This window comes from Balaenoptera acutorostrata, chromosome 9 (assembly GCF_949987535.1).
Source record: "Balaenoptera acutorostrata chromosome 9, mBalAcu1.1, whole genome shotgun sequence".
Lineage (NCBI taxonomy): Eukaryota > Metazoa > Chordata > Mammalia > Artiodactyla > Balaenopteridae > Balaenoptera > Balaenoptera acutorostrata.
In genome coordinates this window covers 10720160-10787886 of record NC_080072.1, presented here as the reverse complement: position 1 = coordinate 10787886, position 67727 = coordinate 10720160, and the positions used below count along the sequence as shown (strand labels likewise).

Here is a 67727-nt window from a genome sequence, read left to right as displayed (position 1 = left end):
GAACTCTGAAGGCCGGGGCCAGGGCTCTACGCCGCACAGCGCTTCCCTCCCGCAGGGTCCACTACTGCAGACGTGAGCCATCCAGAACGAGGGAGGCACAGGTTCCAAATTGGGAAGCAGCACCTATGGCTCTGTACCTCGTGGGACTGGGGCTGGTCAGCATGCCCAGATCTCTTCCCTCCTGCCTGGCCGGCAGCAGTGTGGGCCTGGGCTGGGTCCCAGACCCCATGTCCCTGCCTCAGGGCTTCTTGCCCATGGCTCTAAGCCAGCCCCGTGCCTTGACCTTATTCTCATCCCACCAGGTTTACTTCCTCTGCAGCACCTCTGCCTGCTGCCCCTCAGGGCTGAAGACTTACTCGACTACGTGTAGCTCTGGGGCTGCAGGTGAGTCCAGGGTGGGGGACAAAATAGGGGGGTTCTTTGTTCTTTCATGTCTGCAGGCCTGTTCCTGGCTTCTGAGCCACGTGGGGAGCAGGACGGCAATGAGCCTCAGGTCACCACAATGACATTGCCAGGTCCAGAGCATGGTAAGCTCTCCCGGGCCATTGGGCTTTGAGGATTCCTACAGGTGGGAGTCTACGCTGGGGCCTGCAGGTATGAGGCTGTGGGCAGGCCCCTCAGGCCTTGGCCCTCCAGGGTGTGCTGACAAAATGGGGAAGCTTTGGCTATAGTGAGGGCAGGAGATGGTGTGACTGAATTCATTGGGGAACTAAGCAAAGCTAGCCACGGTCCACCTCACCTGCAAAAGGGCAGCTTCAGCTCTGCCCAGTGTGATTACCAAGGGCTGGGGTTTAGGGAGAGAGTTGGAGGGGCCCTTGCCCAGCCCTGCCACCCTTCAGATCCCTTTTGTCTGGCAGGCTCCACCATGAACTGCAGCCCAAGGCCTCTCCTCTGGGTAATTCTTTTGCTGTTGGCTGTTGCCCTGGTCTGAGGGGTTGGCGTCTTTGTGGACCTGAGCCAGGCCAAGCCCAGAAGCTCCTGGAAGGCAACAGAAGGTGAACAGGCTGAATAGACCCTTGTTTCAAGCCTAGTGAAAGCAGGTGTGGAAAAGCTACTTGTGATGACTAGACAGAATCATTCTCATCTCAGACACGTGCGCCTCAGAGTCAGCTCTGTCCTTTCAGAATTGCGGCCTCTATTATTGGGTAGAGTCCAATGCCTCCCAGGACTGAATTTAGGAGACTTTGCTTCTCCGGAAGGAAAGGCGGCATTCCAGGCAGAGAAAGCAGGACAAGAGAAGGTAGGGGGAGGTCAACTCATGGCAGAGTCAAAGCACAGCAATAGCTGGGAATCGGGAACCTGGCAGGGCTAATGGCCTGTGAAGGCTTGTCACCTTCTCACAGACACAGGAGCTCCGAGTGGGCACCCTCGAAGCATGCCACTTGGTTGCCATCATGGATGAGGGAATCCAGAGCTCCCGGGGCCAAAAGAACTAAACTTGACTTGAACAAGCTCCTCCCGGTCCCCCTCTGAGCCTCCCAGCCTCCCATAGAGGATGCTGGCTACTTCTCCCATCACCAGCCCCCCTTCCCACTCCCTTGGCCCCTGGGACTGGTCCACACAGGGATGGTTGGCACAGGCTGAATGGCAGCCTGTTGGCCCTGAGGCTGCCTGACGCCACAGTGGGCACGGCTGCCAGACAGGTCAGTACCAGTGCTGGCTGTGCTGCTGACCGTCTGCTCGTGTATGACATGGACCTTCATCTCTGACTTGTCGGTCTGGAAAGGTCTTTGCTGCCATGTAGAGCTTCTAGGGTGGGAAAGGTAACCCAACCTAGGTGGAGTGGGTTGGGTTCAGCCTCTGGCAGCTGGAGGATCTGGTGGGGAAGTCAAACTTGGTTTCAGACACCTCTCTGGCCTTTGGTAGGGCGTGAGTTAGAGAAGTGGCATAAAGGGAACCACAGTGCTTGAGTCAGGCCCGTGGCCTTGACACCATGCAGGCACTGTCCAGCCCTGGCCAGCTCCATCTTTTCTGTTTTCAGGATACTGGTTGAATATAAGCCAGGCTGTTTGAGTTATAACCCTGGCTCTGCCTCTTACTAGCTGTGTGATATTGAGTTATTGAACTCTTCTGCGCCTCGGTTTCCTCATCTGTAAAATGGGAATAATACCTATCCCCATAGGGATGTTGGATAAAATGAGTTAATAGATAAGAATCCTTAGAATAGTACATAACAGCCAACATTTACTGAGTACTATTAACTACCAGAATTTCTCCTCCTCCTGCCCCAAAACTAATGCTTACCTAAATTTTTTTTTTCTTCCCCATATGAGGACAAGCTTATAGCTCAAGATGAGGAGGGGTTAGGGGAAGCAGCTGCCTTAGGCTTTTCTAGCAGAATAGAGCACTTAGGCAGGAAGATCCAGACACTTGCTATGGAAGTTAGTTAAGGAACTCCCCTTAGCTGGGACTATTTCCCCATCTGTGACTAGGGATGACGTGTTCTGTCCCACCTCCTGGCTTGTGCAGGGCCTATGGGATATACTTTTCAGGGTTAGTATGAAATAAGTGAGGATTCTCAGCTTGGATGTTGTTTGGAGGAGCCAGGCTGACAGGCTCTGAGGGGTCAGGGATCCAGTTCCATCCAGGGCCAACTCTTCTTACCATTGCCTTCATTGCACAAGCTCATTGTGAGCGTTTAAACAGCACGGAAGGGTGGTTCTGGGAATGGCATCGATGCTGTGTTTAAACCAAGCATGAGTCTATAGATGCCAACTGGAATCACATTACGTAACCAACTTTTCTCTTTAACTTTTTTTTTCATGCAAAGGTAGACATCTTGTGTCATTACCTATTACTTTTTTTTTTTTTTTTTTTAAAGGATTTTCTTATTTATTTATTTTATTTATTTATTTATTTTTGGCTGTGTTGGGTCCTCGGTTCGTGCGAGGGCTTTCTCCAGTTGCGGCAAGCGGGGGCCACTCTTCATCGCGGTGCGGGGACCGCTCTTCATCGCGGTGCGGGGACCGCTCTTCATCGCGGTGCGCGGGCCTCTCTCCATCGCGGCCCCTCCCGTCACGGGGCACAGGCTCCAGACGCGCAGGCTCAGCAACCGTGGCTCACGGGCCCAGCCGCTCCGCGGCATGTGGGATCTTCCCAGACCAGGGCTCGAACCCGCGTCCCCTGCATTAGCAGGCAGATTCTCAACCACTGCGCCACCAGGGAAGCCCTACCTATTACTTTTAACAGCTGCATTCTCCTTCGTATCATGGTTGAACAATATATTTGATCTCCTTTTTTAAAAACAATTTTTTTTATTAAAAACAATTTTTAAAAAAATTTTGACCAGGCCACATAGCTTGCAGGATCTTAGTTCCCTGGCCAGGCATTGAACCTGGGCCATGGCAGTGAAAGCAGCAAATCCTAACCACTAGACCACCAGGGAACTTCCTGATCTTCTTTTGATGGAAACCAAGTCTATCGTTAAGGATAACAAGTGTTGAATACAATTATGTAAGCGTGTAATTCTTCGTATACCATTTTCTCAGAAGAAACTCTTAGAACTGCTGGGTTGAAAGCTACGCCCCTCTTGACTGTCGGGCTCTGGGAACGTATGGGTGCCTGTTCCCCACACTCTTGCCACCACAGATCAGTAGCATTCTACAGCTTTGCCTATCTGAGCATCATTAGGTAAACAGCATTGCTGATTTAACATGGACCTCTTTGATTAGACGCCAAGCATCTTTATAGCCGCTTATATCTTATAAATCGCCTCTTCGTGTCTCTCATCTATTCTCCTGAGTTTGTTTCCTTGTCTGTAAAGAGCTTTCACAAGTCAAGGGGTGGATGTCCTCATCTTTCAAGTTTCCCACTGAGTTAGCCATTGGTTTTTCTTCATGGGGTCTTTCCATCTTGCTGTTTGAAAGGATTACGTAACGATGAATATTTTTTCTGTCCTATTTTTATCTTTAAATGCAGCAAAGACCTTCCCTACCCTATACGCTCATAAAAGTATCCATTAACTTTTTGTAATACTCCTATGACACTGCAGGTGTTTTTCTCCTGCTGTTTCTCCTCGTGTATACAGGCTCATGATTTTGATAGGTAACTTCGGCAAACACTATTTCCATTGTACATAGATTTCTGTCAACACTTCCATGTCAAAGGGTCCTGTTTGCAGAAACAAATGTACAAAGTATGTGAACAATGAAGGTCCTTGCAGCGTTAAGTCCCCTGTACTTACCCTGGAGGGAAGCAATCTAAGTTTTGACTTTCCTGGATATCAAAAGCCAGTCCAAATTTGCCCAATTTAAAACTTCTTCCCTCACCTGAAACCACGTCCTGGTATAAGAAGGCACCTGAACCTCGAGAACAGTTGAGTCAGACTTGATGGGGATGATTAACAAACCACTTTTGCTGACTTGTGGCAGGAAGCAGAGCTGCTCGGCATCTGTCAGGTTTTCTCTCTTCCTGCCTTTTGGGGAGAGGGCCAGGGGCCATGGTTGCAGTTATGTGATACCCAAGGGGGATCCCCTCCCTCTCCATCTACCCCTGGCTCCCTCATCTTTACACTGAGATCATGGCGCTTTGCCTTAAATAAAAAGGAGAATACTTCACAGCCTGTTTCTTCAACTTAAGCAAAATTCAACTCTGTAAAGTGGGACTCCATGCTCAGACATTTCTGTAAGGGTGTTTTACATGAAAGTGACACTCTGGGGCTTTCCTGGTGGCGCAGTGGTTAAGAATCCACCTGCCAGTGCAGGGGACCCGGGTTCGAGCCCTGGTCCGGGAAGATCCCACATGCCGCGGAGCAACTAAGCCCGTGCGCCACAACTACGGAGCCTGCGCTCTAGAGCCCGCGAGCCACAACTATTGAGCCCACGTGCCACAACTACTGAAGCCCGTGTGCCTAGAGCCCGTGCTCTACAATGAGAAGCCCACACACCACAATGAAGGGTAGCCCCCGCTCGCCGCAACTAGAGAAAGCCTGTGCGCAGCAACGAAGACCCAACGCAGCCAAAAATAAATATAAATAAAATAAATTAAAAAAAGAAAAAGTACCACTCTGTTCCAGCAGTAGGAAGACCAGATACCCAGGTCAACTTTCAGAAGCAAACAACTAAAATGCCAGATTTATGTGTGTGTGTTTTTAAAAACATGTTTAAATCATTGCTGAGCTAATATTAAAAAAAAAAAAAAAAAAAAAGGCATGCACAGAGGCCAAAAATAAAGTAAAAACAAAAACTCTGGAAGTGAGCCCAGCTTCTATTCTGGGATTTCTGCGGAAGCCTGGAGGTCTTGACATTCTGCTTTGATGAGCACAGGGAACTGCAGATCAGCCCAGAGGCTGCCAGAGATGGGAGCCTAGTGCAGGCCTCTATCCAAGCTGGGACTCAGGGGGCTTCATCTTCAGGCCAGAGGGAAGGAGAAACAAATCACTGCACGGAAGCGGGCAGCAAGGGATCTTGCCTATCTTGACTATGGTGCTGGCTGGATGGATGGATGAAAAAAAAAATCTCCCCTGAGAATTAAGAGTACAATTCCCTCTTCTCTGGTCCAGATTCTTAGTCTAGGGCAGGGGTGAGGACTCTTGAAAGTTCAGTCTGGAGAAAACCTCAAGGGCTGAATTTAATTTAAAGTGATCCCAGGGTGAGAATTAAAGTAGTCTGGGCTCAAGCAGAAGCAAATGCAAACCTTGACTGAAAAAAAAAACATGATTTCAGCCAAAGTCCCAAAGAATTCTCAAAGTCACAGATAAAATGAGCATTTCACAAACCCAAAATCACAAGACACCATAAAAAAGAGTGAAAAGACAAGGCTCCAACTGAGAAGATAGTTGCAACACAACAAGGGATTACTATCCAAAATATATATGCATTTTAAAATTGCCGCAAATCAAAAGGAAAAAGACAACCCAAATAGGAACATAGGCAAAGGCACAAACAGGGCTTTCGCAAAAGATAAACTCAAATGGCCTGTAAGTGGATAAAAAGATGCTCAACCTTATTAGTAATCATGGATGTGAAAATAAACTTCAAGATACTATAATATACCCCCCAGATGAGCAAAAATTTAAAAATCAGAAAATATTAAGGGTTGGCAAGGGTATGGAGACAGGTACACTCATCCATTGCTAATCAGAGTGTAAACTGGTACAACCATGTTGAAAAATAATTTGTCATTAGAAAACAGACTTGTGGTTGCCAAGAGGGAGGGAGGGTGGGGAAGGGATGGATTGGGAGTTTGGGATTAGCAGATGCAAGCTATTACATATAGGATGGATAAACAACAAGGTCCTACTGTATAGCACAAGGAACTACATTCAATATCCTATAATAAACCATAATGGAAAAGAATATGAAAAAGAATATATATGTATAACTGAATTACTTTGCTGTACAGCAGAAATTAACACATTGTAAATCAATACTTGAATAAAATAAATTTTAAAAAAGTTTGTCATTACCTATAATATATGATCTATATAATAAATCCTCTCCTAGGTTAATATCCTAGGAAAAACCCTTGTACCAGAATGTTCACAGGAACACTGTTTATAATCGCAAAAAAATTGGAAACCCATATATCCATTACCAACAATAGGACATATAAGTGCAGTGCGGGGTATTCCTATAATGGGATTCTACAGTGAATGAGAAGGGTTAACCTGTCCAAGTTTATCCCTTGCAGGCTGGCCTCCCAGAAAAGGAGGCCTCTTAATAAGGCTCCATGGAATCCAGCCACTGCCAAGTGCCTAAGGCGCTGATCAATTACAAAGCTTGGACCCCAGCCCCTTAATTATGTCAGAGGAGGGGCTGGTGCTTCTCCAACCATGAATGCAATGCGGTGAGTCCTGCTGCCCACTAGCCACATCAAACAGCTGCAACGGCATCCTTTGGACCCTAGATCCAGGATCACATCAAGGGAAAGAGCTGCTACAAACCCCCCGCCACCCACCCACCCACCCACCACAAAACATGGAGCTGGCAGGTTAGGGCCTGAAGCAAGGTTCTGCTACATCATACTGTTACCGTCTCCCTTCCCCGGAGGACAACAAAGGAGAAGCTGTGCTTCCCAATTGGGTCGCTCAAAAGTACCTCAGCCCGATGGTGGGAATCGTCCCCCAGAGCGCCCTGCCCAAGATGCATGCGCCGTGTGGGACCTGCACATCTGTATGGCTGCCCCCCGTCTCTGGTGAATGCTGTTCCAGCAACCTCGGGGGAGTTCTGTTTAGCCATTTGCCTTTGTTGGCACAATAGTGAAGAACTACAGCTATGTGTATCAATACAGGTAAGTCTTAGGAACAATGTTGAGCAAATGAAGTCAAAGAAAGCGAGTTGAATGATTTCATTTATACAAAGTTCAAAGATAAGCAAAAAAATATTTTAAAAAGGAAGAAAAATATAGAGTGACAAAATTATAAAAGCAAAGGAATGATCAACCCTTATTTCAGGGTAGCAGTTTCCTCTGCGGGGGGAGAAAGAGGGATGCTTTCGTGGAAGGGCACACAGAGGGCCCCCAATGCTGTCTTTCCTAAGCTGAGCGGTGGATACAAGGGTGTTTATTATCCTTTAAACTGAAAAGATATGTTTTAGACACTTTTGAATGAATGTTTCACAATAAAAAACAAAAAAACTTCTAAAATGTTGGTTAAAGACCTGTTCCAAATTCTGAAAAACTTCAGATGAGATCTTAGACCTCACGCTGCTGGTTTGAAACCAGCCACCTCCCAATCTGCCTGACTACGATCTGCTGGGCATTATTCCACCATTCCTGCCCTCCACCCTCCACGCTGTCTGTCTTCCCCTCCTGGCTCTCTCCTCCCTCCTCACTTCAGCAAGGCAGTGGGGCTGCCAGAGCCTCTCCTTCCACCAGCCACCCCTACCATGGGTCCACCTAGTGAATTTTTACTTCTCCAAAATGTGCCTGTGTCGCCTCTCCCCAGATTTACCTTTCGTAACAGCTGCACCCCATCCTCTGCATTGGCACCTCTATGAGAACTCTACAGCCCCACGGTTGTATCACCTGTGTGCTCCCACCTCCCTGCCTAATCACGTTCCACTTCGTGTTATCAGAGCCTTATAAACGTAAGATTTATGAAGGAAGAAGGCCATGTCAGGCCTCACCCTTATAACACAGGTGTGGAGGGTCAAGGGCCACCAGGACCCCAGCAGTGTCAGTGGATGCCAGTGCAGACAGGAGCAGGGAAAACAGCAGTCAGCTAAGGAGTGCTTCCCGTGCCCTCTGCACACAACAGCCCTGTGCACTAGGCACCATTAACTCAGTTTTACAGGTGCAGAAGCTGAGACACAAACACGTAAGTCATAGAGAGCTGCAGCTCTGGGATTCATACCTGGCTTCTGACTCCAGAGCCCACACCTAACCATAGCACTACATCCTGGAACACCATGGAGCTGCCCGCTCCTGTCTCAGCTGATGACGGAGCAGTCAGCTGTCTCTGTAGCCAGAGAGCTTAAAATCCCGGCTCTACTACTTATGGTTTCCAGTCTGTGGAACGGGGAGGACAGGGCCCAGCTGTGGTGCTGACAGCTCAGTCCTGGGGCCACTGTTACTGGGGACACTAGTGTAACTACAGTGCCCCCAGGTGGCCGCCTTGGTCAGTGCTCCAAGGCCGAGCAAGCTTCAACAGTGGACGGACAAGGATGGGTTTGGGGACTGGGTCCTCAGGCACGAACGATCCAGGAATGGATCGTCAAAGGGGCCAAGCTCATGTAGGATGCAATAAGCATTAATTACAAAAATTCATGAGCCTAATAAGGGTCCAGAATAGGTGAGCCCTTTAGAATCTACCAACTGAGCCCTACTTCCAAAAGGTTCACCTACAAGACAGCTGAGCTGAAATCTGGAGAGACGTAGCAGGGATGACAGCTCTCCGTTCCATTCTGGCTGAAATAATGAAGTCTGTCATCCATGCCCCCCCAGCCCTCCCCGCCCCCGCCTTTTGTTTCTGCGGAGAGACAGAGCCTGGGCTTTGGTCTGAGCCCCAGGTTTGAATCTGTCTGCCCCTCAGCAGCAGTGAATTGAATGCCAGCAATGAGTACACGGTCCTGCCCTCGGGAGATTAAAACCTAGTTATGAGAGACAAATGCATAAACACCTCCAAGGTAACGTGGTTAGAACTACGCCAGAGGCACGAACCCGGGCTGAGTGAGGGCACTCGCCTGGCAGGGCAGTGACCCTGGGGAGAGCAAACAGTGCAGCAGTAGAAGTAAAAGTAGCAGCAGCAGCAGTTGAAATGCGTGCGGCATTCATCACGCCCATCACTGTCCTGAGCACTGCCCACACGCTAACCTGCTTAAGCCTTACAACACCCCTAATAAGTACACTATCCCCGTCTTCCAGATGAAGGCACTGAACAGAGAGGAGTTAAATAATCTGACCGAGGCCCCTCACTGCTAAGTGCCAGAGCTGGGATTCAAAGCCCAGAGTCTGTCCCCAGAGTCCCAGAGCCTATCTTCCACCCTGGACTGCAAAGGGACATGAAGCCCCAGGGGGGTGCGGGAAGCTGCCCAGTTGCTGGACAGCTAAAGGCAAGGTTGTTTCAAGCATAAAATGAGAAAATGTACGTATAGTGTCTGGCACACAGCCCTTCTGCCCATGAGAGAGGAAAGAGGGCAGGAGATGAAGGCACTGCAGAGCCTCACGATCCACATACCAGTCCTTCTAGGGCAGTGGTCTGGAACTGACTGGGGGTAGGGGCGGGACTAAAGTCCCTCTGAGATATACTCTAAGCCCCGCCCCCAATGCACATCTGCATGGATACAACACACGCTTCACACAATCTGAGGGGGACCACGGTGCCCTTTCCAACCCACAGGTCCCCCAAGAACCTTTGTCCTTACGTCCCGCAGTTTCCAGTTTTCCTGGAAACGAAGGCAGACCTTAAGAATGCATATTAGTATCCAGCCAGAAACCATGAGATGGTTTGGTGCTGTGCTGGCCCCAGGACACCCCCAGGGTCCTCAGCCACCCCCACCCTGAATTATGCTGATTCACCACCAGCAAACAGCAGCGGACAGCTCTACAGGTCCATCTTTCACTCAGCAGTTTCCCTTCTCCTTTTTGGTCCTGCTTCAGAACTATGATGGGTCTTTTCTTAAGACCCATACTCTTTTTTTTTTTTTTTAATTATTTATTTATTTATTTATTTATGGCAGTGTTGGTTCTTCGTTTCTGTGCGAGGGCTTTCTCCAGTTGTGGCGAGCAGGGGCCACTCTTCATCGCGGTGCGCAGGCCTCTCACTATCGTGGCCTCTCCTGTTGCGGAGCACGGGCTCCAGACGCACAGGCTCAGTAATTGTGGCTCACGGACGCAGCTGCTTCGCGGCATGTGGGATCTTCCCAGACCAGGGCTCGAACCCGTGTCCCCTGCATTGGCAGGCAGACTCTCAACCACTGTGCCACCAGGGAAGCCCAAGACCCATACTCTTTTCAAATCACAAGAAATACCCCAAATTGGCTGAGGATACATAAAATTAATATCATCACACATTGAGCCACGCCTTCAAATTGGTACTACTTTGGTTGGCAAATGTGGGAAAACTTCTAAGTCTTCCAAACGCTGGCTTACCACTCCACTCTTGGAAAGTTACCTGTAAGAACTAACCTAAGCTAGCAAAAGGCTGCATGCTTGAAGGTGCTCACTGCACACTGTTTACAAACAGCTAAAACTCTGGGATGTTTTCCAAAAGGCGAGTTCCATGGACACCAGGGGTTACACACACATACACAGAGCCTCTCCTTGTCAAATATTTATGAGGAAACTGGGTCCGAAAGTTAAATGGTTTCTTTGCCGGAGTTTCAAGGGTTTTACTAGTTAAGAGGCATTCTGACCCTCCTAGAAGACACGGCACGCCCGAACCGACTTGGCCACACGGCACGGACACAGCAAAGCACGCGTGGAGGGCTCTGCTGTGTCAACATGGATTGCTATGCTTTGACCCCACCGCCACCCCAAGGGGACACCCCATTTCTTGGCTCCCCTCCCTGGCGCGATTCCTTACCTACAATCACTGCCTCCCACCTTCTCACTTCTCTCGCCCCAGCGCTCTACTGGGACCGCTCTTCTCAAGGGTGCTGATGATCTCCCGGGGCCACACCCAGTGGCGCCACACTCCGGCCACACTGGCCTCCTTCCCCTGCTCCACGCCCCTTGACCATTCCAGCCTTAGAACCTTCCCTCGGTCTGCAACACTCCACCTCCCCTTTAGCTCCCGTCAATCAGGCTTCAACCTAAGTGTCATCTGCAAGAGGCCGTTCCTGACCACCCAAAGCAGCCACACTGACCACCCTTATTTCCCTAATTAAATAGGGCATTCGCTGATCTTTTGCTTGTTTACTGTTTACTGGCTGTCTCCCCTGGAACCAGTTGTATTTCAAATCTTCAAACACCAGCGCTACAGAAACCCTTCTGATTCAAGCTAGTCTGGGACAGATTTTCTGTCACCTCGGACTGAAGGACTGAGGAATCCCTCCTGACGTGCTGGCAGCTCCTCAGCTCCTCCCCCTCCCTTCCAGGCTCACGTGGGAGCCAACCCCACAAGGCAAGTGATGTGAGACCCTAGAAACACAAAGTCAAGGCCTGCAGGGATGTGGAAGAGTCATTCTGGCAAATGGCTTGTAGATTTCTTTTTGTTTTCTTTATTTCTGTTGTGCAATCGAAAAAAAAAAAGGAACGATGGGCATCCTGGTGGTCAGAGTCCTACTTGGTGCCCCTCCCCTTGACTTTCCCTGCTACAGACGCACAGAGGAAAGTGGCTGTGTTTGGTGTTTTCTTTTTTTAATGAAAACTAGATCGCTGCTTACAAAAACCTGCCTGAGCACTTGGCCCAGCCCCTTCACAGTGCCCTTGGCTCAGCCTCTCCCCGATGCTGCCCCACGGCTGCTCCCAGCGGGCCGGAGGCTGCACAGATGAGGGCGGTCCACGCCACCGCGGCTCTCAGCCCGCCGCCCGGACCAGAGGGAAATGATGCAAATGTCCCGCCCCATACACCCCCCGCCCCCCAGTAGTCTCTTTTCCCCTGCCCCCCCCCACCCCCAATGCTACCCCACTACTGAGATGAGGCCCAGCTCCTGTCAGGAGGGCCGGGGCCTACAGGCTGTAGAACTTGAGGCTCCTGTCCATGCCTGTTGAAGCAATGAACTTGGCGTGGTGCCCAAAGGCCACCCCCGTGGTCAGGCCGCTATGCTCTGTGGGGAGAGACAAGAGACAATGGTGAGGAGGCTTTTCTTCCTCGGGGTCTCAGCACTGACCCCTGCTGATACGCTCCCAACCCATCCAGCCCTCCCCCGTCAGTGTTCCTCATCCTGCGGGCCCCTGCCCATATGGACCTCCCCATGGCCTGTCAACCCCCGAGGCCAGGGCTCTAGTCTGACCCGCACAGCACTGAGCTCCAGGGCCTCACTCGGTGCTGGCCCACGGCAGGCCCCTAGGTTTTTTGCGGCTGGGCTGAGTGGAACGCCAGTCTCCCCCACCTAAGCTTTCGGAGCAGCTACAATTCGGCTCTGCTCGGCTCGGTTCAAGTCCGAGAACTGACTGGGAGCTAGGCTGGTGGGTATGTATTTAGTTCTGACTCCCTGTGTGTAACTGGAATAGTCTATCAGCTGGTTCTAGCTCATGGGGTTAACTCCAGGAAACTTGGGCCCCTGGCACAGGGCAGGGCTGGGGCAGGGGCAGAAGAGGCTGGGCAACCCTCCTCGCCGGGCTCGGGCAGTTCATGGGCATCAGTGCAAATTCCTAGGACCACAGCCGGCCACCAGCTCCCCACGACAAAGCCACCCCGTGCCCCCAGCCCTCCACTCCACCTAACTCTGCTCCAAATCAAAGCACCAGGGCCCAGGGAAGGCTAAAACTCGTGGGCCACACAGTCAGGCCTGGCCACCTGTGGAACACACACACTGAGTGGAATCTGGGGCGGGAGAAGGTGCTGGCGCCCTGCCCACAACCTGCTAACGAGGACAACAACTTCATCAACAAAGACAGCAGCAGCTGCCGTTCACTCCGCTCCCGAGGGTGCAAGAGGCACCCTGTCACCATGCAGCACCTCCACAGCACCAGCTGGCACAATCTGCAGTGTCAGAATGCCCATTTAAAGATGAAGCCATGGGCTTCCCTGGTGGCGCAGTGGTTGAGAGTCTGCCTGCCAGTGCAGGGGACACGGGTTCAAGCCCTGGTCTGGGAGGATCCCACGTGCCGCGGAGCAACTAGGCCCGTGAGCCACAATTACTGAGCCTGCGCGTCTGGAGCCTGTGCTCCGCAACAAGAGAGGCCGCGATAGTGAGAGGCCCGCGCACCGCGATGAAGAGTGGCCCCCACTTGCCGCAACTAGAGAAAGCCCTAGCACAGAAACGAAGACCCAACACAGCCATAAATAAATAAATAAAAATAAAATGACTAAAAAAAAAAAAAAAAAAAATTAAAGATGAAGCAACTACAGCTCCAAAAGGGCAAGTCACATACCTGAGGCCACACGACTATAGGGAGGTTGCCAACCGTTACCCACTGTCTCAGCGTTTCATTACTTAAGGCACTTAAGTAATTACTGGTGAAGTCACTCTACATCTGCCTTCCCAACCTGACCAGAAATTCCGTTAGTGCAAACACTGGGTCTGCCTTATTTACTGCTCTAATCCCACCGTGGACTAAGACGTAATACTGAATGATAGTAGCAAATCCTTCCTACGTGCCAGACACTGTTCTAAACGCATATATTTATGTGTATTGCTATTTTGTATTTATATATTTACACATTATGTACATTTGTATTTTATATGTTTATATATTTATATAAACTCATCTAAATACATGTATACATATATGAACTCAGCTAAACCTCACAACAACCCCACTGGGTATGTACAGTCCTCCCTTGGTATCTGAGGGGTGCTGGTTCCAGGAACTCCTGCAGACACCAAAATCCACAGACGCTCAAGCCCTTTATACAAAATGGTGTAGTATTTGCATATAACCTATACACATTCTCCTACATACTTTAAACCACCTCTAAATAATTTATAATTCCTAACATAACATAAATTCTATGTAAATAGTTGTAAATATAAGGTAAATGCTACATTAACAGTTGCCAGTGTGTGGCCAATTCGAGTTTTGCTTTATTTTCGATCCACAGTTGGTTGAATCTGTGAAGGATCAACTGTACTATTATCATTCTCCAGAGAGGTTAAGTAACTTGCCCAATGTCACACAGCTTCAAGTGGTAGAGCCAGCATTTAAAGCCAAGCAGTCTGACTCTTTGAGTTCATTGTCTTAGCCATTAAACTCTACTGCCTCAGATAGTGATTAAAAGCGGCCTTGGCAAATGCAAGCCTACCCCTAGAAATTCCTAACACAGTGAGATTTTCCCACTTTCCTCTGGGCCAGGGCACCCAGAGACCTCAGGATCCCAGGGCCAGCCTCTACCTGTAAAGTGAAGAATCTCCGTCCACTGTTTGCAGATGTAGATCTGGACATCTGTGCCCCCAAGGGCCAGGTACGTACCGCTCTGGTCAAAGATCAGTGACTTCACCTGCCAGAATCAGGAGAGGTCGCATGAGGGGAGCAGAAACTATGAGCAATCGGGGATAAACAGAGGCGGTTTAGAGTAATTCAGTGAATAACCGACAAATGAGGAGGAGAGGCGACCAAGAGAGCTGGGGGGAGGGAGGGGGCGCACCTCAAAGTTGTTATCCAGCTGCAATGTCTTAAAGTTCTTAAGTTTGCGCAGATCCCAGAGCTTGACAGAGGAGTCATCAGCCGCCGTAGCCAGGTAGTAGCCGTTCTCGGAGAAGGCGATGCTGGTGATGGGGCCCGAGTGGCCAGGGAAGTTGGCCACGTTGGTGCGCTCCTACAGTTGGGGGGCAGGGAGTAAAATGTCACCCATTGGTCAGGGGGAGAAAACGGAGCTCATCAAAGTCCTACTTCCGAGACGTCCTCTTCCCTCCTTCAGGGAGGACAAGCAGCAGGACAGCAGGGCTGGACGCCAGACCACACCTACTGCGTGACACGCACACACAGCCACTGCCCACTCCTGGGACACCCCTGGGGCCAGGCGCCATCAGCACTTCATCACACTGCACAGTTGCAAGAGCTCCAGCCCTGGGCCGCAGATGGAGGCCACCACGTCCTACCTTCAAGTCCCAGATCTTGATCTGAGAGTCCATGGTTCCTGTCCCGAAAATGAGTCCGTCCGGGTGGAACTGCGCACAGGTGAGAGCTGTGGAGAGGGGAGACGGACGTGCGTCAGAGCCCGCCAGGGGAGACTAAGCGCAGCAAAGGCAGGGTCCTCACTCTTCCCACTGCTTACCGGGCTGGCACCATGCCTGGCGCTCAGCACGTACCGGTGGTGAAGTGTGTTTTTAGAACAAATGAGCAAATGACTAAATAAAACATTAAAATACACAAAACGTAGCAAATGAAGAGCCCAGCGCTTCCGAGGCAACTTACAGCAGCCAGAGGTTTCATCGGTCACCTTGGTGAGCACACGTCCTGTCTGGATGTCAGAGAAGGCCCAGTACTGAAAAAAGAGAGACAACGGAGCCAGTAAGACAGTGGGTCCCCAGGTTCTGGTGGCCCCTCAGGAAGGCAGAGACTCTAGTCCGGCAGACCCTGGCAAGGCCAGCCCCTCTTGGTAGAGGGAACATTCTCCTTTGGGTTCTGGGGAACCGGCTGGGGTTGGTAAGATGTTCCCTCCTCCCAGGATATAGGAGCTTGGGGACCAGGAGCCTCTTTGGGGCCCTGGCTGGGACCACACCTGGTCATCAGAGGAGCTCAGGAGATAGTCACCAGTGGCGTGGAGGCTGAGGCCTGTCACAGCACTCTCATGGGCCCGAACAACCTGTACACAAGAGGCGTTCGGAACAGACCAAATCCTGATAGTGGCATCTGGGGAGGCGGAGAACACCAGCTCCTAAAAGGAAAGCAAAGAGGCAGATGATCAGAGACAGAGAAGAGATGGACCACAACCATCTTACAAAAGAGGGCTGGGGACAGCCACAGCCCCGCCCTGCCTGGAACCACCCATCCGCCCAACGATGCCTAAGAGAGCCCAAGGGTAAACGCTATTAGAATGGGAAATTAAACAGCCTTTGGCCAACGGCGGGAGGCCCCGCCATCTAGTGGTAAAAAGGATAACTGCACCAGAGGGAAATTTCCCATAATCCTTTTCCAGGACCAGAGAGAAATGTGGCTAGTGCAATTGAGAAACTGAATTTTAAATGTCAGTTTACTTAAATAGCCACATGTACCTAATGGCTACTGTCTGGGGTGGCAGAGGTCTGAACAGTACCAGGCCTGGAAGGGGCTGCAAGGGCATGTTCCAGTGCATCCCACACTTAAGGATTTCGGGGACAAGCTAATTCTCAGAAAAACTTACGTGGTGTCACCAACCAATTATTTTGGTTAGTTAGGACATTAAAAGCTATAAGGTAAAACCAACTACCATCTTCCATCAATGCACTTGCATAAGAGAAATAACATATTAACACGCAGTAAGCAGGAAAACAGTGCTTCAATTTGAATATATCTAGTTTAATGAAAAATTCACTATGTTATTTTTCTATTTCTAATTTCCTTAAAGGTACAGACCAAAGACTCTGGGAAGAGCTGATCCAGCCACTTGTCCTACAGTCCCAAACTGCCCTAGACTTAAAAACTCAAATCCCATAACGTCATTAATCTGGTCAAACGAGCTGCCTACCCTCTAAACCAGCAGCTCTCCATCTGTTTTAACCCAACCACTTTCAGCGGTTAACATCGTTTTCACCCTCAGCCTGGAGGACCGTAGGAATACAGACCCATCTGTCTTCCTCAGATACATGAGGCAAGATTCTGTTGAGCTTTGTTTACTATAGTTTGTATTATAAACACTATAGGGTTTTTTTCCTTTTCCTAACATAAAACATTTCAATAAATATGCTTCTCAAACTACACAATTCCTTTCTCCCCCGGTTTGAAGGCCACGCTTCAGGAGCTCTGACACAGAGTAGAGGGCAACCCCGTGACCCCAAACCCGGCCCCTAACTGCCAGAGCTAGAGAGTCGGCACTCTTTCTCAGGCCCGTGTCACTTCACCAAGGAGGCAACGGGGTGGGGGTCTGGTCCTGGGACCCTAAACCACTGAAACAGGGCTCAGGAATGAGGGCTGAGGGTGCTAGGAGAGCCCTTACCTGGGAAGGGTGGAAGACCACACTGGTGACTTTCTTGGTATGGCCTTTGAGGGTGGCCAGGATTTGCTCAGAACTCTTGTCGAAGACGACGACATTTTTATCTGCCCCACCTGAAGAGGACCAAAATGAGATCCAAAAATGCGTCAGGCCCACCCAAGTCCCTCTGCTGAAGAAGGTACTTTTGTCCCCAGGCCCGCTCTCACCAGTGAGGATCTTGTTGGTGTCGGAGGGGCAGAGGTCCAGGGCAAGGATCCCGGGAATGCTAGCACTGTGCAACCCCTGTGCAGAGAGAGCCACGTCAAACCCAGTCACGGCCGAATCAAGGCAGGCCACAAAGCCACCCAACTGTCCTGGCCCCGGCCCCAGCCCCAGCCCCAGCCCGGGGAACATAAGTGACTTCTGTTCCTCATCCACTGCACTTGGATTTCTGCCTGGATGCAGTAAGTCCCTCATATGCTATTGGGAAAGCCAGAGCTGGGCAGGAAGAGAAGCCTGACAACTCAGCAGCCAAGACTAGAAACGGGGCAGGGCCAGAGGCCCTGGCGACACTCCATGCTGACCTGCCCCACCCCAGAAACAGCCTGGGAGGGCCCGGTCTCCAAGTCTGCAGGACTCCGCCACTCACCACGTGGGATGCCACCTGCCGGTATTTGCTGAGCTCTTCCGGCTTCACCAGCTCCTCAGGCACAGTCTTCCCTCTCTGAGAGAAAGAAAAAGCCCCCCAAGAAAAGTGGCAGTGAGTGCAGGACTCGGCCATCCCCCCTCCTCCTAAGGGGCCAGCCACCTCCTCCAGGCCAGCTCCCGCCCCTGACCCTGGGAGGACTCACCTTCTTCCGCTCTGTGGTTAGCACAGTGGCCTTGTCTTGAAGCTGGGGAAGAGAGAGGGGAATACGCTCAACGTGAGACATTATTTTGCCAGGAAAACAACACGGTGAATGCTGGTCACATCTACGCTTTCACAAGCATCACCAAGAACTCATCATCTGCCAAGCTCTGTGCTAAAGGCTTCTGTGCATTATCTCTTTTTACTTTCATTCCAACCTTATGAAGTGCGTGTTGATGACACTATTTCACAGAGTAGGAAATTGAGCCTCAGAGAAGTGAAGTCACTTGCCCAAGGCCACAGAGGCAGTAAATGGCACGGTTCCCAGACCATGCCTGCGCCACTAAGAGGAGAGCTGAGATGCATGCTGACAACCTGAATGGCTTGGAAAAGACACACACTATCAACTCGTACTAAGGAGGATCCCCTGAGTGTAACAGAGCACCGGACTTGGACTCAGGGGCCAGCTCTGCCTCTTGTGAGCTGTGCCTTTGAATCTGGACCTCACATTCTTTAGATTCTTCACTTGTAAAATGAAAGTTATCACTCCTGTCCTGTCTCCCTCAAAACAAAAAAAATGAAAACATGTAACAAAATGTTTTAGTATCTGCAAAGAACCCTAATAAGAGCAACAAACGGTACTTAACAGTAATCAAAATCTTTAAAATTCCCACAAGTCTATAAAGTAGGTACCATTATCCTCACTTTAGAAGCAAGGCAAATTAGACACAGGACTGGTTAAGTCAGCCCAAGGTCATAAAGCTTATAACCGGTGACATCAGAACACAAAGCCAGGCAGCCCAGTCGGAGTCTGTGCTCTGCACAACTCCACTTCATCTCCAAGTGGATGGGATTTTTACTCATATTGGACTCCAGGCAGATAGTGAAAAGGGAGGGCCCATCAGCCTTCCCACCAAGTGAGAGCACGACATACCTTCTGAATAATCTCGGGGGTCATTCCCACCAGCTCGCCCAAATCCATCGGCTCGCCTGCACCCTGAAGAGCAGAAAGGTGAAGGTAAGAGGAGCACAGAAATGCCAGAGACCCTTGCAGAGGAGGGCTGTGTGAGCCACCGCGCGCGTGCGCGCGCGCACCCACACACACACACACACACGCGCACGCGGGCTGCTGGCGGCGCTGCGGGGACACTCACCACAACACTCGGCTGGGAGCTCGGGACAGCCTGGGGCACGATGAGACCAGCCTGCGGTTTCAGGGTAGCCAGAGCTGGGAGAGAAGACAATGTCAGAAACGGGCTATTATAAAACAGGCGCAGCCCAGAGTGGGGCATGGCAGGCGAGAGGCCATACCTTCTCGGGCAGCAGTGACCTCCTTGGTGAGACGGGCGATGACACGGCAGGCGGCATCGTGCTGGTACAGAGCGTGCGACAGCTCTTGGCGGGTGGTCTGCAGCTGCTGGCGCAGGGTGAAGCTGTGGAGCATGACTGCGTCCTGGGAGAGGGAGACGCCACTGTGAGGGGGCACGGAGGTGCGGGGAGCACCCAGCAGAAGAGTCAGCCCTTGAGAAGAAGACTAGACCAGTACTGGTGACCCAAGCAAGACCTGAGTGACCCTGAACGCTCTGGGAGATGCTCCCGAGCTCCTACGCACGCCAAACCCTGGGCACACAGACAGCAGTGGGAGCCAACTCCTTCCCATCCCCATCTTCTCTAATTTACCAGCACACCTCAGGTGTCATGCCGTCACCTCATCAAAAGGGAATAAAATTGCTACAGCTGCTATTTATTGATTGCCCTCACTGTGTCAGGCACTACGCCAGACAATCCTCAAGATGTAGTCGTTCATTCACATTTTAGAGCACCTACTATGTACCTGGCGCTGCTCTCAGTGCTGGGGCTCTATCGATGACTAAAATAAGCCCCTGACATCGTGAAGTTTATACTCTAATCTTATTCTAATTCTCCCAAAACCCCGAGAGACAGGCACTAATCCATGTCAGGCGGTCAGGAAAATCAGGACTTGGACGCGAGCAACGTGCCCAGGGACACGGCAAGCGGGCAATGGAACTAAGCGTGGAGCCCAGACCAGTGTGAGGTCAACAGGCAGCCTCCTCCTCTGCTCTCACCCTCCCCTCAACAGAGAAAATAATGCTCCATGCCTCCCACCCCCACGTCCTAGTCCAGTGATCCCCTCTCTTCAAGTGGGTAAGATACCAGTTCTCTTCCGGGGACTTACCCATTCATCCTGCAAGGCCTTCAGAATGGCCGGGATGCTGGTGGCGGAAGGAGGCTTGGGCCGGATTGGGTGAGCAACTGCAGAGAGAGGGAAGTGGATGCGAGAGCCCATAACCCGGGGCGCTCCATCGCTCCCCCCCTCCTTCCCCTTCAGCTGCACGAACAGGCCACGGCCCCTCCCTGAGTGCGCGGGCGCCCCCTCCCGCCCTCCCAGGCTGTGGGCAAGGACGGCCCCGGGGTGAGGCCAGCCGGCAGGCACCTTTGATATCAATGAGTTGCTCCTCGGACAGAGGCTGGTTGTTGATGGGATCTGTGCCGTTCTCTGCAATATACTTCTCAATGAGCCGCCGCTCGTAGACGTGATTAGAGACGGGGGACACACACGGGTGCTCTGGCACTTCATTGGAGACTGCGGAGAAAGGCAGGCAGTGAGCTTGGGGTGGTGAAAGGGCCACAGGGGTGCTTCCCCTACTGCTGGCCTCCACAAGACCACGCGTCCCTACACTCGGCTAACAGGAATCAAGACGTGACACCAAGCCAGTTTTGGACTGTACCCAGCACATTTTCCAGCCACCTAACTAGCGTCGCCATCAGTCTCCTGACAGTCAGATAGTCAATAAATAATTATTACAGGACTACTAAACGCCAGGCACCTAGAGAGCAGTCAATAATCCCCGCCCAGCTCATTTCTGAACAAAGATGCTTAGGCACCCATTGTACCGCAGGACAGGGAGATACACACGAGGCCATTCAAATCTCAAGCTAGAGCCTAGATGGATTCTCACACAAAGAAATTACAAAGCGATCTGCCAAGTGCTATGATAACAGAAAGCATTTACATGGTGGTTAGTAGGTGCCAAGGGCGACTGTAAACATTCTCCACCGATTAACTCATCCTCACAACAACCCCCAACAGAGGTACCATTTACACCCCTTGAGGACAGGGATTAGAGCTGGTCTCTGCCTTCTGGAACAATGCAGATGCCCAGCGGGCACTCAGTAAACATCTAACCGAGGAGCAAATGAGAGGAAGGATGGAGCTGGGAAAAACAGAAAAGAGCTTTCTCAAGATTCAAACAATGAATGTGAAAATACTTTGCACACCGTCATTTCTTTAAGGTGTAAGGTTCCTTTTTCTAGTCTCATTTCCTTTCGCGCCTTCTTCCCTTTGTATTGGATTTATGGAGAGGTTCTGAGAGAGTAAAGGGCTTGAGAGTTAGGAAGCCAAGAGGGAAACAGATGAGAAACTAATACCCGGATGAACAATGAGAATGCAAAACATCTGCACGCCTCAATACAACACCTAAAGGAAAGACAGGACAAGGCATTTGAAAAGAGCATGGATTCAGGGTCAGAGAACCTGGCTCCATCATGCAGCTCTGCCACTTACTAGCTGTTCTGTTTTACAAAAGCCACATTCTCCTTGAGCCTTACATCTTTATCTGTAAAACCGGATGTTTATTTCTGCTTTGAAGAATTCTTACGAGGATACAACGAGATCACAGTCTTGGAAGCGCGCTGTAAACCAACAGAGGCTTTTTAAATGTGCACTGTTTTCATTAGTCCTACAGTCAGGCTGGGAGCTAGAGTCCTGGCTTCCAGCCGTCACTGCCTCTAACCTACTGTGCGACTTCTGCAAATTGCAGAAGCTCTGCCTACCCAAGCGAGGCGCCTCAGACAACACCCAGTGCCAAGGCCTTCATTTTGCAGATGGGGAAACTGAGGCCCGCATCCCTGCGCCAGCGGAGGCAGATCCTGCACAAGCCCTAGGGTTTCCTGTTTCCCCCGCACCTGCTCCCCTCTATCCAGGCCTCAGTTCCACTGCGCAAACGAGGTGGGTGGCCTCAGTGCTGCCTACGACAAAACGCTTGAGGCGTTATGTAAACTGTGAAGCGCAGCGCAAATGCACCCCACGCTTAAGGAGGAGGACCCCCGGGCTGACAGGCCGCCGCCCTGCCTCCCGGGAGCCCCGTTTTCACCTCCGCCCCAACCCCGGCGTCGCAGCGGCCCGCATATCCTCCCGCTCGGCTCTCCGGCCTCCTGCGACCCGGGATCGGCCCCAGCCGACACTCACTAGAGCAGATGAGGGACATGGCGCCGTCGCTGCGTTCCAAGGCTCCTCACACCAGGCTCCGGGATCAGCTTCCGAGCCTCCGCGGGCCACTTCCGGTTCCCCGCTGCTTCCGGGACGCTCCGCTGCGAGCGGGGAGCAGCCCCGCCGAGGGACGCTCGCGTAGGGCTTCACGTGGGACCGTAACCGGTCGCGCGCCTCAGCCTCTGGCACTTAACGGAAACTGCCCTTTCCCAGAATGCAATCGGGCAGGAAAGGGCGCGCCAGGAAATACTCGGCTATTTCCGGGCCCTCTCGGCTCGTTCCGTAAAGCGCTCCCAGGGGCTAGGAAAGGAGAGCCGAAACTACATTTCCCATGATGCAGTGGGACTTTAAAGCCAATCAATTCAGCTACACCCTTTTGAGACCGGAGCTGGCAGGGACCGTGAGGCCGTAGTCTTGCAAACTTTGGTGTATGCGAGAATTTCTGAACGAACTTCTTAAAATGCATCTTCCTGGGGTCTACTTTAGAGAGTCTGCGTTGTCATTGCGTGCCCCACGTGATTCTCGGGCAAGTGTTTCTCGGAATACGCTTTGAAACACCCAGTGAAGAAGGCGCAGATGCAGATGGGTAGAGAAACTAACACTGGCCAAGAAACTGTTCTGGTCTTGCCTCTACTACCAATTTGCTGTGTGATTTTGGACAAGTCCTCACCTTCTGCTCATCCACACTGGCCTTTTAAGTCCTCAAACTTACCCACTCTGGCTGGTTCCAGTTACGTTTGCCCGGAACACTTTCCTCAACTCCCTCTCTTCTTTCCCTTCCTTCCCATCCGCTCCAAAGTAAACTCAATCACACCTTAAGTGGTACTTCCTCTGGAGCATCTTTCTTGACCCCTGACTGAATTTTAGTCACGGCACCCTGTAATTCTCCCCTGAGCCACTCTGGATAACTATAATCATTTAATTATTTAATTATGTACAAGTATCTGTTTGCTGTCTGGGTTCTCCGCTAGACCGTAAAGTCCGTGATGGCAGAAACCATGATTGTCCCGGTCACTGTTGTTTCTCAGAGTCTAACACGGTGCCCGACACAGAGCAGGAACGTCATAACTATTGTTGGTTGAATGACAGGCTGCGTGACAGGCCAGGCATCTTAAGTACTTGGATGTGGTAGGAAATAAAATGGATCCGTTTAGAGGGGACCTTGAACCAGAGGTGGTTAGACTTGATTGGGTTCACAGCCGGACAGCACATCAGCTATGGAGTGATAACCACATTTCCAGAAGATTCCTCTGGAAGACATTAACTGGATGGGTTGGAGGGGGAGAGAGAAAGACCCAATAATTCATTTGTTGGACAAATCTATTGAGTATCCACTATGTGCTAGTCAGGCACTGTACTTGACATTGGGGATAGCATTCTGAGCAAAACCAGAGGTGTCCCTGTGCTGGGGAGCTTATGGCTGTGACAGAAGATGGAGGAAATGGGGAGTCATTTCAAGGCTTTTGAGTTTGAAAACAAGCCCCTCAGGGAATAGAATGGATTCAGGGCAATTGATTTTGGAGTAACTATTACAGGTGAGAACGTGATCTCAGGTTCCTCCCCACTCCCCCCAATCTCAATCTCCCCACAAAGGAGATAAAGATTACCTAAGGCTGGGAAGGAAAGAGGTGGGGGAATGGGCTATATGCATAGCTGTCAGTGGGTTCTTGAGACTAGAACTCTATGCCCTGCTCCCCCAGGCCAAGGCTGCTCCTCCTTGGGAAGCAAAGGTACACATTGGTCAATAACCCAGAAGCTCCATTTCCCAGGTAGATTTAGCTGCAACCTGTGTGGACAACTGACAGAGGATTAACCAGGACAATGCAGCTCAAACAACTAAGAGGATTAGGTGAATTCTTCCCCTCCATCCTTTGGCCCTATGTTAATTTTCCAAAAGGTGTGTACAACCTGTAAAACAAGGGTGGGAAGAACCCTGAACTGTCTAAGAGTGTTCCTACCACTCAGATGGAAAAGAGAGTTGAAAAGAAATTAACTTGTCATAAGAAAAAAAAAAAAAAGTTACATTTCCTGCACAGGAAAATCCAAGTGACATGAGATTGGTAGTCCTACAAATCAAAAACGATCTCACAAGCAAATGTGAAGTTGCAACTGTGAGAAAGGCTGGAAGGTGTGGCCCAGGATGCTACCAGAGCCTGTTCTGGAAGAAAGAGACCCTTAGCCAAGGCAGGAAGTGATGAAGGTCCAGAGGAAGATGGATGTGTCTGAGAAACATCTGAAGGAAAGAAACAATCTGACAGGGGGACAGACCGATTGCTACTCATGTGTAGTCTGTGTACAACAAAGAATGTCACTTATCATCCAGTCCTATAAGGATTAAATCATTAGCCGCTATAATTGCAGCCCTACAGTACACCCTGAAAGGAATTCAGGACAAAGAACAGGATGAGGCACGCTGTGCTTTGGAAAAATGCACAAAACAGGCCCTTAGATGTAACAGGAGAATTTTTATGACCCCAATTCTTGCATCTTCCTATACTTTAGAAAAGCACTAAAATCATGAACTGAGAGGGACTTCCCTGGTGGTCCAGTGGTTAAGACTCCACGCTCCCAATGCAGGGGGGACTGGGTTCAAATCCCTGGTCGGGGAACTAGATCCCGCATGCCGCAACTAAAGATCCCGCATGCCACAACAAAGATCCTGCACACGGCATCCCGTGTGCTGCAACTAAGATCCAGTGCAGCCAAATTAATTAATTAAAATGAAATCCCAAACATTAAAAAAAAAAAAAATCATGAACAGAGATACCTGTTCCTCGTGACTAGCAGTAACCTTCTACTGAGATGTTGGATTGTACATACTCCTTGGCCCAAATCACACATATACTGGCCTCTCCCCCTACCTCAGAGCTATTGGAGAGGCTGTCTCCCGGGCTATAGTCCTCAGTAAGACAATGCATGAAACTCAACACACAGCTCCTATGTTGTGCACTTTTTTGTCAGTTGACAGTTTTGGTGACCATGAGGGGAGAAACCCAGAGCAGACTTCTCTCCTTTGTCTAAACTCTAGGATGATCCAGACCCTTGGTACCAGCAAGGGCCCCTTGCGCCTGTCCGCCTCCTTGGTGTGTCCAGGTGAATTTAGCAGAGTCTCTCCTAAGCTCAGATCTCTCATCTTGGTTGACAATCCTGAGTTTAATTCAGAGGTTGTTAAGCTTCTTGGTATGAGGAGCGGGTTATCCTTCAACTTAGGTTCAAGAAGAGGTGCCTGTATTCCCCAGTTGAGAGACACTGGGAAGATTTTGCTCAGTTGCTGAAAGACACTGAGGAGGTTTGGACTGGGTGATTAGGTGGGAGGCTGACCTGATGTCTTTCCTCAAATCAGCTTCATAAACTTTAACAGGGTTTATCAGAATAAAAGTGAAGATAGCATATGAGAGCTTTCAGCTCCAAAGATAAGAGACATAGCTCCTCCCAGGTGGTTTCAGCTTTCTCAGGCAACTGAGATATTTACGGGAGAGGGGGAGGTGAGTCCTCATACTGTACCGCAGTCCCATAGGGAAACCCACTCATTAATTTACGTTATTTTTTTTCCTATAGGTCTTTGGGGTCTTTTTGTTCTTTGTTGTTCTTGTTGTTTTTATTTTTTTTAATTTTGGCCGCACTTTCTAGCATGTGGGATCTTAGTTCCCCGACCAGGGATCGAACCTGTGGCCCCTGCAGTGGAAGCACGGAGTCTTAACCACTGGACCGCCAGGGAAGTCCCCCAGTCATTAATTTAAAAAGTCGCTCATCCAGGGATGCGCACATAAGGATTGGCCGTCCGGTGCTCCGAGCACCTGCGGGGGTTTTAGATTGCTGGAAGGAGAAACCGAGACAGGTAAAAGAGCTGAAATGACTCTAAGGTGACACCTTAGAGGAATTAAGCTCACAAACAGCACATGGGCCCACCATACAGTTTTCAGTAGTAATTTTATCCTGACAAACCAACTTTAAAATGTGGAATAGAGATTTCCAAAAAGAAGAAAAGAGGAGCATCATACAGCCAACCTCCAACTAACACCCCAGTCAGGTTCATGTATTTACAGAACTTATACTTTGCAAGTACTTACTTAATTGGGAACTAAAGGAAATCCCACCCTGAAATGGCCAAGATGGGGCTCTTTTAACATTCCAAAACTGGTTTTTGCATTGTTAGAGAAATCGGTTTGATAAAACATCTTTTCAAAATTCTGAACCTAACGGAACAAAAGTCCTTCTAGGAGGAGCTTGCATTTCTCTCCTTGTGCCTTTGAGATGTAAACGTTCTACCAGGGCTCTCAGGAACTCTTATCTATCTAGACCATCTCCAATTCCTGAGACTGGAGGGGAAAAAATGGAAAAGAGGCCTTTTTAAACTCAAGCAAGTAAACAACTTATTCTGTTATATAAACAAATGAGTTTTATATTGTAATATCCAATTCATGACTAAGTTTTAAATGAAGCTTTGAGATCTCTGGTTGTGTTGTCTACATGTTTGTGTGTATGTTATAGATATGATATGTTTCTACCCGCAGGTGGTATTGCCAAAATCAATTTGTAAATGAGTTCTATTTAATTGGCTTAAGTGAAATTAAGCACTTATATAAATTCTCAGAAATATAAATAAACTAACCCAAATGGATTTCAGGTTCATATGATCTGGGAAATATTCAGTATTAAATTAATATTTGGTATTAAGTTAAAGTTTGTTGGTTTAATTAATACTGAGATGTCTTTAAAGTAATCAGCATTAAGTGTAGTATTTTTATTGTATGTAGGTTTACTAAAAGTCAAATAAGATCTTATTATCTCTATTACAAAATTTGTCAGCAAGAAAAATAACTTGCTGTAGTAAGATTTTTACAAGTAAATTAAATGTAAATGAGATAAGAGTTTTTAGATGAACTCTTTAGGAAAAATTATGTTTTATCGTATGTCTTCTTAAAAATAGTTTCTCCAGGTTTTTGGTAACTTGAAACTTTAGAGCTTTGCTAAGTTAAGTTAAAGTTTATTGAATATCTAGAAGTTTATTGACTATCTAGATCCTTTACAAATAAAATAAGATACTGAAACAGTAAAATAGGCTTCCCTCTACAGAGAAACTAATGATATTTAGAACTATTAATTGAGACTTTTTTTATAAGAAAGCACATGTTTTTAGAAATATAGAGTTAATAAGTTTGCCATTCTACAGAATGCTAATTAAGAGAGTTCATAATTGCTTACTTCTTAGCTTTTACTAGGAATTAAGGTTTTTAAAAGTTAAAGAATATAATTAAAATAATATAATTAAAACTTCCAAAAATTAATAAGGAAAAAATATTTGTGTGCAAAGGAAAAAGAAGGTTTAAGGAATGGAAATGAATTTTGTTAAGGGAAAAGGAAGTAATTTTGTCCTAAAAAGAAGTTAAAGAGAGAGAGAGAGAGAAAGGGAAAGCATAGGACAAAATCTGAAGGTTATCTAGGAAAAGAGTTTTGTATGTGATAAGGACTGGTGAAGATTGGAATTAATTTAATTGATTGAATGAGTTTAAATATTAAAAATAAGCTGGTACAAAATTAGAATTTGGTTTTCTCTCTCTGTCAAGAGGGGCAAAGTTTTCTTGGAATATTGATCTGCTTTCGATAGCAGAATGTAAAGTTTCTCTACCTTTTAAACAATCTGTTGTAACTTTTTGTATTTGCCTTTGAAATCTTCTATTGTCACTTGATTAAGTGAATAAATATTGTTTCACAGTGACGGATGATCCTATTTGACCAAGTGTTTTGAAATCTTTTGATATCTTTGACAAACTTCCGTGCGTGCATCATGGGGGATCTTACCAGGGAACTCCCAAAGTTCTTTTGACTTCTAGCTAACTTTGGGATACTTCAGATACTAAAACATCTCAAAGAAAGATATTAAACTAATATCTAACATACTATTTGGTATGTTTTGGGTTTTTAAAAAAATTTTTAATTTAATTTAATTTTTTTTTATACAGCAGGTTCTTATTAGTTACCTATTTTATACATATTAGTGTATATATGTCAATCCCAACTACTTGGTATGTTAAGTTACAGGGGAAGCATTGTCAACCTTCTTAGGTTATCGTTTATGGGTAATTGTTATTAACATGAATGTTCTAGAAATTATATGAAATTTCTAAAATTTGAATGTAGATATGTTACATTATAACATTAATAATGTTATCAGTCATAATGTTATCAGTCATAATTCTAGTTATTATTTCAATATTCTATGTCACAAAAATAACTAAATTTCTCTGACAATTGCATTGTAATCAGGTCTTTAACTATGCCTTTTAAAGTCTCCTGTCATTTATAGATAATTACTGTTTCGCTCTGATGCTTTTGCAAAAATGCTTCATTTTCAAGAAGATTCATAGAAAGGACTTTCTGATAAGTACAGGTTTCTGATAACCTTCAGATTATACTGCTGAATTGGGTAAGAAATTAAAGAATTCGAATGGAAAACCTGATGGCTTCATAAAACTATGAAGTATCAAGATCAACAAGTGTGACTTTTTGTCTGAAATATTATTGACTTTTAATCTTTGTTTTCCAGATATAAGCAAACCTTTCCCCTTAAGCTGTGACTTACAGCAATTTGGTAAATTATACCTTTGTAAGCAGAACTGAAACATTTATCTTTTCTCTCTACCTGATCCCTCCAGAATTTGGAAACTCTTAGTATTCTTATTTTCATGGCAATATGGTTATTTGCGTAAGTTCAATAAGAATCTACTCTCCTTATAACAGCACACAATTGGAAACATTCGTTATACTATCAAGGCTTTGATTGGAATGTCATAATAGAGAGAGATGTGCATAGGCTCAGATATGACCAGACAGCTTTAAGGAACTAAGACTGACTTTATGGAGCCATAAATCCCTTGAAAAAACAGTCTGGTATCTTGCATACAGGGTCCCCAACAGCCTTATCAGGTGAATAAAGAAAGCCACCTCCTGGCAGATGCAAGGACCTCAAGATATTTTGTACCTCAAGAAGAAAGAGGTTCACCCAAATTTATAGGTATTCCAAACAGAATCTAATGGCAAGTCCTTGGCATGTCTTTCCTGGCCTTGAGAGGACTTTTAAAGTTCAAATCTGAGATTCCTTATGAAAAGTTCCAACAAAGCCAATTTAAAAGACCATATATGATCAATTATACTTATGTAAATAATCAGGCCAAGTTTATTGAAACCAGACTCATTTTGCAAGCAAATTAGTCTTAATTTGGCTATATTTGGTAGAGATGAGGGTGGTTTTGGAGATAAGAATTATGTTTCAGTAATATACCCTTGTGGATATTAAGTTCTAGTGCTGTTAGTAGTCTTTGAGTTTCGGTATTTACTGCCGAAGACTCATTTCCTAGATGGCTCCTTTTTACTAAGTTGCATTATTGTAAGGTTTACTTGAGCTATTAAAAGGACATTCTAATCTTGTTTCTGAAGCTTACCCTAGTTATGTTTGGATGAAGATCAGATGCCCCATGACCTGCAACCAGGAGATTGTGCATACTGGAAAAGACATCATTTAAAGAACTCTCTCCAACCTAGATGAAAGGATCCTTATCAGGTACTCTTAACTAGCTCGTGTGCAGTGAAACTGAAGGGAATTGACTCTTGGATTCATTATCTCCCACTTTAAAAAGGGCCTCTGTACCAGACTGGCCTATAGAGAGGACTGCTGACCTCAACATCAACTTAAAACGACACTCAGAGGAGAAACTACAGCTGCACCAGGAAAAAAAAGACAACACCAGAAGTAGACAGCTATTCCAAGATGCTGGGCCTGACCTGTGTGATAATTTCTAATGTTTTCTTGGTTTCTACAACCGGTACATAAGTCCTATGCAGAGTTTAAAAATCAATCCAATTGTTGGGTTTATGGTCAATTACCTATGTCCAGTACTTCTGGTTTACCTTGGTGGATTTCTCCACTCCAAGCCTCTGATTGAATGGCCCTTAGGAAATTTTTTCCAGAAGAAAGAAGTTATAGTTCCGTTCAGGCCACTGTTGATATTGCTAGATGAGACCCCCTCACTTGGCCAGTCAATCATACCTGCTCTGACCCTGGCCATAAATACAAATATTTTTTAAAGGTTACTCACTCCAGCTCAATCGGAACAATGAGCTAAATTTCAGTCAAAAACCATAACCTCCTGCTTATTGGGAGAGACTGTCCCTCAATTATGGGATGGATTTATATGGTTAACACCAGGCTACAGTCATTTAAATTGAAAAGCCCCCTTATGTTGGGAACAATTAAATTATACTAAGGATAATCAGATTAATAACATTGGGAAATTGGGCTGAGTACCTTATGAACAATGCCAATTTATCATTACCCTTAAATATAGTGACTGGTATGGAACAGACTGGGTCAGGTGGCCAGGGTCTGCACCTAATGAAAGTTCTTAGTTTAAATTCCTACTTCAGACTTTATTAATGCTGCTAGCTATACTACTTGTCCTCTGCCTATTCTACAAGATTGTTATTTCTTGTATTACCCAATGTGCAATTGAGCCTCCAACAAAAATAATGATGACTAAGCAACTTGAAACAGTTGACCAAATATATAGTTCTATAAAAAATTAAAATGATGGTAAGAGTGTAACTCTAGATATGGGAAGAAGCAACAAGAGAGAATCATTTCCTGAACCGTAACAGACTAGTAATACAGGTGGTTCAGATACTTCTATGGCTACAATTAACAGGGTCTAGTCCAGTAATTTCACATTAGGCGGCATATCCACGAAATCCTCGCCTGACCTAGAAATAAGCCTTGCTGGCCCCATGGGACAAATTGGTTATGAAATGCCTCCCAAACCTTGGTTAAATTTATGACCACAGGGGGGCACTGTAAAACAAGGAATGCTACTCACCATGCAGTTCCACAAGTCTACTAAGGACTAGTCTACTAGTCCTAAGCCACTGTACTTGCTGAACTACAGTACACCCTGAAAGGAATTCAGGGTGAAGAACAGAATGATCCACTCTGTGCTTTGAGAAAACAGGCAAAACTGGCCCTTAGATAGTTAGATACGACAGGAAAATGTTTTATGAACCCAAATTCTTGCATCTTCCCATACTTAGAAAAGCCCTAAAATCATGAACTGACATACCTGTTCCTCATGGCTAGCAGTAACCTTCTGCTGAGATGTATGCTGGATTGCACATACCCTTTAGCCAAAGTCACAGATATACTGGCCTCTCCCACTACCTCTTGGGATCAGTTCCTCAGAGCTATCGAAGGCTGAATCAGACAGCTGATTCAGGGAGGGAGGGAAAAAAGAGCTCTATTTTAGAGTGTTGAGTTTCAGGAACTGTTTTAACATCAAAGGGGAGCCTGCCTATGTCAGCCAATGTGATAAAAGCATTTGGACAGCTACTTGGATGTTTTTAAAAACATGTTCACCCCCCTTATTTCATTGAATCTCCACACCTACTGTGCATTGAAGAGGTATTTTTAGGACCTTCTTGTACTTTATACAGTTAAAAAGCAAAATTCAACCCAGTAAATTTCAAAGATCTAACTGGCTATGAAAGATTCATGAATCAGGCAGCAGGCCATCTCTCCAAAGGGCTACAGTAAGGGAAGGGTTTTTAAAGGCAGGACATGGAAGTCATAAACAGAAAAAAGGAGATTATTTTAGGCATAGGTAACCTATCCATGGGGAATGGAAGGGGTCTATATAGCAGATTATCTCATCTTCCTTTGGGGGCAAGAGAGAGCCCATGTGACAGATTGCCTCATTGGTGCTGACCAAAAAATTCCTGACTGACTAGTTAAGACTACATTTCTGGGGGAGGTTGAAAGTTCAGCTAGGTCAGGTATTAATCCCTGGTTTGGGGGCTCGTCCTAGCAATAAGTGACTCCATTTCGAGCCTATAGTTTTCTTTCTAACAATAGCAAAGTTGAAACAAGGAGATCCAGAGAGATGAAGTGACCTGCTAGAATCACAAAGCAGACCAAAGATCACTTCATTCCAAATCCCCTGGCGTTCCCCTTCATAATGCTGCTTTTTAAAAAATATATATATAGAAATGCGTCTGGAGTCGGTTCCCTTCCCTCTCTAAAACTGGGAGAACATTTAGGAGCCATCTGCAGAGTTTGGGTGTGGAAATGCTCTCAGAAGGAAAGGATGCATCTTCCCGGTTGTGCGCCTCTTACTGCTCCTCTAAAACCCTTTCCCTTTGTACCTTTTTAGCGCGAAAAGTTTCTCAAAAGACCAGGTGCTCTGAGGCGCCTCTAGAACTACATTTCCCACAATACCCCAGGAGGCACCACGTAGAGGGAAAACTACATTCCCCGAAATGCCAAGCGGATTTTAGAGGCGGATAAGCTTCCACTCCAAATTCAAAGATCCAGTTTACCCACTCTATAGCCCAGACATAGTCACCTCTTTCCCCTTTCCTGCCAGATACTTCCGTTCCCAGCTCTAACTTCCGACCCCATTCTTCTCTCCGTGGGAATGCTTGGGAAAAAAACGTAACCAGAGGGTAGGGCGCATGCGCTGACCGGCACCAGGTTTGGGCTGTGAGGGAGGCCGGCCGGTCCGTGGGCGAATCCCGCTTCGCGCGTGCGCAGACGATAAACCAACGCCCCAGTACTGAGGCGCGGCTTTAGTGGCGCGGCTTTAGTGGCGCGTTTTAGTGAAGTTGCACGTGAAGAACAGCTGTGGCCGGAACCCGGTGAGTACGACCCGAGACCGGGGCTCCGGGGCTGTACCCGGGACTGGGTTGCGGCGGCCGCTACAGGCGGGAACAGGGCGGAGCCGCGAGGCCTGGCGAGCACGAGTGGAGAGGGCTCCGATGTCGCGTGGCGGGGAGACTACCTGGGGACTCGGATCCTCGTTGCTATGCAACAGGGGGCGTCGTTAGTAGGTAACGGGAGGCGCGCGTTTCCGGGGAGAAGAGTTCCCAGCGCTGCTCCGAGGTCCGGTCAAAGCCGGGTGGCTGTCAGGCTGGGGGACGAGGCCAGCGCTCAGCTCCTCGCCCCCGACTCTCGCCCACGGCCCAGCCTCCCGCGGCCCCGCTCCGAGCCCTTTGGGGTACCCCGAACCCCTGGGCCGCGCCGTATCCCTTGCCGGTGACGCCACCCAGCAAGCTTGGCAGGGGACACGCGGTTCGAAATAGCACATGCATGCCACTGACACCCTGTCTCGGGGAAGATGGGTCCTGGGGAAGGCGTCGTGCGCCTGGGAGGCTGCCCCTTTGCCCGTCGCCCGGCCCCCAAACAGTTGCTGGGCAGCAGCAGCTGTCAGGGGTTTAGCGGGGCTGCCCCCACCTGCCGGGACGCTGATTTCATTCTTCTCAGGGGCAGCTTCACCCGGTCTAGCAGCTTCCTTTCCACGCAGCTGTGCTTTTTGGGTGACCGCTGCATATTTGGATCAACTTTAAAATAGCCTCCTCTCCGCACCTCTCCATGGCTCTCCATTGCCACCGTCACCGCTTCTTGGCGGGCTTCTAATACTCATTTAACAAGCATTTATTAGTCATTGTTCTGTGCTAGGCGCTGGGGATTCCAAGAAAAGTTAAGTCTGACGAGGAGGTGCTCAGAGTCTAATGGGGGAGCCAGGCATAGAAACTGGTAAATGATGCTACAATACAATGAGTGGTATATTGGCAGTTTGTGTACTGCAACGTTCCTATAGATGTTTGCAGTTTACAAAGTTCTTGCAGAAACATGTTAACTCTTTGCAATAACTCTTAACCTTGCTTAATGCCATTTTACATTTGAGGAGACTGAAACTCAGACAGGTTAAGTAATAAGACAGAAGGTAGTGGTTTTTAGTGTGTGGCAGAATTGAGCCTGGGACAGAAGGAAGTCTAGAGTCCTCTGTCCACTGCTGCATTCTGGGGGCTTTGCCCAAAGTAGACTTTTCCCTGTGCTGGTGATCATTGGTGGCAGCTGTCCCGTTATGCATCAGAAATCCCCGGGGAGCTCTAAAAACAAAAGCCTGAGCCCGTCTCTGGGGAGGGTCGGAGTAAGGAAGCCCCGGGGTAGGGGTGGAGCAGACCCTCTAGCTTAAACTGGCTCAGGCCCTTCTGATGGGCAACCAGAGTCGAGAACCGCTGTTCCAAAGGGGCAAGTCCCTCACCGATGGGGAAATCAGAGCCGGCAGAGGGTACTAAGTCAGCTGCCCCTCCTGCCACGTCGTGATTCATAGTGCGAGAGGAAGCTACGGGGGAGGAAGGAGCCTTGGCAGGGGGTGTGGGGACCGCCCCACCCTGCCCTCTTAGCAAACCACAGCTAAACATATGCGGCTCCTCACTACCATAGTTCAATGAAGCAGTTTCCCCAGCTCAGCCCGTCCCTTCCTGAGCCCCGTTGCAGCTGCCTGAACAAAAGTGGCAGGTCTAGTCCCAATTTTTGGCTGTCCTCATACCTCTTGCTGCAGAACTATGACGTGTGAGCCCAGCAGGTGGGTCATCTTCTGGAGGGTGGTCTCCTCGTGGGAGTCTGGATAGTTAGTCCTCTAACTTTGCGATTGTTGATTTGGGGGCAGAACTTTAAGCACCTTGAGGGCAGGGACCATGTCTTTACTGAGGCAGAGTGGAGGTGTGGAAGGAGCAAAAGGGCAAGGTTTAGATCCTGGGTTCTGGAGTCAAGTCCCAGTCCTGATGTGTGTACTTTTAACAAGTCACTTGATCTCTCCAAGCCATTGTTTTCTGAGTAAAACGTGGAGAGTAGCAGTATCTCATACGATTGTTACAGGAGTTAAATGAGATGGTGAAAGAACAAGCACTTTGTAAATTATAAAGCAACACACACACTATACACACCACACACACACAATTTGTTGTGGTTGTTGAGTGCCTGCTATTTTTCTGAGGTCAGGCATTGCAGGAGGTGAAGACGTTTAAGACATCCTTCCTCTCAGAGCTCAAGACTGCTTCGGCTCCTGACTACCATGGCTTCTCTTTATTAAAAGTATTTGATCGGGCTGAAGTGAGGAAGCGTAATGGTGGTGGGTTAGACTCTTGCTGAAGAAGAAATGAGAAAGATGTTGTAAAGCAGAAACTAACACACCACTGTAAAGCAATTATACTCCAATAAAAATGTTTAAAAAAAAAAGAAATGAGAAAGAATCCTGTTAAAGAAAACAATTGGACGAAAGGGCCGAGCCAGTAATCTGCTCTCTTATCTGCAAAGGGCACGCTCCAGAATCCTGTTAGATTTGGTTTCCGGTGCCCTTTGGAAGGTCAGCTGGCAGGGCAATGCCAGCCACCCCATGGAGAGTTTATTTCAAGGTCCCCCAGCTCCCCTTGACTGGAGCAAATGGCCGCCTGAAAGTCGAGGCTGGCACAGAACGCAGAAGTCTGCCAAGGGGGCAGCAGCTCATGTCACCCTGACCTTCCAGAGAGGAGACAACATCTGATCCCTCCTGGTGGAGGTCCTTGGATATAGAATCCAACCCAAGATAGCAACCCTGCTCTTTATGTCCCCAGTGTGGTCATGACCCAGATAGACCAGGAACTGACCTGTGCTTTCCTCATCTCTGACCACCGGCAGGCAGGAACCATCTGGTTCTTGATTTGTGCCAAAAAGAGTAGAAGGCTTCCCAGCCTGAGGTCGTTCCCTATGAACTGCATGTTTTGCAGCCCTGCTTTACCTGCAGGCCTCAGGAGGGACTTGGAGCAGCTGTTTCTGGGCCAGAAAGAGCCCCGAATGTGATATTTTTATAACTCCTTCTTGGACCCTGCTCCTTCCCACTAAACAAGAATGGGAATATCTTCTCTTCGCTCTCCTCCATCCTGATGGCCCCAGATTGCTGGCCGACTCCCGGGTGCCCTGGTAACTACAAAAACTTCGAACACCTGGCTGCTCCTACCTCAGGGACATGGCTTAGCCTCTCTGCTCATCAGGTCTGAATCACAGAAACACCCTGGAGCTGCCGGTTCATTTCTGAGCCTGGAAGAGAGCGGGATTTGCTGGTGCCATTTGCCTTTTCTCAAGCGTGGTAGCAAATAGAAGTTGGAACTAAAAACGTTTTTCTTGGCCGAATCCACGCGTACTTCAATGAGTCGATACTTGTTGGGTCTTAGTTTGCCTACAGTATCACATTACAGATGAGATCAGAGCACAAAGCGGTTAAGTGGATTGTCACCAGTAACTCATGGAGTGGATTGGTAGATGCCAAGTCTATTTTAGCTCATGAATAATCTATTGTAGGACTTACCAAATCACTTCTGAGACTGAAGTTGGAGAGGATACAACACAGTGGTGTGTGTGAGCGGGTCTGATGTCAGATGCACCTGGATTCAAATCCTGGCTCCCCCGCTTACTACCTATCCTCCCTCAGTTTCTTCATCAGGAAAATGGGGGATAAGAACAATACCTAACTGATGGGTTGTTGTGAGGATTAAACGAGATAGGTGGCGCATGGTTAACTTTCTGTTAATAATAATAATACCTTTCCTTAAAAGTCGCGCTTTAACTCCTTGCCTACGTTGGGGGCTGGGGAGTTGAGGTCATCTCTGTATCAGTGGGTCTCAGCTTTGCACAGTGGAATCCCCTGGGGCGCTTTTGCAGGTCGAAGCCTGGGCCACACCCAGATGGTGACATCAGAACCTCGGGGCTTGGGGCAGAGGTATCGGAACTTTGTGCCGCTTCCAGGTGATTCCAATGAGCAACCACCTTCACTTCTGCGTTTTGGAAGCAGAAGCTTGGGTTTAACTCCTGACCTTTCTCCTTGGGCAAATGCTTAACGCCTAAGTCTCCCGTTTCTTCTCCTCTCTCCCCTTAGTGGCGAGGAGGATAACGCCCACCTCACGTGATGGTCCTGCAGAGCGAATGGCCTATGTGCAGTGGGTTCTTATTTGTGCACCTAACTGAGCACTTTTCTTTACATCGTTATATAGCGGTAATCCTATTCGAGTGCTATTTTTTAAGGTTTTTTAAAATATAAATATCAGCTCTATCTTAAGTAGATTATAACTTCCTTGAGGACAAAGCTGTATAGTCTTGTTTTTTCAAATAAATTTATTTATTATTTGTTTGTTTTTATTTTTGGCTGCGTTCGGGTCTTTGTTGCTATGCGCGGGCTTTCTCTAGTTGCGGTGAACGGAGGCTACTCTTTGTTGCGGTGCCAGGGCTTCTCATTGTCGTGGCTTCTCTTGTTGCAGAGCACGGGCTCTAGGCGCAAGGGCTTCAGTGGTTGTGGCTCGTGGGCTCTAGAGCACAGGCTCAGTAGTTGTGGCACACGGGCTTAGTTGCTCCGCGGCATGTGGGATCTTCCCGGGCCAGGGCTTGAACCTGTGTCCCCTGCATTGGCAGGCGGATTCTTAACCACTATGCCGCCAGGGAAGCCCAAAGCCATATTGTCTTATAATTTTTTTTTTTTTATGCCCAAAGCACCTAAGACACAAAGGCAGGCCTTCAGGTTTTTAGAACTGGAATAAGCCTTAGATCTTCTCATCCACCTTAAGGCATTGACTGATACTCGCTGGCTAGTTAATATGCAAGTGGTAAAGAACGTGAGAGAGGAACCCGTGAATGAGATGGTTGTGCCCAGCTTAAGTTGAAGTCCGAGTTCTGCCTTTGTCAGCTAACAGGGAGGGGCGGAGGGGGGTGCTGGGACCCGTCACGCTGGGGACAGTGGGTTTCTCGGCCAGTTCGGGCCCTCTGCTCACCCCATGCTTCTTCTCTGGCAGACCCAGCCATGGCAGGCTCAGGCAGCAGTTCACCATGGGGCAAGCATCTGTTCCAAGTCGTCCTGATGTTCCTAGTGGCCCTCGTCCTCCTCCACTCAGCGTCATCCCAGTCCCATCGAGACTTTGTGTCACCAGGCCAGCAGAAGAGGGAGGCCCCAGTTGATCTCCTGAGCCAGATAGGTCGATCTGTGCGGGGAACCTTGGATGCCTGGATTGGGCCAGAAACCACGCACCTAGTTTCTGAGGTAAGGAAGGTGTTCCCTGCTGTGGCTATGCGCATTGAGGACAGAGGAGCCGTTGTTCATGGCCGCCCATCTTGGCTCCACATCCTCTGTGTGTCATGATCCCTGGGGCAGAGAGCCCCCAGTTCCACAGAATGAAGCCAGACAGCGCCGGCCTTTTGCACTCTCATTGTTTCATTCGTACCCCAGGGCCTTAACTCCACCCCCATCTTTCCCTTATTCCTGCCCTTTCTTGCCAGAAAGGCTGGGAAATGAGCCATCTTTATCAACCTATGTCACCAGTGACTATAGAGTCTGGCTTTGGTCTAAATCTGACCTAAAGTCTTAAATTGGCAAAATATCAAGACCTGAGTTCATTCTGTCACCTTTAGAGGTGGCGGTGAGGATGACTCAGGGTTCTTACGCAGGGCTGTCTCTTCTACCTAATGGCATCCCAAGCATGCTGTTGCATACTTGTGATAGGTCGTCTGAAACAATCATTTATAAAGTGCATAATATGGAAGAGCTGATTGACTTCTTTTTCACTGAAATATCCTAGCCCTCCACCGATGTTACTTCACACACCTTCATGAGTCCCTGGGAGGCTAGGAGGACCCCAGTTTTACAGGGTGACTACTCCAGGGATTTGATGATCCCCCCACACGCCCACGTTCACCCACTACTACCACCAAAGTATTCCAGCACATCAGTTGAACTAGGGCCCAAGTGTCCTGGGTTCCAGTTCAGACAGGAAGGAGAAATGGCCCGCCGTCCGTCCCCATGCACTGAAAGGTGGCTGTGGAAGGGACCCCTCAGCCAGGCTGAGAAGCAGGCAGAGATGTTCGTGGGCAGCGGTGGTGAGACTCGGAAGAGAAGAGCATCATTAATTATGGACTCAACTCATGCCCTGCTCTTCCCACAGACTTTGGCTCAGGTGACGTGGGTCATCTCATCGGCCATCTCTGTGGCCTTCTTCACTCTGTCTGGGATTGTTGCACAGCTGCTGAATGTCTTGGGGCTAGAAGGTGAGTGGCAGAGAACTGGTTAGATCAGCTGGAGCTTAGTCTGTCCCTTCCTGTTTGTGGGAATTTATCTTTTCAGGGTCTAGACTTTTCCCCGGCTGTTCAGCATCTCCCAGGTCTCCCCAGAGGCGAGCATAAGAGAAGGCTACTAACTGCCACATCACGCTAAGCCATAACTGTCACCCACAGCCCAGAGAATTACTCCCATTAAATAGATGCAGCAGGCTCAACCAAGGGAAGTAGTCTACCCACAGTCAGCTGGAACCGGAGCTGAGATTTAAGCTCTAGGACCCGGTGGGAAAGGATTTTTCCTTGGCAAGGGGGTTTGGCTCCTCCCCCTTTTGGTTCTTGATCACGGCACCAGGTTGGCTGATTCTGTGACTCTCTCCCCTTCCAGGAGATCACCTCACCCAGGACCTGAAGCTCAGCCCCAGCCAAGTCCAGACCTTCCTGCTGTGGGGAGCGGGGGCCCTGGTTGCCTATTGGCTGCTGTCCCTGCTCCTTGGCTTGGTCTTGGCCTTGCTGGGGCGGATCCTGTGGGGCCTGAAGCTTGCCCTCTTCCTGGCCGCTTTTGTGGCCCTGGTGAGGTCAGTGCCCGACCCTTCCACCCGGGCCTTGCTCCTCCTGGCCTTGCTGACCCTCTACGCCCTGCTGAGCCGGCTCACTGGCACCCGGGCCTCGGGGGCCCAGCTGGAGGCCAAGGTGCGGGGGCTGGAGCGCCAGGTGGAGGAGCTGCGCTGGCGGCAGAGGCGAGCGGCCAAGGGGCCCCGGAGCGTGGAGGAGGAGTGAGAGGGACGCCGGACACTGCCACCTTCGTCATACCAAAGAGCCGAGCTGCTTCTGGGTCGCACAGCCCTCCTTCCAGCCCCCTGCCCCTTTCTTGCTCTGTCTCCGAGCCCTGTCTCCGCACCAGCCCCCTTAGCCGAGAGAGAGAGAAATACCATCCCCTGTGCTGGTCCTCTGTGGTTCTCTGTCTGGGGCTGGTTCTCCTCACCCTTTCTCTGCCCCCACCTGTCTCAGCCAGGGGAAGGTGGGGGGCCTCCCGCCAGCTTCTGCATCTCCTCTCAGCAGACACCTCTGATCACTGCCAGCGGCCTCCCGTGACTCAGCTGCTGCCTTGCCTTCCTCCAATGCTCTTGCTGTCCTGTCCTTCTCTAGTTGCTCCCCTGCCAGGTCCCCAGCTTCCTTCCTGTGTGTCTTCTCCTGCTAGCCCTGTACTCCAACCAAACCACAGTCCCTCAAGGCACGCTCCTGTCCCCTTCATTGCCCAGCGTGGGGAAGAGGCAGGGCATTTGGGGCCTGAGGGGAAGGGAAGTGGGGAAGTTCCCGCCTGGGGCCCGGGCCGGGGTGTACATTGAATCTGTTACAAGTGCCTTAATCCGAGCCAGCAGGGCCCTCTGCTTGCCCGCTGCCGTACTGTATGTAGGAAACTGCCCTGTAGCTGCTTTGTGTCAAGAGGAAAGTGGTTCCTCTCAGAATCTTGATTTCCCTTCAGCCAGAGCAAAAGATGACTGCTTCGTAGGCTTGTGCCTGCAAGTAGGACCCTGCAGTGGCCATGAGATCCCCTGTGGGGATTTCAGAGACCCTGAAGGAGAAAGGAGGGTTCATCTTCCTGTCTGCGCAGCTCCAGGCGGTTCTCCATCTCTCTCTCCATCACTGCCACCAAGAAGATCGCAGATCAGTTGCCTAGGAGGAGCACAGAGCAGACAGCAGAGATGCACCGCACAGCCCCTTCCCCTTCTCGTGCTCTGCGGCTGCACCCTCCCCACCAGGGCGCTCATTCTTCCTTCGAGGCTTTGGTGGAGGTGGGTGGCCTCCTCTGCCAGGCCCCACACGTGATGTGAAGAGTAGAGAAATGCCCAGTTCTTACTGTTGAGGTTGGATATGGAATCACAGCTGCAGTGAAATATATTTTTATCAGCGCTTGGTTGGTTTTAAGTAAAGTGCACGCTATTTTATTATCTAGTTCTGGATCAAATGTATTTGCTCAAAGTCTGGCTTGCTTTGATTGCTCCCTCTCCAGCTAAACCCATTTCTGTGGAGCTGCTCAGCTTTCAGGACTTCTCCCTGCAGGTGTCAGGTAGTGCGAAGCTGGGAGAAAGGAAGGGAGTGCGAAAGAAGGCTGTTACCAGTCACCCTTGCCTCCAGGGGTGTGAGGAATGAGGAGGGCACGAGCCCCTGTTACCAAACTTCCAGGAACTGACCAGCTCTGTGGCAATAGTGGGCTTGTGGGGGAGGGGGAGGAGGGTACCCCGTCCAGCCCTGTGTGCAGGAGTGGCAAAAGGCTGGCCCCCAGCCAGAGAGAGGCTTGCCTGTCCTCCCTGCTTCCCCACCAGACAGGAGTTTCTGCGTCGCGGTTCTCAACCCCGCCCATAGATTGGATCAGGCATTTCGGGGAGGGGCCTGGGTGTGGTTTTTACTTTTTAAGCCGCTCAGGAAAGGCTAACGTGCAGCCAGGTGCCCCGCTCTGGACCTCGCCCAACGCTGCCTGGCGAGCGAGGCTGCGCCGAGAGGCCGGACCTGGGAGGCAGCCCTTCCCTCAGCAAAGAGAGCAGCCCTCCCTCTTCAGAGACCCACAGACTTCTCCCAGGGATGGGGCTGCCTGCATCTGGGGCTCTTCCTCTGTCAGAGCAGTTGTCACCTGGCCCTACTGGCCCCTCTCATCCCCTCTCCACCCCGGAGCTCGGTTCTCTACGTCCCCCCCCCCCACCCCGAATTCTGGTTCTGGTTCAAGTGTCAGATGCCTTTATAGGAGAGCTGCTTGTGGGGTGGGGGTGAGGCAGAGGAGGTGCTTTTTCCTCATTGGTCAGGAGCTTCCGAAAGGGAGCGAACCGAACACGTCGTCATGTCCCTTTTGGCAGAGGCAAGTCAGTCCCCGGGGAAGTGGCCTTCTGCCCGACCTCTAGCACAGGGGCGCTTGGGGCTTCGGCATCCGTAGGGCACTAGGACCCGGCGGAGCTGAGGGGCAGCCCGTGAGCCGCGTTCGCTCCCTCCCACCCTCCTGCTCCAGCTCTAGCTCCCGCTCCATTGTCTGGGAACTGCAGCCGCGGGGCGGGCGGGCCCGCGGATTGGCGGGCGGCGGGGACGCAGCCGGCCCGGTCGGGCCGGGAGATGCCGGGAGGACCGCGGCCACCTGAGCCGCCCGCCTAGTCCCGGCCTTGCGTGGGAAGGATGAACGTCTGGATGGCGGGGCGCGCGGCAGCGGCTCCCCGGGGGCCCTGCGGCCCCTGGCTCTGCCTGCTGGTGGCCCTCGCCCTGGACGTCGTGAGAGGTCAGCGGGAGGGGAGGGGCGGGGCGGGGCGAGGGGCAGCCGGGCCCGAGCAGAGGCCGAGCGCGAGGGATGCTCGGGAGCCGGGAACCCGCGAGTTCTGGGACTAAACCCCGAGCCGGGTCGCCCCGCAGCGTGCCCTGAGGGTTGGAGAGGACTTACCCCTGGGATCTGGCCCCCAGCCTCGCGCCTCTATGGCTTTCCTCACTTGCATAACCTGGCAACTTCTTCCTGACCCAAGGCCAGCGGGGTCCCCGGGCTCTCACCGTCATCCCCCCATCCTCGCCGTGTCCCCGCACCTTCCACGAGTTTCCCCTCCAGTCGCGACGTCTAACCTGGCTGCCCCCTGCCCCGCACGCACCAGCTCCCTAATCTGCGGTACAGAGAGCTGTAGCCCCGTGGCTCCTGGCCTCCTCCCCGCAACCATCAACCCAGCCCCCACGGAACGGGAAGCAGCCCCTTTGCCCAGGACCTGCGAGATCCGCAGCCGCCTTCCCCCTGCCCCAAGGAGCTCTTTGACCTTGGAATTACTTCATCGGTGCCTTCCTGAGTATGGGGATCACTGGAGGAAGGGGCACCGCCTCCCCTGTGCCCCTGCGTGGGAGGCAGACTGCCCTTGGCGCGGGCTGAGGCTGCTAGGTGGATGATGCCACAGAGAGCGAGGCATTCCCTGCCCCCCTCCCCCGACAAGAGAGCTGAGCTCTGAGTGATGCGAGTCCGTGGGAGTCAGGCCACAGAGCATCTTGTAATTATCCAGGCAGTGGAGTATGGAGTAGGAGAAGGACCAGAAGCCAGGGTCTGCCCCCAGGGAGCCATAGTCACTCACCTGTTACACTTCGGGGTGGGGGGCGCAGGGAGTGGAGCTTCTCAGCCACATGCCCCTTGCTGGAGAGGGTCTAGAAGGAGGTTGAAACCATCACGTCCCCCAGCCCAGCAGTGGGGCTGAGAGCGAACTGGCTTTAGGGCTGCTTTCAGCCACCTGCTCCCCTCCCCAGGGGACCCAGCAGGAGCCCTAATAACCCCTCACACAGAGAGAAGAGGAAAGCCTTGTCACATCTATTATGCAGCAGCAATAATCCCTCCTCCAGACAGCGCACCATAGTTTACAAAGCCCTCCCCTGTCCACCGTGTCACTAAATGCTCGCTCGTTCTACAGGTGAGGAAACTGAGGCTCCAGGATGTTAAATGACTGACCCAAGCCTAACCGAGGAAGAGTTAGGACGTAAACACAGGTCACCAGGCTCCCAGGACATCCTCTCCAGGGATGGGGGATGCTGGGATGAGTAAGGCAAGGCCCCCAGCCGACAGACAGGAAGATAACTAATTCAGGGGTCCAGAAGACTGAGGGGACTGGTGAGAGGGCACGCAATCAAGGGGGTTTCCTTAAGAAGGAGGTGACAATGACTCTTGACCCTGAAGGAGGAGGGAGGCGCTGCCCAGCAGAGGAGGAGAGACCCACACTCTAGGGAATGAAGCCCACAGGGTGCACGGTGGAAAGCAGCACAGGGTGGAGAGAGGTGGAGGGTGGAGAGGCAGGGTGTGTGTAATGGTTGGTGTCTGGGCTCTGACTCCCAGCTCCATCACGTTCCTGCTGTGGGACCCCAGGCAAGTCCCTGAACCTCTCAGCTTCATTTTCTACAACCATAAAATGGGATTAATATTAATAGAACCTAGTTCTCAGAGCTCTTACAAAACCCGAAAGAGTTAATACATGTAAAGTATTTAAAATAGTAGCCAACATATAGCTTGCTGTCAAAAAATGTTAACTATTATTTTTAGGGCTAACTAATAGTCAGTTGATACAAACCAAATATGGTCTTAGGGGTCCTTTGCCCTTCTGACTGTTGGTTGAATACTTTGACTCTCTCCCCAAGCTTATGGTTCCCACCCCCCTCCCCCATCCTAGACTTGCACTCCAGTACCCAGTTGGGATGGGTAGAAGGGAGCAAGTTCGGGAAACCAGTGCAAGGTTGCCATGGTGATGATGCAGAGGGAGTGGGGGTGGATGCCCAGCCAAGTCTGGCCAAGGACCCAGGGGCTGAGAAAGGGTCTCTACTTCTACAAAGCTCACCTCATCACCATCTTTTACTACATAGACCCTGTCTTGGGAGGTCTGTACCCCACAAATGCCTTGGTGTCAGAGGCAGGTAGGTAGGGGGCAGGAATGGGAGAGGAGGAGACATTGAGAAGGTTCTGCTGGCGTGAGGAAGGCCTGGATCTGTGGAAGGCAGAAGAAGGAATGACTCAGAAGCTGGCAGTCAGTCCTGGATGTAGATTCAAATCCTGGTCCCAGTTACCTCATCTGTGAAATGGGGAGACTCCCCCCGACACCCTGGGAGGATGGGACATTTACAACCCTTTTCTTCCTCCATCGCCCACCACTGCTGTGCCCCGGGACAAAGCTGAGTTCAGCCCCTGCCTGCTCTAAAGCTGTCACCATCCCTCCCCCTTCTCCCTCTTCAGTGGAGTGTGACCAGGACCCCCTGGACCCAGTCTACCTGCCGGCGGCCCTGGAGCTCCTGGATGCCCCCGAGCACTTCCGTGTGCAGCAGGTGGGCCGCTATCCACCTGCCAACTCCTCTCTGGGCTCCCGATCTGAGACCTTTCTGCTCCTGCAGCCCTGGCCCAGGGCCCAGCCACTTCTCCGGGCCTCCTACCCACCCTTCGCCACTCAGCAGGTAAGGAGGGGCCACCAGAGTCTCCTGGGCTAACCGGACTCAGAGCCAAGGTCTGCTGTGTGTGGCTCAGCCCTAGCTGTGCTCCCCATTTTCCAGAGGGGGAAAAGGAGGCCCATAAAGGCTATCTCCTGCCAGCCTGAGTTTTTGCTTCTCCCCACCCCTTGCTTTGTTGAGCACCCCCGTTCTCCCTCCAGGTGGTCCCTCCTCGGGTCACTGAGCCACACCAACGGCCAGTCCCGTGGGACGTGCGGGCCGTGTCAGTGGAAGTGGCTGTGACTCCAGCGGAGCCCCACGCCCGCGTCCTCTTCCACCTCAAAGGGCAGGATTGGCCCCCGGGGCCTGGCAGCCTGCCCTGTGCCCGGCTCCACGCCACACATCCTGCAGGCACTGCTCACCAAGCCTGCCGCTTCCAGGTGAGTGGGAGGGCCCCACCTGGGCTGGCCCTGCTGCTGTGTCCGCCAGAGGGTGGTCCCGGAGTAGGGAAGAGAGGGCTCACCACTCCTGGGAGGTTTGGAGATCATGGACCACCTGACTCCATTCCTGCTCTGCTGGCTTTCGCGGGTCCCTCTTATTTAGGGCCCCTTAAGGAGTTCAGTCCATTGTACATGACTTTGGGCAAGTAATGTAACCTCTGTGAGGCTCAGTTTCCTCATCAGTAAAATGGGATAATAACAGTTTTTACCTCATATTGAGTTGGAATAAAGAATAAATGAGATGGGTGCAAGAATAGCTTTTGGCACAATGCCTGGCACAAGAGCAATCCCTCAGTGAGTCTTTGTATTATTGTTAGCATTACTTTTATTATTGCAATTTCTGCTATTTTGCAGTCTAGCACAGGATTCCACTGGAGAGAGGTGTTCTGTGGGCTGTGGGATTCTGAGAGGCCTGAGGATTCTGAGTGGTTGTCAGGGCGGTCCTGGAGCATGATTAGGGGCAGGCGTTGGGGTTGGTTCCCTGTGGAATGAGGCTGTTCCCAAAGGTGGAAGAACGGCCAGTGGACGCGTTCTGAGACCTAGCCTCGGTCGCGTTGCCAGTTGGCTGTGTCACGTGGGATGCGTCTGCGGCCCCTGCTGGCCCTGCTCTCATGGACCCCTGCAGCTCTGGGTTTCCCGCCCTGGGTGCTGGGACTCCCCTCCCCCGCCACGCTGACCATGACCGTTGTGTCTTTGCAGCCATCCCTGGGCGCCTGTGTAGTGGAGATGGAGTTCCCCTCCCACTGGTTCTCCCAGGGCTCGGCCACGCGGGCCGAGCTGGCCTACACACTGGAGCCGGCAGCCGAGGGCCCTGGGGGCTGCGGCCCCGGCGGTGAGGAGGACCCTGGGGAGCAGGCCCTCCCAGTGGGCGACGTGGAGCTGCGCCCCGCGGACCCCCCACAGTACCAAGAGGTGCCCCTGGATGAGGCAGTGACTCTGCGGGTGCCTGACATGCCCGTGCGGCCCGGTCAGCTCTTCAGTGCCGCCCTCCTGCTTCAACACAATTTCACAGCCAGCGTCCTGACCCTGCGGTGAGCACCGGGCCCCTGGGGGCGGGTCAGAGGCCGGAACCTCTGCAGGAAGACTGCGCAGGTACCTCTTCCTCTTGGGGTCTTTAGTGGAATCCTTGACCTCTGCAAAACATGGGTCCGCCATACCCCCTCCAGGCCAAGCACTGTGATTGCCCTGGCAGCAAGCAGGACCCGGCGATTGGGCACAGCCCTGAACTTGGAATCAGAAGGAGGAAGCTCCCCTCCCCTGGCACTTCCCTGAGACTCCTTTGTCCAGTGGGCTAACATTGCCCACAGGGCAGTTGCGGCTCCAGGGAGGGGAAACGGGAGAGGGCTTAAAAACTGGGAAGTGCGGTGCCTGGGAGTGGTTAATGCTGGGATGCCCCGGCAGAGGCATTTGCCCTAGTCCCATTCACCTGCATCTTTTCCCTCTTACCACCCTCACCATGGGTCCTTAGCCTTTGGACAGAGCTGGCTCCTCCCCATAGGAAGGCCCTCCTTCCTGTCCCTTTCTTCAGGAAGTGCCCCACCCCCAGCCGTCCCCCACCCCAATCTTTTTTTTTTTTTTAATTAATTTATTTATTTTTGGCTCCATTTGGTCTTTGTTGCTGCGCGCGCGCTTTCTCTAGTTGCGGCGAGCGGGGGCTACTCTTCGTTGCCGTGCGCGGGCTTCTCATGTGGTGGCTTCTCTTGTTGCAGAGCACAGGTGCGCGGGCTTCAGGAGTTGTGGTGCACAGGCTCAGTAGTTGGGGCTCACGGGGCTCTAGAGCGCAGGCTCAGTAGTTGTGACACACAGGCTTAGTTGCTCCGTGGCATGCGGCATCTTCCCAGACCAGGGCTCGAACCCGTGTCCCTGCATTGGCAGGCAGATTCTTAACCACTGCCCCACCAGGGAAGTCCCCCCTACCCCAGTCTTACTCCTGCCAAGGATTTGCAGAGTGTGACTTGCCTATCCCATAATCGGGTTTGTGTGTGTCCCATCCCTGTGTCTCACAGGTGCCTGTCCCATCTCCGTGTCTCTCATGCCCTCCTCTCTCACTCGTATCATTGTTAGATCTCCCTAGACACTTAAAATATGCCAATCCCTGTGTCTCCACTCTGGACCTTCAGAAAAGAGCAAGGCCCGGTCCCCCTCTGGCACTAAGGGACCCCTAGTGGTAGGGAAGGGGATTGGACGGGCATGGACTGGATGATATGCTCTGATGAAGGTACAAAGTGCTGCAGGGGCTGGGGTTAGGGGGGTGGAGGCAGGGGAAATTCATCCTGCCACAGGGAGAGCTTAATAAAGGAAATGGTATCTGTGTTGCTGGAGACTTGAAGAATGAGCAGGTGAAGAAAGGAAGGGCAGACCAGGCTGAAGGCACAGCCTGAGCAAAGACTTAGAGGCTTCAAGGGCATCGTGCTCGTGTACTTTGGGTGCAGCTAAAGCTAAGAGTGCGTGGAGAGATGTCACAGCCAAAGAAGAAACTGGACCAGACCCTGGAGGGCCTCGGATGCCAGGCTAAGACTTGACTTTGTGGGCAGTGGGGAGTCATAAGTGGTCTTTGAATAGGGGAGAGCTGTGTGGGAGGACCTGCCGTGAGATGCGGTCCTTGTGGGTCAGAGGATGGCGAGGAGGAGATTCAGACTGGAGTCCCTTATCTTCCCGCTCTGATCCAGTCCACACTTCAGCACCCCCCTGACAAACTGGACCTGTGTCCCCTTCCCCAGGATCAAGGTAAAGAAGGGGCTGCATGTGAAAGCTGCCCGCCCAGCCCAACCAGCCCTCTGGACTGCCAAGCTGGACCGCTTCAAGGGCTCCAAGCACCATACCACCCTCATCACCTGCCACCGGGACAGGCCCGCGGGGCCAGACTCCAGGTGGGTACTTACCTCTCACGAGGGGTAGGGCAGGGAGGGATGGTACTAGAGTGCTAGTGGGCAGATTTAGGGGGCCCGAGGGGAGGGGGCTGCCGGCCCCCATATTCCCACGTAGGCAGGCACAAGAGCAGACTCCTTCGAGGAAGCAGCACAAAGCAGATATATCTTTTGTTCATTCAGCTACTATTTATCCATCCCCAGGTACGTGCCAGGAACAGTGAGTGTCTATGAGTCTTATTTCAGGTGATGACAATCTATCCTGGCCACCCAGTCACAACCCTCACTGCAGCTACCCTGCCTCCCACTATCACCAAATGGGTCCCTTTTTCCCGGCCATTAATATTCCTCCAAAAGCCCAGTTGCAGTTCTTAACACTTATGAACTCTTCTTATTCATGCCCTGAGTCTGGGTCAAGGCCATGCACTTTGTAGCCCCTGTCTGAATCCTAGTTCTGACACTTTTTGGATAAATAACTTGGGCAAGCCAGTTAAGCACGCCCCCGCCCTACCCCACCAGAGCCTCTGTTTCCTCACTTGTGAAATGGGGATAATGATGCATCCCTTAGGGTTTGTGAAAATAAGGTACCACCCAGCAAGCGTCTAGGCTGGTTCCTGGCACATAGTAGGTGCTTGATCAAAGGAAACCGTGAGGTTATTTATTATTCAAGGTGTTAAGTGCCAGTTCTGGGACTGGGAAGTGAATCTTCCTACTTGGTAAAAATTGACATTGGTGCTTCATGCCACCCCAATGGCTGTGGAAGACAGAGGCCTGAGTGCAGGGGGCCCAGGAAGGCAGGAGAGCCAGCAAGCATTCTAGGGGTTGGTAAAGTGGCTCTATGGATCTTGAGCGGATAAGAACTTGGGCTCTGGAGCCAGGATGCTTGGGTTTAATCCCAGCCCTACCACTTTTTGCTCTGTGACCTTGGGTGAGTTACATAACCTCCAGACCTCAGTTTGCTCCTCTGTAAAGTGGGGATAATCGTAGGACCTACCTCACGAACACAGGAAGCGCTCACAACAGTGCCTGGCCGCTCTCAAGCACTCAGATTCTCTCTCTTCTGGCCAGCAGCCCCCTTGAACTGTCCGAGTTCCTGTGGGTGGACTTTTTGGTGGAGAATGGCACTAGTGGGGGCGTGGCAGTCACTCGCCCTGTCACATGGCAGCTGGAGTACCCAGGCCAGGCCCCCGAAGCAGAGAAGGACAAAATGGTGTGGGAGATCCTGGTGTCGGAGCGGGACATAAGAGCCCTCGTCCCACTGGCCAAGGTAAGGGGTCCCCAGCTCTTCCCAGACAGGCTGGGGGCCAAGGGAGGTGAAGAACTTGGGGCTGAGCTTCTCCTGCACCCCCAGGCTGAGGAGCTGGTGAACACGGCGCCGTTGACTGGAGTGCCGCGGCACGTCCCTGTGCGCCTTGTCACCGTGGACAGTGGCGGAGCTCTGGTGGAGGTGACAGAGCACATCGGCTGCGAGTCAGCCAACACACAGGTCCTGCAGGTGAGTGGCACGTATGCGTTTGTGTACGCGTGGTGCACACAGCGTTCCTCCTTCCCCACTCAGGTCCCCAAGAGAACAGCTTCTTCTTGACACCAGTAACCTCATGAGGGGAACCACAGCTTTGGTCCCACCAACTCTCTCCAGAGTCAAGTGGGAGCTGTGCAACCCCCAAACCCCCAACTTAGGCACTTTCACGTTCTTACTGCACTGGCAAATGAACTGACGTGGGAGAGTTAAGGGCATGTACTTTATGGTGGGAAAGTTTTCATTTGAAGCCCATCTTTGTTATCAGCTAGCTGTGTGATTGTGGACAAGTCTCAACCTCTCTGAGCCTCCGTTTCCTAAGCTTTAAAATGGGAATCTATTTTAGGGATGTTGTAAGAATTAAAAGCACTCTAAGACAGTATCCAGCAGAGACCAGGGGCTGAACAACGGCAGCTATTGCTGTTATAATCATAATACAATATAATCATTATCGAATGGTAAAAATAATGACAACTATTATTATTGGAGCCTCATAATGACCCATGAGGTTAAAAAAAAGGCAGGGCAACACTCCCCATTTTGAATTCCCCTAAGAGGGGAAGCCCAGAGCCTGCATTTCCTAAATTCTGGCCGCCTGAGTGGAGGTGTCTTTGGCCACCTGTGCCAGCACTTTGTCTCTGTGTAAGTGGTTCCTACCTGAGGGTTCACGGTCTGCCGATAGGCAGATAGGTCTGCCTTGCCCTCAGCCTCTGCCTGCCCACTCGTACCTGGTGGCTCCAGCACCAAAGCCAGAGGCCAGCACTAACGAGGAGCCAAAGTTGTGGATTCAAACCCTCCTCTGCCAGGAGATTTTGTCCTGTGCAAATAGCCAGTTCCCCTAGCTGAGCCCCAGGTGAACTCAGGGAAGGGCTGTTCCTGCCAGGGGAATGGATCTTGGCTGCATGGGGAAATCTTAATCTGAGGACACGCATTACAGAAAAATACAGAATGAATTTCAACCGTACCCCTTTCTTATGGTATGGGGGTCAAGAGATGCCCCCCGGTCCATACCTGTCCCGGGTGGCTGAGCCCACCCCCTGTCCTCTGCCTTCCCACAGGTGTCCGAGGCCTGTGACGCTGTGTTTGTGGCTGGCAAGGAGAGCCGGGGTGCCCAGGGGGTGCAGGTGGACTTCTGGTGGCGCCGGCTGCGGGCCTCGCTGCGGCTGACCGTGTGGGCCCCGCTGCTGCCCCTGCGCATCGAACTCACCGACACCACCCTCGAGCAGGTCCGAGGCTGGAGGGTACCTGGCCCAGCAGAAGGGTAGGTGGAGCCCTGGGGAAGCTGGCAGGCCTTGGCGAAGTCGCTCTGGGACTGAGGGTGCAGGGGACACAGCCATAAGCCCGAGCTGGGGTCTGAAAAACTGCCCGATTGCCTGCGGTTCCTTCTCCCCCTGCCCGCCCATCACCCAGCTTCTGACCGCTGTTTGTGATTGCCGACCTCCACTCCTCTCCTCCTTCCCTGCCTTATTTCTCTATAGTACGTATCACTTTCTAACATACCACGTGATCTGATTAATCTTGTTTGTGGTCTGACTACCCTCCACACTCCTCCCCTAGAATGTAAGCCCTTGAAGGAGGGGATTTTGTCTATTTTGTTCCCTGCTGTGTCCTCAAAGCCTAAGATGGCACTTAGTAAATATTGAGGGGATCCCACCAGAGCCCAAGGACGAGGTGGCCTCAGGCCTCTGGAATCTGAGCTCCCAGGCCCTCCAGAGAGTGAGCACCGTGGGTCTCCCCCATAAGAGAGGGTCTCGTCACGCATAACCAGAGTTCCAATTAGGAGTAAGAGGAGGGCGAGAGCGGCTTGATGCATAGGCAAAGGCACCAGTCAGAAATGGGACTGGGGCGCGGCGCCTGCAGGTGGAAGGACCTGACCACAGAGGTGCGGCTGCGAGCGGGGCTTGGGGAACGTGCGCCCACTAGGAGCCGGGGCCTCCCGTGGGCGGGGCCCTCGGCCGGCTAGGGGCGGGGCCCGCGCTGACGCCCCGCCCCCGGGCCGCCGCTCCCCGCAGGGTGCTGGAGCCCGAGGCGGCAGGGGCGGAGGAGGCCGAGCGGCGCGTCCGCGGCTGCCGCCTGCAGTACCAGCGCGCCGGCGTGCGCTTCCTCGTCCCTTTCGCGGCCCACCCGCTGGACGGCGGCCACCGCCTCACCCACCTGCTCGGCCCGGACTGGCTGCTGGACGTGTCCCACCTCGTGGCGCCGCACGCCCGCGTGCAGGACCCGAGTGTAGCCTCGCTGGAGGGAGGCCGCGTCCTGGTGGGCCGGGAGCCCGGTGTCACCTCCATCGAGGTGAGCAGACGGCCTGAAAAGGGTGTAGGTGACTCCCATAATGTTAATGGGAAGGTGTGAAGAGTGTCGGAAGGCCCAGGGTGTACCTGGGGAGGTATGAACCCAGGAGGGTTGGGGATTGGGTCAGAATAGGGCGGCCCGTGTAACAGGGGAAGTCCTCAAAGTATGAAGGGCTGGGGTTGGGTATGTGGGAGCCAGGTCTTGAGGTGCCAGAGGTGGGAAAGCAGCCTGTGCAGATGCTGGGAGCACAAACCAGATCCCTTTGTAAGGGTGCTGGGCTCTCAGAGGGTGGAGGCTGTCTGTGTACGAGGCCCCCCCCACTTCCAACTCCCTCTCACCCTCAGGTGCGCTCCCCACTGTCTGACTCCATCCTGGGGGAGCAGGTGCTGGCTGTGACGGATGACAAGGTCTCGGTGCTGGAGCTGCGGGTGCAGCCAGTGATGGGCATCTCACTTGCCCTAAGCCGGGGCACTGCCCACCCCGGGGAGGTCACAGCCACGTGCTGGGCACAGTCAGCCCTTCCTGCCCCAAAGCAGGTGACAGCTGGGGGGTCAGGGGGATGAGGTCAACATCTCCAGCTGGGGGTTGATAACAGGGGGATGGGAGGTACCTCCACCCTTCACCTTAGGGTTTTCAGGATGAGGACTGACTCCCTGTAAGGTAGTGAGCTCTCTGCGGCTGGAGGTGATCAAGCAGTGGCTGGCTGGAGTGTGGCAGTGGGAGGTTATTAGATGGCTCTAACTGAGGACCCTCCCAATGACTCAGACCGCGGGGCTGAGTAGAAGACAGGTGATTGACGCATGTCCCCTCTCTCCCTGTGTTTTGTCCCTCTGCCTGTGTCTGTTTTCTCTCTGGTCTCTCCTCCGTGTGGCCTGTCTCTGTGGGAGTGGTCTCTGTGTGCATGCGTGCGTGCCCTCGCGTGTCTCTGCCTGTGTCTGTGTGCCCGACAGGAGGTGGCCCTCTCCCTGTGGCTGTCCTTCTCTGACCACACCCTGGCCCCCGCTGAGCTCTACAACCACCGTGACCTGGGACTGTCCGTCTCGGCCGAGGAGCCCGGTGCTGTGCTGCCAGCCTATGAGCGGGGTGCCCAACTCGGGGTGGTGGTGAGTGGGGCGGGCGTCAAGGGGCTGCCCCTGCATGTGGCTCTGCACCCGCCTGAGCCCTGCCGCCGGGGCCGCCACCGTGTGCCCCTGGCCTCTGGCACCGCCTGGCTAGGGCTGTCCCCCGCTCCCACCCCAGCCCCCGCCCTCCCATCCAGCCCAGCTCAGAGCTCACCGGCCCCAGAGGCCAGCGTGGGTGGAGAACGGCGGGCGGCAGGCAGTGTGGGGGGCAGCGGGGATGTGAGGCACAAGTTTGAGCAGGCAGAGGAGGAGGCCGGGAAGGAGAAGGCAGAAGCTAGGGAGGAGGAGGAGGAAGAGGAGGAGATGGTCCCTGCCCCTCAGCGGGTCACCGAGTTAGAGCTGGGCATGTACGCCCTGCTGGGCATCTTCTGTCTGGCCATCCTCATCTTCCTGGTCAATGGTGTGGTCTTCATGCTGCGCTACCAGCGCAAGGAGCCACCCGACGGTGCTGCTGACCCTGCCTCCCCCCAGCCGCACAACTGGGTCTGGCTGGGCACTGACCAGGAGGACCTGAGCCGCCAGCTGGACCGGCAGTCCCCTGGCCTGCCCAAGGGGGAGGGGGGCTGCCCCTGCGAGAGTGGGGGAGGAGAGGAGGCCCTGACCCTGGCCCAGGCCCCTGCTGGGGGCACCACCAGCTCCTCGAGCACCCTGGCCAGGAAGGAAGCCGGGGGGCGGCGGAAGCGAGTAGAGTTTGTGACGTTTGCGCCAGCACCCCCAGCCCAGCTGCCCGAGGAGCCCGCGGGGGCCCCTGCCGTGCAGTCCATCCTGGTGGCGGGCGAGGAGGACATCCGCTGGGTGTGTGAGGACATGGGGCTGAAGGACCCCGAGGAGCTGCGCAGCTACATGGAGCGGATCCGGGGCAGCTCCTGACCCTCCCCAGCCTGCCTGGCCCGGCGCCGTCGGCCTCTGGCCCGGGCAGCCTCCTGCTCATCCTCTGGTGCTTGTGGATGCGAGTCCCCTGCCTGGTCCCTCGCAAGGACTCCCACCCAGGCCCCCGCTGCCCTGCCCCTTGTCATGGACCACGGTCGTGAGGAAGGGCTCAGGGCCCTTATTTATGAGAACCATTTCATCCTAATGTTGGGTACAGAATAAACTGAGAAGGAAACCCCAGCTGGGCCTGCGGCTGTCTGTTGGGGGAGAGAGGCAAGGTGGGGGGAGTGGGGGCCGTGTTCAGCCACTGCCCCTCCTGGGACAGCTTTGGGAGGCTGGGCCCTGGGCCACCCTCTCATAGCGACCAGCGATCCCGATATACAGCAAGGCCGTGGCAGCCTGAATGCCGGCCAGCAGGAAGAAATAGAGGTCCATCCGGCATTTGTTGATGTTCCCTGGGGAAAGGAGGGGTTGGCATTCGGGTCAGAGTAGGGCTCCCCCAGCGCTGGCAGCTGAAGCCAAAGTGGGCAGTGGGTGGGGTCTGAAAACACAGGGCAGATAGCCCACTAGCATCGGGCTGCCCTAGGTGTCTCCTGTGGCGTCTACAATGCCCTGGTAGCTTGCTGTTCTTTCAGGGGCTTAAAACATAAGTACCACAGAGAAAGGTGACCCTTAGCCAGAATGGCAGAGTTCCGGAAGCAGGAAGGTGCCTTGGAGGTCTGCTGAGTTCACTGATTCCTTTTGGGCGGTTAGGGTACCTGAGGCTCAGGACAGGACCATGCTGTGGGCGCTGGGCCGGGTTTGGGCGAGAGCCCTGCTCTGAGTCTAGCATGCCATTTCCATCTGCCTGGGGTCGAAGCACTTGGCAGCTGCCATCACCTTTCCAAGTCGCCCTCCACGCATGTCCCATTCCCGGGGAGGCCCCCCACACTCACCAAAATCCTCCGGGCAGTGCAGCCAGCCCCCCGGCAGTGACAGCAGTGCCACCAGGCTGGAGCCTAACAGCGAGCCCACCCCAGACAGGCAGAAGAAGATGCCCATCATGGCGCCCTGCATGGAACGCGGGGCCTCTGAGTACGCAAACTCCAGGCCTGCAGAGAGGGAGGAAGGACGACCCAAGGGGCTGGTGGAGGAGCAGAGCCTGCTGGGCCACAGCCCTCCCCTCCCCCAGCCAAGTCTCCCTCCTGGCTTCCCCTGGGTGACCCCTTGCCTCTGCCCTGCTCATCCCCCCTGAACACCTCCACCTGGGTGCTCCCACACTGCTCTGTCTCCCCTCTTCCCCTTCCTCCTGGGTCTCCCATTTCAGTGACAGAAGCCCCGTCCTCATCCTCTCTCTCTCTCACCCTCTCTGCCCACCTTCAGCAGCATCACCAAATCATTTTGATTCAACCTCAGAAATCTCCCAGTGTCTCCCCCGCCCCATTCCTTCTGCCCTCGGCCACATGAACAAAGGGAAGACAGAGAGGACCGCCTTTGCCCAGAGGCCTTGGAGAGGGCCTCATGGAGGAGAGGGCAGTTAGACTGGGAATTGAAGGGGAAATGGGAGTTCACTTCCAATCTGGGAAATGGGAAGGCAGAGGGAACAGCAACGGCAAAGTCACAGAGGGTGGGGAACATAGCACCAGGGGGACTGTGGGGGAAGGTGGTATGGGAAATGTCTTATTCACCTCTAATCCCCACTGCCTATCGCAGTGCCTGGCACAAACCAGTGCTGATAAGTCCCCACGGGGTGACTGCAGCCCCGCTCAGAAAACCCTGCCTTCCTCCATGCAGACAAGCTCCAGAGGCTGTGCCCGTGGGACCTCTGACTTGGAGGCACCACCAGGCAGAGCCCATCACCCGTGCGAGAGCAGGGGAGGGGTCCAGCATACCTGGGATGCTGGCAAAAATCTCACTGATCCCGATGAGCAGGTACTGAGGGGTCTGCCACCAGATGGACAGTGGTGCTGCATAATATGTGTTCTGCCCAATCTGCTGGGACACCGTCTGGTTGTGACTGATGTACTCTAAACGCTCCATCTCCAGGACTCCTGGTGGTGGGGAGAGGGGCTACAGTCAGGCCCACAGTAGGCAGCTTAGCCCATGACAGAGCTTGGCATGTAGTGGGTATTCACTAAGTAGCCAGTCATTGACTAGGCAGCATGTAAGGAAAAGAACACTGGCCCTCCAGCTCTTCCCTTTTCGCCTTGGCTGCTAGGAAGCTCTGAACTAGGTTTTGCACTCAACAACCGTAACAGCTCTCGTTAATTGAGAGCCTGTTATAGGCGAGGCATTTAATATGCATTCTTGTAAGTAAGAAAGAGAAATTTAGGTTAAGCAGTCAGCCCTGAGTCACACAGCTGATAAGTAACTGGGGCTGTATTTGCGCCCCAGCGTGTCTGGTTTCAAAGCCAGCCCCATTCCCATGATATCACATGACTCCTACTGCAGCATCAAGTATTACAATAGCATTTCTAACCTGGCTTTCAAGTTTAGTTTATCTCCTTCCCCTTCATTGCTTAGGAGAAAGCTGTGCTCTAGTGGAATGAACACCAGATATGGAATTAGGTGACTTGGGTTCCAATCCTGGTCCTGCCACTGGCTAGCTGTGTGATGTTGGGCCAATCACTTAACCTCTCTGAGACCCAGTTCCCTTATGCAAGAAGTAGGAATAAAAATCCCAGGATTATTGTGAGGATCAAATAGGACAAAATGCACTAAAGCATGTAGCTGAAAAAGAATCTAGTTTGGTTTTCATACTTGCAACACAATACTACTTATTGAGCTTTAATTCCTCTGGTTCCTACTTGTGTTCCAGGCATGGTGCTGGGTGCTTTACCGACTTCATCTTGTTTAATCCTCACAACACTCCTGCTAGACCACATTCCAGGAGGGTAGAGCCTGGCCTCTGCACAGGGTCTGAATGAATTACTCTCCGCATTTTAAAGATGAAGCTCAAAGACACTAAGTAACTTCAGGATCGTTAAGTCACAAAGTGAAAAGGGCTGAGGTTTGTGCAGTAGCATGCAAGGCTTCTTTACCAGAGCTTCTTTCTTATGAGTGGCTTCAAATCCTTTTGAAATGGAAGAGGGAAGAGAATAAATAATAGATACTTTTTGAAAAATGTCCCCCAACTGCTAAATGGCTGTGTGTCTTTAGAAAATGCATTCAACACATTTTTTGAGCACCCGTGTGCATTATTCATAGCAGTGAATAAAAAAGAAAAAAATCCCCTGCCTTCAGAAAGCTTACATCCCACTGGGGAAAATCATTTTTCCTCTCCTGGCCTGAGTTTCCTCGTCTGTCAAAACGAGGGGAGGCTGGACTCAAGGAGGAGGGTCTCTTTCAGCTCACATCTTCCAGAAGCCAAGACTGGCACCCACGGGTGGAGGGTGTACTTGGCCCAGGCCCACAGCTTCAGCATCAACCCCTGGTGGAGCCAGCCTCCCCCCAGCCCCAGACAAAGGCCAGCCCCCTCCCCAAGGCCCTCCACTCAGGCCGACATACCTGCCACAATGACCGAGGTGAAACCAAAGAACATCCCCAGCGCCATCTTCTGCAGAGCCGAGGGAAGCAGCTTGCAGCGCAGCAGTAAAGGATCGAGCAGGTGGTCCTTCACAGGCACCAGGATCAGCAACACCACGACGTTGGCCAGGAGGAGCCAGGCTTCTGGGATCTGGGAAAGAAGGAACCAAGAGAGGCAGGCTAGCAGAGCAGAAGGAGCTCTGGGCTGGAGTCTGGAGACCTGGACTCCATCCAGACTGTCCCTGGGTGACCCAGAGTCAGTCCTTTCCCCTCCCCTGATACACACTCCTCGGCTGTGTAACTAGGGGATGGATTAGATCAGGGATGGCAAACACGTTCCTTTAACTTCTATCAATTGGTAGTGGCTGCCTGGAATGTTCATGGGCTCAGCATGAAAGAATGCCATGATCGATTAGTGATGTCTGCCATGGGCAAGGAAGGGAGGTCTAGTAGCAGATATGTCATTTATCTGCCAGCTCTGAAGATCTTTGATTTTAAGAGTCTCTGAAATGCCAAGGAACTGGTTTGGAAAGTCCTGGTGAAAGGCAGAGATCTGAGCATCCAGGAGTCCCACAGAGGGAGGGAGCAAGGTAAAGTTGACGATGCCCCCGAATGTGCCTGATCTGAGGGCCTGGTGCAAACTGGGCAGTGAGGCCCGCTTCAGAGCAGCAGTGGGTGGGAGTGAAGCTGGCCTGAAGTCTTGTATGCACTTGAGCCTTTTGGCAGGATGTCTGGGCCTCCAGGTGCGTTTCCTGTATCCCGAGGATGCCGTGCCGCTGGGGGACGGGAGTGTGGCGGCAGCTTCATTTCCTCCTTTTCTTGGAGGAAGCCCCCCGCCCGGCCTGAAGTGGGGGCTGAACACGTGTGTCTCTCACCTTGTAGCCACCGCCCTGGGCCCTCAGAGCCGCAGATCTGTTGGCAGGGTAGTCTGGGAAGATGTTCGGGATTTGGAGGTGAAGACCTTGCAGGACATAGGTGGACTGCATCTGCCGAGAGAGCTGGAGGTGAGGCTGGAACAGAGTTGGCCGCCTCACCTCCGTCCCAGGATGCTCCCAGCTCCAGGGGAGGCATTCCTCCGCAGTAGCACAGGGCAGCTGGGCAGTTGTCCCCTCGCCCAGCTTCAGGGGGAAAGTGACCTTCCCACCCTCCTCCCTCCCCGGTAGCTTCCTTTGCTCTGTTCCCAGGCCTGAGGGCTGTGCGTGCCGCTTTGCTCCAGAGCCCAGGCCCAGCTGGTCTGGCCCACATTCTTGTCTCCAGGGCCTGGCACGGAGTAAGCGTGGATAAATATTTGTTGACATGGGGAAGATAATGCATGGCTGTCCCCGCAGGGAGTGCTCATCTGACACTGAGGCCAAGCTGAGCCCCACAGGTTGACACAACTGGGGACCGCGTAGGCACTGACCCTGCAGAGTGGCCCTGGACAGCAGCAGGAGCATGCTCCAGGGGGCCCCGCCACACCGGCCGTTATCCCATTAGTTGCTGTATGAGGGAGGGGGGGTCTGGGAGAATCCTGCAGGAGGGCCTGGGGCCAGAGGAGGGCACTTGGGTTGCTCAGGGCAGCAGCTGTTTGCTGACTGGTATGGAAGGATGTCAGTATTCTGACAACTGGTACGACTAGGGATCAACCATGGACACACATGTCCCATCATAGACACCTTCCGCCTCTGTGCCACCCCCAAGTAGCAGGCTGGCCCTGCATGACCCTGACCCTCTGCAGCTCGCAACAAGGTTCCTGCAGAGCATGTGTGGGAGGCAGTGACCTTGTGGACTGGGGATTAGAGGCTGGGGTTAGGCTGCAGCCCACCCTCCACACACCCGCACACACATTCACTGCAGTAACCTTCCCCTTGGGGAGCGGGCGGGAAGCAGCGGTTTTCAAACCTGGCTGAGCGTCTGCATCATCTGAGAAGTTTATTACACTAGAGACTCCTCCAGCAATTCTCTTTCGGTAGTCTGCGATGGGACCTGGGAATCTGTATTTTTTTAAAAGCTCTGCAGGGGATTCTGAGGCGCAGCCAGGGTGGGGAACCGCTGTTGCAAAGCACTTGAGGCACTGAGCTTGCCCCTAACTTGCTGTGGGGCCTCGGGCAACCGACACACCTTCTCTGGGCCTCCGTTGCCAAGTTGGAGAATCTGAATGCTGCAGAACTGTTAGAGCCTCTAGTCTAACAGGAAACTGAGGCCCGGAGAGATGGGGTGACTTATTCAGTCACTGGGCCTCAGACCCGTCTCCAGAGCTCCTTGTGCTCTACCATCCAGAGAGAGTAATTATTGGGACTTAGCGCCAGGCGCCACCCCAGCTGCTACGTGGCAGCAGTTCACTTTGTGAGCCCCTCCCCCTTACCACATACCCTGAGCATCTACCGTGAGAGATGAGACCAGTGAGGGGCCTGGGGAGCCAGTCCCCCCAGAGCGAAAGGGCAGGGGTGCTGACCTGGAAGTATACCATCCAGTAGGGCACCAAGGTCACCAAGACGGGCAAGATCTTCACCAGCACCTGGAAGTTGGCGATGTCCTCTTGGGGGGAAGGGCCAGGCTGGGGAGACCTCTGGTCAGGCAGCAGCTGGGCACCTGGAGGGTCTCTGAGGGGCCATAGAGGCAGCAGATAAAATGGCTGCTACCGTCACCACCACCACGGCCACCTTCCCACCTACCCCATCATCCCCTACTTTAATCCCACTCCCCTGTCAGCGGCTATCACAGACATCATCTCGGAAATCGCCACCCTCACGTCCTCCACTCCACCATCGGCATCCCTTTCGCCATCATCACCATCATCACCAATGCCAGCATCCCTGTCATCACCGTTAGCATGGTGATCACCATCACCAAAGCCATCCCCTCCGTGGAGTTCTCATTCTATCACCATTATTTTTTCAGTGCTGGCACTGCCACTGTCAATACTATCACTGTCATCCCTGTGGCAGAGCTGGCGATCAAGACCCATTCCATCCTAGAGCTGTGGCCTCTCGGGTCCTGGGGAAAGGAAGACCAGAGGCTGTGGCGAGCAGAGTCTTGGGGGGGATTTTTTGGCTCGTAGTGTTGATGTACCATGGGAACCAGGGAAGCCCCAGTCCATGCCTGACTCAGAGAGAGAGGCTGTCACAATTTGAGACACCCCAGTTCCCCCAGTGCGGTCTCCAAGTCCATCCTCCTCAACAGGCAACATGGGGGCCCTCTCCCTACAGAACAAGGGATGGAGAGGTAGGGGTGGAGGGAACATTATTAGGAGACAGGAAAGATCAACCTTTACCCTTTACCCTTTGCCCTTTGTCCTGAGAGGCTTCTAATCCCTACTTGCCCAAGAGCCTTGCCCCGTCCTTTGAGATTCCGAAAGGGACGACACCGGTGTGGTGCGACGGCCACCATCAGCTTCTCCCCACCCAGTCTGTGATGTTGCTCTTCCACTAACAGGTGGATTTTAGCTGCCCTGCCCTTGAATCTGAGCTGGCCTGTGACTGTACTGACCAACAGAATGAGGAAGGAGTGATGCTTTGGGACTCCAAACCTCCAAAAGGCCTTCAAGGGACCGACAGCTTCCACTTCTTGCCCTCTGGAACATTCCCTCTTGGAATGCTCCCTCCTCTCGCAGCCCAGACAACTTGCCAGGAGAGGCTCCAGCCACCTGGGGGGCAAGGCCACACAAAGGGGGGCCGAGGTGTCCTCGTTGACAGCCAACGTCGACTGCCGGCCAGGAAAGTGAGCCGTCTTGGATGTTCTAGCCCTTTCAAGTCCTCAGTGACTGCAGCCCCCCGTGGTATCATAAGAAGCAGAACTGTCCAGCTGAGCCCAGTTACCCACAGGATTTTGAGGGGTAAAAAAAGGTGGTTGCTTAAGCCACTAAGTTCTGGGGTAGTTAGTTAGGCAGCAATGGACCATTCGAACAAAACCTTACAGCAATGCACCAGGTTGGGGGAAAGCATGTTCTATACCTTTTCTGTCTAGATCCCACTGACAGGAGCTGTAACTGGGTCCAAGGTTCTGGAGACAGGTTTGCTTAGCATAAGTAGTCAATTAACTCAGGGAAGAGAGGGGCAAAAGGAAGCCATTGTGCACATGCAAGGCCATTCAGCACCTTCCTCCCTTGAATGCCAGCTAATGGGAAAGGGAGCCAGTTTGGCTGACATCTTAGCCTTTCTTATACTTAATATCCAGGTAGCGTAGACTGCTATCCCAACAACCTTCACTGGTAGATCATCTTCATAACCACCACTCTACTGCCATGGCTATCACCATTGCCAGCGTTTATCTTCATTGTCGCTAATAACACCATCATCCCTATCTTTATCGCCACCATCACTGTCAAGACCATTAACATCCTCATACTTTCTACAGTTAGTCCACTGCCACTACCACCACCATCACCCTGACCTCTACCAACATCCTCAGTCATGGCGGGCAGCTCTAGCCCACTGGGGAGCTGGTCATCATAAAGGGCTACCACTGGAGCTGATCCAGAATGTCTTTAAACTGGATCACGTGGCCCCTTCACCTAGAGCCCTCCCCTTACCTGGCAGAGTGTCGGCGCCACCGCCTGGGACAGCGGTTCTGGAGAGCAAGTTTGAGCATGGAGGACACTTGGCTGCCTGTGGGGGGCTTGGTAATGAAGCTGGGGGTGGCGAAGAGGAAGATGAAGAAGGCCAGGCCCACACAGCCCACGATGATGCTGTAGCCCAGCAGGAAGTTGATGTTCTGTTGGATAAAGGCCAGCACCAGCAACGACAGCACGGCACCCACATTAATGCTCCAATAAAACCAGTTGAAGAAGCGGCGGTTGGCATGGCGGCCAAGATCCATCACCTGCCAGGCAAGGGTGAGAGTGAGGGCCAAGGAGGTGTGAGGGCACCCTGCCGTGTGCCTGTACCCCCTCTCCCACAGAGACACTTCTTGGATCAGTGGGTGGGCGTTCTGGCACTTTCCTCATCCCGATCACTAAATAGATGCTCAATAATATTTGTTGAATGGATGAATAAACCCTTCTCTTGGGAGTCACCTGTTAATGATCAGGACATTTTGACACAGCTGTTTCTTCCTGCCCTTGACACACGTTGCTTTTTTATTGTCACTAAGTAGTACACACAACAGATGTCTCTGGTGCCACTTGTTTCATTTCTAGCTGATTTATCCCTTTGTCTTTGAGCAATTCATACTGTGCGTCACCTTCATAGTCAGAAAAAAGCCAGTCAAGGTCTCAGGTCTGTTCCACATTATTAAACATGATTTGTGCATATTACTGAAAGAACAGTTAGAAGTCTAATTGAAAATTTCCTCTGCAGTTTGAAGATGCAAGTGGAGTTTTCCATTGTGCTCCCACCACAACTTGCCTCCCAGTCAGACGAAGTTGGCATAATCAGGGAAAGCAGAAGTGGTCCCAGACACGGCCCCAAGAGTGGGTTCTGGCCTGGTGAAAAAAAAAAATGGGCCCCCCAGCAAGGGCAGTAGGGCTGAAAATCTTTACCCTGGATTTGGATCAATCTGCAACAGCCAGGCCCCAGGCCCCCTTCCGGTCTGCTGGCTTGGATCAACTGCACTAGCTGCCCGTACCTCTCCTAGACCCTGGTCCCACATTCTGACTCAGCAGGTCTGGGGCAGGGCCCGGGCATCTGTACTTTTTAAAAGCAGTGATGTCTGGAGGTCACCTCTCTAGATAAATGATTCTGTACCCCATCACTGTTCCAATAACTCCCCAAACCTCAGAATCCATTATTCTCCTTCCACCCAGAGATATATATATCCATTAGTTAAGATTTTATCAAGCTTTAATTTCTGTAGTTGCATTAAGGATAAGGTAACTAGGTATTTTGTTCATTTTCCAAATGTAAAATTTTAGTCCATACAGGTGCGCTTAAAACTGCATCCCCTTGGAGATTCTGAGGGGTCCTCTTGGTGATGAGGAGGGAGGGGCCTCTCACTCACTGAGAATCCTTGCTGTAGACTTTCAAGCAGAAAATTGAATAAGTCCCATTATGAGCAGGCACTCCATTTATTAATTGGATATAAATGAATACGACAATTGCAACTCTAAGGGGAAGACCAGGCAGCCCATTCAGGATATAAATGAGCTCTCCCAAAATGAGAAGCCACTTTGTCGAGAATGATGGATGGCCCTTTCTGAAATCAGCAAGTGTGTTAAACACTCAGTTCCTGGGTATGGCTGCCTGCCAGACGGTGCCAACCGCTCCCCCCCGCACTGCCCATCCGACTGCCCCCCCTGAATTCTGCAGCAGCCCCCTCACTGCTCTGGTGTGCCCACTCGTGTTACCCCCATCCACTCCCTACCCTGTAACCAGAGCCATTTTAAAGAACTCAAATCTAATCAAATGATGTCCATCCCTGCCTCAAATCATTCTAGTGTTTCTGAACTGTCCTAGGGATCAGGCCAGACCCCCAGGCAGCCTTCCAGCCTGGCCTGGCCCCACCCAGAGTCCATGCTACCCAGTGGCCGAGCCTCTGAGAGACCAATTCTGCCACCAAGAGGAGGGACAGACAGGAGGCAGTAGATGGCTGAGGCCCTCTGGAGGTCAATGAAGTCAAGGGCACCTGGGGGTGGAGTGGGATGTCAATGAAAGAGCAGAATTAAGGGAAGATGAGAGATTCCCACTGGCAGATATTGGGGGTCTCCTGGTCTGCAGGAAGTTCAGTGGTGGCTGAGGAATGGACAGGGCTGTCCTGGGGGGCACTGAATCCCCCATCGTCAAAGGAATCCAAACGGGCTGGATGAGTCACTCCTTGGTAAGGACTCTGGAGATGGTGTTGGATGCTGGATTGTGGATGCCAGCTGGATGCAATATTCCTTCCAAAATGTCCCCTTTCTGATTGTAATGCATGCAATTAAAGAACATTTTAGAACAGACAATTAGGAAAAAAGTATAATTAGTCCAGTGGCACCTGATCACACTACTGTCACGATTTTTTTTCCTGTTTCCCCCTTTTGTTGACACCTGGTCTTTTCACATGGCTGTAATCATATTCTGTATGCAATTTTGCATTGCTTTTGCTCATTAACACTGTATGTGGTTTTGTTCAAGTCACGTTACATATTTTTTAAAATTACTGTCTAATAGCCCACTGAGTAGAGCTATCAAAATATAGCCACGTTATATTATATACTGTTATATACTAGCCATAGCTATATATAGCCATGTTATATACTGTTATTACACAGTATTTACTCATTCATTTAACAAATATCTATTGAATTTCTCCTATGTGCCATGTTCTGTCCAAAAGGGTACAGAAAAAGGCTCAGAAGTTAAGGTATTGGCCCAAGTGCCTCTGGCTGGTGAGTGGCAGAGTTGGGATCTGAACACGTGGGCCTGACTCAACCTCTAGCACAGCTGGCAGGAAGAGGCTCCCGCCAGCCTCTAGATCCCTACAACACACAGATGGGGTGCAAGGTGTGGGGCCTGAAGTGCAGCCACCCTTACCCTGCTCTTCGACCCGCTCTCTATGAGACCTCAGCCACGCTGATAAATGTCCTGAAACTTCAGTGTCCTAATCTGTAAAATGGACATAAAAATACTACCTACCTTCTAAGTCGTTAAGAGGATGAAATGAGTTAAAACACTGAAAGTGGCACATAGTCAAAGGCCAACTACGGTTATCACTATTGCTGCCATCGTTTTTGTTGTAGGGGTCCACACCCCCAAACCCCCAACCCCACAGCTTCTTTCAAATCAAGAAACTGGGCCCGGAGAGGGGTCACGCCGGCTGGCAGCCAGAGCCTCTTGACTCCCGGGTCCATCGCTTTCCCTCCGAACGAACGCGCCCCGGGCCTCCCGACGGGGCGGGCCCTCCCGCCACTCACCTGGTCGGCCCCGAAAGAGGTGAGGTTGCTCCTGACGGAGCTGGCGGCTAGGGCGAGCAGCAGCAACACCGCGTAGAGGATGGGGGCGCAGTAGGGGGCGGGCGAGGTGTGCGGGCAGCCGGGCGAGGGGCAGGCGGGCCCCAGCGGCAGGGAGAGCATCTCGCCGCAGAAGGAGCTGCGGCCGTCGGGGAAGGCGGTGGCGGCCAGCAGGCCGGAGGCGGCCAGGTAGAGCAGCAGGCTGAGCGCGATGGCGCGGTGGCGGCCCAGGTATACGTCGGCCAGCCAGCCGCCCACGGGCGCCAGCAGGTAGGAGGCGCCCAGGAAGACCAGCGCGGCGCGGGACGCCTGCTCGCCGGCCCAGTGGAAGTCGGCGCTGTTCAGGTAGAGCACCAGGTTGCCCGCGACGCCGAAGAAGGCGGCGCGCTCCAGCATCTCCACGAGCAGCACCGCGGCCGCCGCCGCCCGCCACCACCGTCGGGGCCCCCGCGGCCTGCGCTCCAGCAGCGGCCGGCGCTCCCCGGACGCTCGGGGCTCCACTGGGGCGCGCGGCCCGGGCATCCTGGGCCCCCGCTGCGCTTCTCAGACCCGTACCCTGTCCCCAGCCCTCCGCCCCTCCCCCGCGGCCTCCCTCTTCTCTTCTCCTCCCTTCCCTCCTTTCTCACCCCTTTTGGTCCCCCCGCCTCTCCCTTTCCCCCTCTGCTCCCCTGTCCCCTCTCCCTGTCTTTCTCGCCCCCTCGGGCCTCTGGGGCAACCCAGATTCTACTTCCCGCTCCCTAATTCTCTCCTCTCCCCTCCTCCTACCCCTAACTCTTCTTCCTTCCTCCACCCTTCCTCACTGCCGACCCTTCTCTTTCCTCTTCTCTGCCCCTCCCTCTCCTTTCCTGCGGGTCTCTCCGGTTGGTCGTCTTTTCTTAACCGTTGTCCCCTCCCCTGGTGACACCTGGCCCACACTCCGGAGACAAGGGTCCTCCCACAGGGGCTGCCTCTGCCCCCACCGCCCCACTGTCTCCTCCACCTCCTCGCCTTCCGGAGACTGCCTCCCCTGCCGCCCCTCCCAGGCCCTCTCCCTTCGGGCTCAGCCTCTGTCCAGCTCTCTGCTCCTTGAGAAACTCTGGGAGCCCCTAGCTTCCCCTTTCGCTGCTTCTGTGGCCAGGCTGAGTCACATGGTGTCCTAGGGTGTTTAGGAGAAGCGAAAGTCTGGGTCACAGGGACCCTGCCAGGCCAGCTTTCTAAAAACCTACCTCCCCCCCCATTACCCTCCCCCCCAGCTCTGCCTACTTTCCTGGAGGCTGGAGGAATGCTTTCCATCTTTCACTTTCGTTTCTCTCCTGGATCCCACTTTTGCTGCATCCTCTTCCAATCACAAACCAAAACTAGAGTGATAGGACCGGAAACGCCATATGCATCATTTGGTTCTACCCGCCCACTTCGTGGATGCAGAGACTGAGGCCCAGGGGAGGCGGGGAAGGGAGGTCCGGGGATGACTGGTTCATGGTGGCTGAACTAGGGGTAAACCACTGCTCGGGCTCCTGAGAGACACAGGAAGCTCTCAAATGCAATTCAGATTGTGCAAATGCTATCATGAGGAAGGAAGTGGGGGCACCTTCAAGAAGCTTGCGGCGCCGTAGAGGGCCCACAAGTAAGTCGAGATTGAGAGAGACTGACCTCAGACTAAATCAAAATCAGGCCTTAGCCCTCCCCTCCTCAGAGCCCTGCGGTGCACTTGGATTAAGGGCCAGCCTTCAGCCTGACCTAAAAGCCCCACGGCATCTGGTCCCTGCCCTCCTCCAACATCACGCAGCCCCACGTCCACTCAGGTCCAGCCACACTGACCTACTTTCTCTGTTCCTCTCACATGCTGAGCCCCTTCCTGCTTCAGGACCTTGGTCTCCGCTGTTACCTCTGCCAGAACTGCTTTTCCTCCACATCTTGGCATGGGTGGCCTTTTCTCTTTATTTAGATTTCAGCTGGAATGTCTCCTCTTCATGGAGACCTTCCCTGGTATCCTATCTAAGCAGTTGCCTACTGGATTCTCAGCATCCTGTCTCTGTTTTAATGTCTTCGGAGCACATAATACTCGTTCAATTACCAGTTATCACCTCCAGTGGAATAGAAGTGTCATTGGATCAAGGAACTTGTTGAACTTTTTTTTAAGACTTTATTTTTTTAGAGCAGTTTTAGGTTTATATCAGGAGGATGGTACAGAG

At 52.1% G+C, this 67727-nt stretch overlaps 5 protein-coding genes across 9 annotated transcripts in view; 3 read left to right on the top strand and 2 right to left on the bottom strand.

Annotated features, from left to right (window-relative positions):
* Positions 1 to 1436, top strand: part of ZP1 (zona pellucida glycoprotein 1) — a 12699-nt gene extending 11263 nt beyond the window's left edge. Inside the window, 5 exon segments of the mRNA XM_028164565.2 lie at positions 299 to 384; positions 476 to 514; positions 517 to 594; positions 858 to 985; positions 1344 to 1436. Coding sequence (XP_028020366.2) covers positions 299 to 384; positions 476 to 514; positions 517 to 594; positions 858 to 985; positions 1344 to 1436 — 424 coding nt within the window.
* A 10563-nt stretch (positions 1437 to 11999) lies between these two features.
* Positions 12000 to 22465, bottom strand: PRPF19 (pre-mRNA processing factor 19). Its single transcript, XM_007174458.2, has 16 exons — positions 22216 to 22465; positions 20401 to 20550; positions 20143 to 20219; positions 19257 to 19398; positions 19100 to 19173; positions 18880 to 18942; positions 17950 to 17991; positions 17748 to 17822; positions 17326 to 17401; positions 17123 to 17232; positions 15710 to 15865; positions 15403 to 15472; positions 15087 to 15172; positions 14633 to 14803; positions 14380 to 14485; positions 12000 to 12149 (listed from the first exon to the last, which is right to left on the bottom strand). The coding sequence occupies exons 1-16, from the start codon at positions 22232 to 22234 to the stop codon at positions 12052 to 12054; spliced, it is 1515 nt and encodes a 504-aa protein (XP_007174520.1). The 5' UTR covers positions 22235 to 22465; the 3' UTR covers positions 12000 to 12051.
* Positions 22466 to 32687: 10222 nt separating this feature from the next.
* Positions 32688 to 41089, top strand: TMEM109 (transmembrane protein 109). Of its 2 annotated transcripts, none has more exons than XM_007174457.3 (4): positions 32688 to 32916; positions 37882 to 38126; positions 39025 to 39127; positions 39522 to 41089. In XM_007174457.3, exons 2-4 carry the CDS (start codon positions 37890 to 37892, stop codon positions 39911 to 39913), a joined length of 732 nt encoding a protein of 243 aa, XP_007174519.1. In that variant the 5' UTR covers positions 32688 to 32916; positions 37882 to 37889; the 3' UTR covers positions 39914 to 41089. The 2 variants fall into 2 exon arrangements, with proteins under 2 accessions (XP_007174519.1, XP_057408174.1); XM_057552191.1 differs by lacking the exon at positions 32688 to 32916 and adding an exon at positions 32959 to 33108.
* A 931-nt stretch (positions 41090 to 42020) lies between these two features.
* Positions 42021 to 54449, top strand: TMEM132A (transmembrane protein 132A). 2 transcript variants are annotated; one of them, XM_057552187.1, is made up of 11 exons: positions 42021 to 42395; positions 44856 to 45070; positions 45265 to 45483; positions 46243 to 46574; positions 48264 to 48413; positions 49479 to 49677; positions 49762 to 49905; positions 50988 to 51190; positions 51942 to 52218; positions 52563 to 52754; positions 53169 to 54449. In XM_057552187.1, the coding sequence occupies exons 1-11, from the start codon at positions 42296 to 42298 to the stop codon at positions 54207 to 54209; spliced, it is 3072 nt and encodes a 1023-aa protein (XP_057408170.1). In that variant the 5' UTR covers positions 42021 to 42295; the 3' UTR covers positions 54210 to 54449. The 2 variants fall into 2 exon arrangements, with proteins under 2 accessions (XP_057408170.1, XP_057408171.1); XM_057552188.1 differs by having other exon boundaries at positions 42023 to 42395; positions 49482 to 49677.
* Positions 47149 to 66133, bottom strand: SLC15A3 (solute carrier family 15 member 3). 3 transcript variants are annotated; one of them, XM_057552189.1, is made up of 8 exons: positions 65521 to 66133; positions 62224 to 62513; positions 60148 to 60295; positions 58589 to 58699; positions 57696 to 57864; positions 56081 to 56239; positions 55145 to 55300; positions 47149 to 47406 (listed from the first exon to the last, which is right to left on the bottom strand). In XM_057552189.1, the coding sequence occupies exons 1-8, from the start codon at positions 66076 to 66078 to the stop codon at positions 47330 to 47332; spliced, it is 1668 nt and encodes a 555-aa protein (XP_057408172.1). In that variant the 5' UTR covers positions 66079 to 66133; the 3' UTR covers positions 47149 to 47329. The 3 variants fall into 3 exon arrangements, with proteins under 3 accessions (XP_057408172.1, XP_007174545.2, XP_057408173.1); XM_007174483.2 differs by lacking the exon at positions 47149 to 47406 and adding an exon at positions 54367 to 54664; XM_057552190.1 differs by lacking the exons at positions 47149 to 47406; positions 55145 to 55300; positions 56081 to 56239 and adding an exon at positions 57113 to 57261.
* Between the last annotated feature and the right edge of the window lie 1594 nt (positions 66134 to 67727).

What these genes read in the sequence shown, in the direction of transcription:
- PRPF19 (XM_007174458.2), bottom strand. An exon ending in GCAACTCATTGATATCAAAG is followed by an intron (nt 20,220 to 20,400) that starts GTGCCTGCCGGC and finishes CTCTCTCTGCAG; the next exon opens with TTGCTCACCCAATCCGGCCC. An exon ending in AGGCCTTGCAGGATGAATGG is followed by an intron (nt 19,399 to 20,142) that starts GTAAGTCCCCGG and finishes TCCCTCTCCCAG; the next exon opens with GACGCAGTCATGCTCCACAG.
- TMEM132A (XM_057552187.1), top strand. Translation starts at nt 42,296, where the DNA reads ATGAACGTCTGGATGGCGGGGCGCGCGGCAGCGGCTCCCCGGGGGCCC. An exon ending in CACCCTTCGCCACTCAGCAG is followed by an intron (nt 45,071 to 45,264) that starts GTAAGGAGGGGC and finishes TTCTCCCTCCAG; the next exon opens with GTGGTCCCTCCTCGGGTCAC. An exon ending in GTACCTGGCCCAGCAGAAGG is followed by an intron (nt 51,191 to 51,941) that starts GTAGGTGGAGCC and finishes CGCTCCCCGCAG; the next exon opens with GGTGCTGGAGCCCGAGGCGG.
- SLC15A3 (XM_007174483.2), bottom strand. Translation starts at nt 66,078, where the DNA reads ATGCCCGGGCCGCGCGCCCCAGTGGAGCCCCGAGCGTCCGGGGAGCGC. An exon ending in ACTGGATGGTATACTTCCAG is followed by an intron (nt 58,700 to 60,147) that starts GTCAGCACCCCT and finishes CTCTCTCGGCAG; the next exon opens with ATGCAGTCCACCTATGTCCT. An exon ending in CACCTCGGTCATTGTGGCAG is followed by an intron (nt 56,240 to 57,695) that starts GTATGTCGGCCT and finishes CCCCACCACCAG; the next exon opens with GAGTCCTGGAGATGGAGCGT.
- TMEM109 (XM_057552191.1), top strand. Translation starts at nt 33,084, where the DNA reads ATGCAACAGGGGGCGTCGTTAGTAG. An exon ending in ACAGGGGGCGTCGTTAGTAG is followed by an intron (nt 33,109 to 37,881) that starts GTAACGGGAGGC and finishes CTTCTCTGGCAG; the next exon opens with ACCCAGCCATGGCAGGCTCA. An exon ending in CCACGCACCTAGTTTCTGAG is followed by an intron (nt 38,127 to 39,024) that starts GTAAGGAAGGTG and finishes CTCTTCCCACAG; the next exon opens with ACTTTGGCTCAGGTGACGTG.